The sequence below is a fragment of the Oreochromis aureus genome, linkage group 3 (genome assembly GCF_013358895.1).
Source record: "Oreochromis aureus strain Israel breed Guangdong linkage group 3, ZZ_aureus, whole genome shotgun sequence".
Classification (NCBI taxonomy): Eukaryota; Metazoa; Chordata; class Actinopteri; order Cichliformes; family Cichlidae; genus Oreochromis; species Oreochromis aureus.
In genome coordinates, this window is record NC_052944.1 from 99,779,068 (window position 1) to 99,851,156 (window position 72,089).

The 72,089-nt window shown below is 43.4% G+C and overlaps 1 protein-coding gene and 1 long non-coding RNA gene across 2 annotated transcripts; both read right to left on the reverse strand.

Moving 5' to 3' along the window:
- Positions 1-5,740: 5,740 nt before the first annotated feature.
- Positions 5,741-7,025, reverse strand: LOC120437827. The gene is made up of 3 exons (XR_005611430.1): positions 6,997-7,025; positions 6,750-6,919; positions 5,741-6,240 (listed from the first exon to the last, which is right to left on the reverse strand). It is a non-coding gene; the product is annotated as an uncharacterized LOC120437827 (long non-coding RNA).
- Positions 7,026-24,150: 17,125 nt separating this feature from the next.
- LOC116330518 (protein NLRC3-like) lies at positions 24,151-51,459 on the reverse strand. Its single transcript, XM_039603242.1, has 6 exons — positions 51,338-51,459; positions 46,510-46,650; positions 46,120-46,221; positions 42,918-43,153; positions 40,951-42,811; positions 24,151-24,328 (listed from the first exon to the last, which is right to left on the reverse strand). Exons 2-6 carry the CDS (start codon positions 46,626-46,628, stop codon positions 24,151-24,153), a joined length of 2,496 nt encoding a protein of 831 aa, XP_039459176.1. The 5' UTR covers positions 46,629-46,650; positions 51,338-51,459.
- Between the last annotated feature and the right edge of the window lie 20,630 nt (positions 51,460-72,089).

A 72,089-nucleotide genomic window follows, 5' to 3' on the forward strand; every position in this document is an offset into this window, starting at 1 on the left:
CAACAATTGACACTGACTAATTAATGTTATATTATTGTATATATTGTTTGGAGTTTAGTCTGTTACTGTTACTATTTTTACCATTTCTTCTTGGAGGAACTGTAACCCACATAACTTCCTTAGGGATTAAGAAAGTATTCTGATTCTTAATGGTTTAGGATACATGACCTGCCATTATCCAATGACACATCTACTTACCTGTATCTTTTGCTCGTTTCTCCTTGTAGGAGCCATAATTAAATGTATTGAATTTTAATGATCACTGGGTTTTCATTTGTTTGGCTATGGTGATGTGTAACGAGAGTCACGTGGGACATTAAGAGGGCGTTGTCAGTCTGTCTTTCACTGGTTTGATTTTGACAGAGAGGAGGGCTGGGTAGCTGTAGTTTTTGTTGAACGCAGCACAACGAGTTTCCCCTTGTTGCATTAGAGCTGTGATGTTTTAAGAGTTTGAATCGCGAGCCGATCACATTGCTCTGTAAACTTTTCAAGCACTTTAATAAACAAGCAAGCAATTCCACCTCTAGCATTATTGCGTAAAGTTGACAGCGCGTCAGGCAAATAGGCTCAGTCCCCGGCCTCTAGCGACTGTGGAAGTCGCTACACTCCTCCTCTTCTTTTCTCTTTTTTTTAAACTTTAAAAACGGGTTGTGTGTGAGACTTTAAATCAACAAAATATAATATATACATTTTAAATTGTTATTGATCCCTTTACCCCGAGTCCTAAAGTGTATATTTATTTTCTTACTCTTCTTATATTTATTGTTTGTTTACTTGCACTGCTGTAACTGGAGCCTCGTCGTCACGTCTCTCTATATACTGGACTGTATGTAGCGGAGATGACAATAAAGTTTACTTTGACTTCAGCAGCGAGCAGGCGCACCGAGGGCTCTCGCGCTCACTTTTCGCCTATAGAATTTCGAAAAAACATCGGTGCAAATTATAAGTCTGTATCATAATGTCTGCTGTTTTCGTGTTTGCTGGTTTGTTTTTATTTTGTTTTGTTTTGCGAGTTGGTTATTAGATGCTGCTCCAGCCAGCCAGAGAATCCCCCGCCGCCCCGACCTCTCCTCCCTGTGCCGCAAGCAGCAGGCACACCTCGCAAACGGAGGGCGCCCTTACTCCCAGCAAATGGGCGATAGAAAACCGATCGGTGCCTATGCCATTCCCAATATGCGCTGGCATGATGTCGGGGCAGCATGAGTACGAGCAATTTTTTTTTTTTGCCGATGCCCGTGATGCCGCCCCCCACCACGATGCCGCCCCGGGCAACCGCCCGTGTCGCCCGTATCTAAAACCGCTACTGCAGAGTCTCATCAGTTTTCCTGCATGTCTTTATTGAACACATCAGCAGGGCTGAAGCTCTCATGTTAAACACACACTGATCTATGGACACGTTCATGTGTTTCTAACAGCATCATAACCAGGCTGTTATCAGCCTGCACTAACATGATGTCACACACACTGAATGTAACAGTGACAGTTTACATCATCACACAATCAGCTGTGATTGTTTCACTGTCATCAAACTAGTCAACAGGAAGTAGAATAAATAGAAACCAATCATTTACTGACAGCATGTCTGATTGAAATAAGTGCAGATTATGTATGAAGTATAACTGCACACAGTAACTGTGTTACAATAAGGACTTAACAGCGCCCTCTGCTGGAGTGTTTCAGTACTGCGTTAACTAGAATACACCACCTCCTCCTCCTCCTCACACCACCTGCTACAGCTCTACTCTTCTATGACTACAGTCATCCACAGCACTGATGTGAGGTCACATGGTTCATATGTAAGGAGCACAGAGACGTCCTAGCAGCTGACCTCAGGTCAGTTTAATGACTGTGAGCAGCAGCTGTGTTATTGTCACTGTGACAGAGAGACACTCTCAGACACAGCGCTCATGTCAGCTTGTTCTCATGCAGGAGGATCAGGAGCTCCATGTTTGTCTTTCTGTTTGAATCATGATGTGTTTGTGCCATCAGAGTCTGTCATGAGTACTCAGGGTTTCACAGCAGCTCTTCTGAATGCTGACGAGGACTCCAACCTCATGTTTCACCTCTCTGAGCTTCTGATGTCTGTGAACACTCGTGTTTCTTCTCTGGGCTCATCTGGACAAAAACACCTTTCTGTGTTTGGCTCCAGCCTCATTCTGACTGACAGGAAGTGTGTTATCCATGAGCTGCACTTCTTTGTTTCCTGCTGTGTTTCCTGTCTGTGGACAAACACGAGTGTTTCAGCTGAGGACTTGGTTCCTTCCACCTGTCCATACAGGACATCACGCTGTCTTTTCTCTTTAAATGCAGCTCCAGGTCCTTCCACGTGCTGCTCTGTATTTGTGCAGTTTGTAGTCTGTCCTGGGAAACGTAGCACACATGGTGTTCTTCTGGTGTTTCCTCCTTTCACTGAGTGTGAAACACTGACGCTGTGCTGTTGTTCACAGAGGGAGCTGATTCTAGCTGCAGCTGGACTCTGTCATCTAACTGAATGTGTTGGTGCTGATCACGGGGCTCTGAGGGGGAGCAGCAGGAGGACTCTGGATCCTGACGTCAGTGTATCTGTGGAAGCTCACACAGCGTGTCTCTGTCATTCAATATTGTGCTATATATTGTATCTATGCAAAGATGAAGAGACTGTGTATTCACTGGTCTCTGTGCTGCTGACTGCTTTGCTGCAGCTCTGATGTCATCATCACTCCCTCCTCCACCCTCAGCAGTCCCAGCATGCTGCTGTGGTGCACACAGGACCCCACCCTCACTCTACACCTGAGCCATAGACCACACCCTCCACCTCAATATACACCACAGCTTTCTCTGCTATGGAAATGAGATCAGGAGGAAATCATTATTATTATTATTTAATAAATGCTCACATTAATGTGGGCTTATTTGTTTTCATATTAGAAACATTAGTTGAGTGTTTTTAGTATAAAATGGTGAAAGTCCCTCTTTTTGCTCCTCCCCTCACCTGTGGATGGACGGTGCTGTTACCGTGGTGACAGCTGTGAGCTTGGATGTGTTTCAGTCCTGCCTGGTTATCACTGCAGGAATCTTTACTTTCACATTTATTACAGGTAATAACTCTGATTTTTCTGTGAATTATGAACTAAATGTATCCTGATACACACAGAGATGGATGAGCAGAGGTCACATGATGAAAGAAAAAACATGGAGTCTTTGATTTATTTAGATATTTATTGATGAATGCAAACAAACCCTGACACTGAACCATCATCGAGCTTTCACAGAACAAACCTGATCACATGACCTGCTGACGCAGACCCAAACACTGAAAAGCTCCATGGCAACAACAACAAACAGCCTCACATATGTTAACAGAGGCTGTTAGAAGCACAGAGTCTTTACAGTCTTTCTCCTGTTTGTACACAGATCTCTGCACATCTTCATCACAGTTACTCACAGACGTGCAGAGTGTGTGGATATCAAAGCTAAGTTTCCACCATGTTTGTAGTCTGTACTGGGACTCATGGAGCATCTCTCTATGAGCACTCAGTGCTTTAAACAGTGAGTCCCAGTTTAACCAGCAGCCTTCACACCACACATCACACAGACATGGAAACGTCAAACCCTCAGACTGAAGACACCATCATAAATAAATAGATTGTGATGAAGATGAATAACTGGAACAGTTTGCTGTGGTTTCTTCTGTTCCTGTCAGAAATAAGAGTCTGGCAGCACTTTGCTCTCCTTCCACATGTGTAAGGAGGAAGTGAAGAAGAGGGAGTGAGTCGTCTTCCTCTGTGGGCCCAACATCAGGCAGCAGCCACGTATTTTTAAAAACCCAGCACACTGCTTCAGAAACACTGAGTTCAGTTGACCAGAGTCATGTGATCAGTGAGGTCTGAAGCTTCACTCAGTACGTCACAGCTTCAGGACCTGATTCAGAGGTTTATAAGGACGTGGATCATTGGTGGTGATGTTGTGTGAGAGCTGGTGAACCATGGGGAAAATAAATACAAACCAGGCCATCAGCAATTCTACCCCCAGCTCTAAAACCTACATAATACACTATACATATAGTTATATAGGTTATAGTATGTTATATATAAACATACTATAACCTATATAGTATGAAGCAGTTCATTTTAATTTGTAGCTTCATGCTGCACTTCATATGTTTGTCCACCAGATGGCAGCACAGAGGCCTGTGTTGGAAAGCTTTGAGTAATGAAGCGTTTTCAATCCAAGCTTCAGAAAGCTTCATGTGGTCATCAAGGAACCAACCAGGAAATATCTGCTGTGTGTAAAAACACCAACACAAGAATCCAGAATGAAGACAAGAAACTCAAAGCTCACACACAAAACAGGTGGTGCTAATTTTGTGACGTGTTTCTGTAAAAACACCACAGAAGTGAATCATCAAAGTTTCCACGTGAGCTAATGATGCTGCTGCAGAGTTTCTGTTAACCTCCTGTGACCCCGCCTCCTCATACAGAGACATCTGATTGGTTTATTCATTCTGCTCAGCACAGACCTGCTGCACTCTGGATCCCAACAAGAGCTCCAGTTGGATCCAGTTTGATCCAGTTTCTGCAGCAAATCTAATGACAGAGCTCCAGGTGCACCTGCAGAGTCTTCTTGTTGTTTCAACCATGAACTCTGTTAAATGCAGTAATCAAACCATCATAGATCATAGATGCTGTTTGACAGATGAAGCTGTCCCTCTAAGTGTAATCTAACACAGCTTATTAAACTCACTGCAGTCTGTCCTACCTGGACATCAGGACAGACATCAGCTAGTTTCAGTGATCAGTGATAGAGTGTAGAAGAAGATGGATGATGACATATTTGTTACTGTGTCTAACTGTGAGGAACCGAAGCAAAGGCTGAGGACAGACCCTGGATTAATCTGAGGACTTTGGTGGTCCTGCTGATGTGTTCAGTCTGTGATTGGACAGAGAGCAGTGTTCAGGAGCTGATGGGATTCAAACCATCAACTGTGTTTATATCTGTCACCAGAGCCTCACATTTCTTTGTTTCTCTTAAATGAGCTTCATAGTGTTGTTCTTGGCTGGTTTTGTTTCTGCTCTACACATCCTTCCACAGACGACACCATCATAGACACCAAAGGTGGTTAAATAAGTCCAAACTGCTCTGACTGAATAAAACACTTACTGTGTCTCTTTGGTGTCAGGCAGAACATCAGCCTAACACCTCATTATTTCACTCTGATCTCTATGTTGGTAGAACGTGTTAGTAGAAACATATTGAGCTGTGTGGATGGACTCAAACGTACTGATAAGCCACGTATTAGAAACAGTTCTCTGTGTTCGTCTGTAGAGCTGAAGAAAGAAGACATAAAGACACCAACTGGGTGAAGTCCAGGTGTTTGACTTGTTCAGTGTAGAGCACTGTGACCTGGATGACTGAGAACCTACGCACCACTATGATGTTCTAGATCATAGACTATGGTTTCATCATGTTAGAGACTGTCTCCCAGTTTAACCTACCAGTGATGGACACAGTGGAAGTGATCTTGCTCCTGCTGATAATACAGATTGATGTCAGGCTGATCTTTATTATCACTGATGCACAGATTCATTTGGTTTTTGTGTCGTTCAGACTTCAGTATCACTGCTGCAGGTTGGATGAACTCTTATACTACGAAACAGGTTTGTGTTTCTTTTATTTGACATGATTCACCACGAAGTTCTGATCAGTTTGTCTTTCCTGTCTCCTTTTAGTCTGAAAGAACTTGGTTTGAAGGTGCTTTTATTTTGGAGTCCCCTCTGACTATAATCATTCATCATGAGAGGAAAAATCATGTTTTTATGAAATTATTGTTGTTATTATTGCTCTGAGGTTAATAACACACATATAAGAGTCAGAGTTCAGCATCAGCCCACAGTCATGTTACAGGTGACTCCAGGCTGCCAGCATAGCTGAGACACTGACAGAGGAGCTGTGAGTGTGAATGTGATGAAGCATCACTCAGTGTTTCACATCCATCATATTAAAAACACTCAGAAAGTGTGACTGTGTGGCTGTGACGTTTACAACAGTCTAACATGTCCTGTCAACCACATCATGTTTCTAGGGTAACTAAATCATTAGGATTGAATCTGTTCTTGTTGAGGTGACCTGTTAGTGTTTGGACTCGTGATCACGTCACAAGATCACGTGAGATTTCAAACCACAGGAGAATCACTGTGGTTATAAGAGGCAGACACCCGCACACACACCACGTGTCTGCTGTTGGTGTTTATTGTGTTGAACCTGTCAAAGATACAAACCTGAAGAAAAATCAGCACCAAGCCCTGTAATCATAGCTGTGCTACTGTTTTTAGAGAGCGTGGTGTCGCTGTGGTCAGCTCTGCTGCCTCACAGCAAGAAGGTCCTGAGCAAGAACTTTGTGCTGAACATTGTGGGGGTCAAAATCTCTGTCTAAATAAATAAATAAATCTGTTTTAAACAGCAGAGGACCACGGGCATTTTTACTGTCAGCTCTCCACTGCTGTCCTGCCAGATGGCAACAACACCACATGGTGACTCTGCTTATTTATGGATGTATTCAATCATTTACATCACTGTACTGACACCAGTAACAATATTACATGATTGTGTTGCACATATTAACAACATTATTGACATTGTTAAATAAACATGGATGAATATATCGATGCATTCTCAGCTGCTCATTAGTCTGACTGTTGTGAACCAAACACAGATCAGTTCAGTGTCCTGACAGTGTGTGTTTGCACGCACAATTATTGTGTTGTTTTTACCTGCTCATCCATGTGCAGCCTTTCTCTCTTTGCTCATCTGACCCACTGTCACCTCCTCCTTTCTCCTGCCCAAGCTCTGCACCTCCTCTGTCACCTCCTTCACTCTCCTCTGCACCTCCTCTGTCACCACCTTCATTCTCCTCTACACCTCCTCTGTCACCACCTTCACTCTCCTCTTCACCTCCGCTGTCACCACCTTCACTCTCCTCTTCACCTCCGCTGTCACCACCTTCACTCTCCTCTTCACCTCCTCTGTCACCACCTTCACTCTCCTCTTCACCTCCGCTGTCACCACCTTCACTCTCCTCTGCACCTCCTCTGTCACCACCTTCACTCTCCTCTGCACCTCCTCTGTCACCACCTTCACTCTCCTCTGCACCTCCTCTTTTGCCTCCTCTCTCCTCATCACTGCTTCCTTGTGTCCCTCTTCGATCACCTGCTCTGCAAACCTCTTGTACCTGATATAAAAAGCTCCGTTAATGTTTAAATGGTTTGACAGAGGTGGGATATTCACATGGTTTTGGAGAATGCATGTTCCCTTACCAAGAAGCTGGAAAGCATTTGAAACACCTTTTGCCTTTCCTGGGTATAATCACCAATTTCCTTGTTATAACTCATTTAAATGTGTCTACCTCTGAGAAAAACATTCATTATTTCATGATTTTATTGTGTCAAGAAATTCGTTTTCGCAGTGGCCACTATAATGCTGTGATTGTAGCTAATCAACAAGCTAAATGTAGGACATCCTAGTTAACATCAAAGTTTGTAGTGATTTGTGGTGGCAGACATCAACAAACAGGGCAAATATTTCCTTTTCCTTACATTACAATTATTTTACATTCAGTTTTTCAGATTACTACTACATTACTAGATGATTAAACGTGCAACTATTTTGCTGGTAATAATTGAAATGATTAAAGAAACTGGACAAGCTATTTATGCAAGATAATTCATAATTTTATAAACTGGAATGATGAAATTATATTGGCTGGATCTGATTATTGGGGGGTCATGACCCCCGTAACCCCCCTGGAAATTACGCGCCTGGTCCTGAGGTCAAATCCACCATCTTTGTTTCAGTGCTGAGCTTCATGTTCTCCTGTGTTTGTGTGCGTCCTCTCCGGTACTCCGGCTTCCTCCCACAGTCCAAACACATGCAGTTAGTGGGGTCAGGTTAACTGTGAGTGGTTGTGTCTCTCTGTGTTATTCCACCTTAATCAATGACTTCCTGTTAGCATTAAGTGCTTCTGTAGGACTGATGTCATTTTCATGGTTGGATCATTTAAATGAAGCTGGACTCAGATGCAGTAAATAAGTTGATTGATCATTAATGAATAAAGCTGGTCAAATACATCACGTGGACACATGTGATTGTGTATTGTAGTATTGAAACCTGTCCCTCCAAAGGTCACTCAGACCTGATCCACACCTCAGTGATATTCTCTGACTTCCTCAGTAGAGACAGAAACCATTCAGATCTGGGACGATCAGCTGACTGATGATGTCACACAGACTGTGTTTTTCAGGAACAGTGATTCTGATGTGAGCCTGCTAGCTGACAGCAGACCTGATGAAACCACATGTTCACATCTGTGAGGACAGACTGGACTCTTTGACTACACCTTGGTTCTCCTCAGAGGTCTGTACAGGAGCATGTCCACCCCCACTGAAGATCTCAGTAAGTAACTGTGAAACATAAAAACCTGCTATCATTTTCATGTGATGAGCTTCCGACAATGAGTGAAACAGTAAGAGCATGTGGAGAGTTTGGAAACATCCCATTAAGAAAGGGAAATCAAACATTTGGATTCATTTTAATGAGCTCAGACTCGTTGAAAATGCAGAGGAGCTGGTTGTGAACGGAGCTTCAGAGAAACACAACATACTGAGATTCACTGTGAAGCTTTGGGTGGAAAAAGACAGAAAACAACATGTGGATCCTGGAATAATGGGAGCTTCTATCTTTAAAGGACTAAAGAGGAAGACATTTACAAGGAATAATTTAGAAGAGTTTCAAACATCAACTGATTGAATCCATGAATCTGAAACGTGTTTGTGAGTGAAAGAGACAGACATGTACAGACTGAACTATCTGTTCAACAGTCAGTGTTTCTCTAACAGGAGACACTCTTTACACTCCACTCAGCACAGGGACACCGAGGAACCAAACTGCCATTGAAATGTATCTGTGTGGAGAGCAGCCAAAACTCTAAACCCAGGATAAAGAGTTTGAGTGAATGTGGTGTTGAAGGTGTGGAGGTGGATCAGAGTGTCAGAGGAGACTCTGTAGAAGGACAGAGTGCCAGCAGGACAGTCCACATACACTGCTACTCTGTTAGAGACAGAGGAGGAGGAGGAGGAGGAAGAGATGGATGTTTCTCTTTTGTTGTGCCAGACAGAATCGGGACCCTCATCAGTGCACCACAGACTCCAGGACTGATCATTCCATCCAAACAAACACTCATTACTGTCTCCTTTCCTTCTGATTCTTCTGTAACTCACTGATACATAAATGGTTCCTCTCCACTCGACCTCCCAGTAACAGCGACCAGTCAGACCATTTCTACACAGCAGCTGTTCCCAAACATCAAATCTGTCTGGATGATCAGGATATGACTGAACCTCCTCCACATGTGTCACCTTCCTGTTGTTGTCAGACAGTTGGAGGTTTCTGTTCACTGTGTTTGTGTCGATTGTGAGTTGACAGGAATCTGATGGAGAGAACAAACACAATCCAGCTGCAGTTATTGATCCATCATCTGTTCATTGATTGACACTTTGATGATGACTCCTGACATGATGAAGATGGTTGAATGTGTGCTGCTTTGTTTTCATGAATCCCATTAAAAACACACTTACACTTCCTCAGACCTGGTCTCAACCATCGGACTCCAGCAGGCTCCAACCTGAAAGGTGGAGGGGGGTCAGAGCAGCACAGTCAGCATGCACACATGGACATTACATGGCTCTCATACACACACTGTTACACACTGATAGAGGAACAGTCCAAAATTTCCACAAATACACTTCAACCCATATGTGGCTCAAACTGCTGATGATTTGGACTGATCCTGGATCTGTCAGTACACCACTGTATTGAATGACATATGACCAATGTTCCCTCTAAGCTGCGCGCGTGCGCAATTGCGCACTGCTGGCACGGTCTCTGCGCACAGAAAATCTGCGTTGCGCACAAAAAATCTAACCTGAATTGCAATTAAAATTAAAACTTTAATAATTCTGTTTTGCAGTGTTAGTCAGTAAGTGACTGGCTGCTCCAGTATGGGATTACAACGATGCCACCTTATCCCATAGTCCAGCCAATAATGCGTATATACGCAGCCAATCAACGTCGCTGACAGGCTATGACAGCGTCCTTATGTGCCGACACCGGTGTTTTAGCTAGCAAAGCGGCGTGGCTGATGTGGAGTGAAGCCACGTTAATGACAACGTGTACAACCATTGGAGATGTGAGCAGGACAGACGGAACAATTGACGGGAAAAGTGTGGACTTTATACCAGTTTTTAAATTGTGTTGATAGGCCACGTAAAACCAGAGTTATGATAAAAATATCTGCAATGTTTGCTTTTCTTCCTGAATACTATCGTTGTTTATATTTACTGCAGGAAGAAAGGGTAAAAACGGCATTTTATAAGGAAAACGCTCGAAAGCACTCTCTGCATTTGAGCAAAGACAAAACCAACGCCCCCCCCCCCAGCCTTTCCTATTGGTGGAAAAATGTACCAAAAAAGTACCATGTCGACCAATCAAAAAATGATATGGCAACGTGGCATCTAGTTGTTAAGAAACGGGGGGAAGTTTTCGGAGTGACGGCGTGTTTTAAGATGTGAGAGATTTGCGACGTTTAGCGCAAATCTTGTGTAGTTAAAGTGTAGTGTTGTCAATAGTTTTGTTGTGTGTGTCAGAACAATGAGGCGACTGCTGAATGTTACAGGTGTTACAGGAGTGATACATATCCTGCTGTCAGGCCTGCAGGTATCAGGCTGTTGTTCTCCTTTATCTCATAGTGGACAAATTATTTTTTGGTGTGGCATCAAATTTGATGTAGATCAGTTTTGAATGTTTATTTTTGAATGTTTTGAATGTTTATTTAGTTTTGAATGTTTTGAATGTTTATTTTTAACCCCCCCCCCGCCTTGGCTGCATTTTTATATAAACAGCTGCAAAAAAACTAAATTTTTGCTCAACTCAGTTACTTGTCTGAAGTCTCTCCCAGACCACAGACTCATAATACAAGTCAGAGCTTTGTAAAAAAGAAAAAAGAAAAGAAAGTTGTGTTTTCAAAATTGGAGTTCAAGTTATTTTTACTTCCAATAGTGTTAACATACTACACAGGTCATGAACAAGATTTTTTTTTAAATTTTCATTGTAACTTCATTAAAAGTAGTCTAACATAAATGTAAATGCTGTAATTTGATTATTTTAATAAACCACGTAACTTGGATGGATTCGATGCTGGCGTGACCGCAGTGCACACGTCTGGTGTCGCTCATAGTGGTCCAAGGGGTCGCTCAGGAGGTTTGTGTGTGCTCAGACACATGAAAAATTAGAGGGAACATTGCATATGCAAGTCCTGATGTGTTAATCACCCCTGCTGAAATTTTCACTGGTCGTCAGCTCGTTTCTCCTCCAGCTTTTGTTGTGCAAACCACCCATTATCCTTGAGGCCTGGCACATTTGCATTTGCTCAGATCCAAGTCAGGCCAAACCTCTGTGTTACAACTTTCAGAAATGCCTGCCGTATCTATACAAAATATCCCACACATTGACTGACCTGCAAATATGAAAGACACACGTTCACACCTTCCTTGACTCTGAGCACAGATCTTCCATTCTTCCATTGTCACTGTGTATGTGAGGAAGTGGCATTGTTTGACTACAGCACAGTGCATAAAAGCAGACCGACCCAGGCAGTAGAATCATTTCTTGTTCGCATTTCTGAGAACGCACATCAGGATGGCCTCCGTATCACTGCCACGCAGGAAGGAACCTCTCCACGCAACAGGCTTTGGCCTTGCTTCAGGCAATTTATGAAGCAGGTTCTGATGGAGGAGAGGTTTCATTTGTCCAGCAGGCCACTGATAGTGCTTAGAAGTGGCAGTGTCTCCTTGACAATTTATGCACCTACAAAAAACCAAGACTGTGAGTGTTCTAAGTTCCATGCACCAAGACATGACGATTGGTGACGGCAGAAAGAGGAAACCCAACACGATAACAGACTATAACCACATGAAGGTATGTGAATGTGTGTACAACTGGGATCCTGGCCACTCTCACCCTGGGCACTGGGACAGGCATGGGAGCTGCCTGGACACCAGTCACCCCCACCTAAAGTACAGGAACGGGGGCAGGAGTGAACTGTGTCTCAGCTGCCCTCGTCCTGGGAGCCGGCACAGAAACGAGTGATGGCTGGGCATAAGCAGCATGGTCCCAAATGACTGGCATGGGTGCGAGGATGCGCTAAGCCCTGACCACTCGAGGAGTGGGGCCGAGCCTGAGCCACTTTCACCTGAGAAGATGAAACAGGTGAAGTGGAAGACAGAATCTGGGCCGCACTCCTGGCAGAAAAAGGATGAGCAATGGGTGAGGAAATAATGACTGACTGGGAGAAATGATTGGGTTTAGCAGTGTGGATGTCTTTAACAATGGCCTGGGATAATGAAACAGTTTCTTTGGAGGCAGGATGGTGAGTATTAACAGGATAGTCCAGAATATAGTCACAGTAAACAGTCTTTGGCTTAGGTGGATGGTGAACAGTCTCTGTGTTGTGAGGAAGTGAAAGAAAAAAGTCTGTTTCGCTCACCACCGGATGCTGCTGCTCCAAACGGGAAGCGCAATGGCGGTGTGAGCCTCAACTTTGCTTAGCTGAAACAGCAGGAACACTGAGCGACGGAGCCTCCGTTGAGCGGAGCCACTAGGCTAGGGCGAGGTGGAGAGTGAGTGAGGTGGGCGGTGCGAGAGCGAGGAGCGGTGCGGCAAGAGAGGGAGTGGTTGAAGCGAGGCGAGAGATGCCCACACTCCACAGCGAATGCTTCGGTGCAGGTGAGGGAGCAGGTGGGAGATCTTGGAGGCCCACCCAGAGCCAGGCGAGTCCCCTCAAAGACGTGGTCTCTCTCCGCGAAGAGCCGCTGTTTCCTCCTGAGCTCCTCCGCCCAACGGGAGAGTGCTGCCTCCTGTCGCTCAAACATGTCCGAGTCCGCTGAGTCCCCTTCGTGGCATGGGTCTTGTCATTCTGTCAGGGGTTTCTGTGTGGATGTGGAGAAGAGGGGACCCAAATGCAGGACTCATGGTGAGGATTAAGGGTGTTTATTGTAATGGACGAATAAAGAGAGTAGGAGATGGCTGACTGGCTGATAAAACTGGTTGGCTGACTAAACTGAACACACAACAATGACAACAATGACTAATGACACAGGAAGTTGAACTAGAATGCGAAGAGACTGAAAAAGGGCTGACATAATAGAACAGGACATGTGTACAGTCGTGGCCAAACGTTTTGAGAATGACATAAATATTAGTTCTCACAAAGTTTGCTGCTAAACTGCTTTTATATCTTTGTTTCAGTTGTTTATGTGATGTACTGAATATAATTACAAACACTTCATACGTTCCAAAGGCTTTTATCGGTAATTACATGACATTTATACAAAGAGTCAGTATTTGCAGTGTTGGCCCTTCCTTTTCAGGACCTCTGCAATTCGACTGTGCATGCTCCCAATCAACTTCTGGGCCAAATCCTGACTGATATCAACCCATTCTTTCATAATCACTTCTTGGAGTTTATCCAAATTAGTTGGTTTTTGTTTGTTGGAGGATTTTGTTTGAGGATTGACCACAAGTTCTCAATGGGATTAAGATCTGGGGAGTATCCAGGCCATGGATCCAAAATTTCAACGTTTTGTTCCCCGAGCCACTTAGTTATCACTTTTGCCTTATGGCACAGTGCTCCATTGTGCTGGAAAATGCATTGTTCTTCACCAAACTGTTGTTGGATTGTTGGAAGAAGTTGCTGTCTGAGGGTGTTTTGGTACCATTCTTTATTCATGGCTGTGTTTTTCGCCAAAATTGTGAGTGAGCCCACTCCCTTGGATGAGAAGCAACCCCACACATGAATGGTCTCAGGATGCTTTACTGTTGGCATGACACAGAACATCATCTGAATTGTGGAGTGGGACCACTCCTTCTTCACGCCCCCTCCGGCGTCAGACTATATATGCCCCCTTCACCAATACCCGCTCCAAGATACATGATTCTTTCCTTTTCCCTCATTCTGTCTCTGTACAGAGACAGGCCTAGGACAGTGAAGTGAATCTGGTCAAAAGGGTGGAAGAGGATTTTCCTTAAAAATTACTGCACCATTAAACATACAGAGATCTATCCAAATGGTAAATGTATGCTGAGCAAAGGTCAGTTATCATTAATGTCTCTGCAAAGAGCCTCCTTGGAGATGCCCTACAGTAATAAGTGAGAGAAGCACACAGGAAGTGTTTTCAGCTCTTCCTCCTCTATCAGACATTCTCTCCATACCCGAGAGTCTCCAGTCTCCAGCGTGGATCCTTCAGTCCAGCCGACAGCAGCTTTATTCCTGAGATTCCTGGATGATTGTAGCTCAGGTGCAGCTCTCTCAGATGGGAGGGGTTGGAGCTCAGAGCTGAGGCCAGAAAAGTACAGCCTTCCTCTGTTATGAGACAGCCTGACAGACTGCAAACACGGAAAACAATTAATCTGAAAGTACTTCAGTCAAAGTTTGTCTTTGCTTTTTGATTCAGGTTAGCTTTATAAATCAACAAGTGATGAAGTAGTAGCAGTAGACTCTGGAATATTAGAGAGAGAAAACCAGTACAATCAGACATTTCCTTAGAGAAGTTTCTTGGGTATAGTGGGAAAGAAGAGCTCCCTTTTAATATGAAGTGACCTCTGACAGAGCCATGATGAGTAAAAATAAAATAGAAAAAAAAACATTAAGAGATGAATACAAACTACTAAAGAGAAGAGATTAATATTAATGTGCAAAATAAAGGTTTTTTAATAAAGGTTATCTAATCTAAAAGTTGCAGAAGAGGGGAGAAGAAATGATCAATACTGAATGGGAAGTGCCCCAGTAATATACAACTATAACAGTATAACTAAGGGATAGTTCAGGCCCACAGCTCTAACTATATTCTTTATCAAAAAGGAAAGCCTAATCTTGAAGGTGGAAAAAGTGGGACACAAAGTTGGAGCTACTGTCTCCCATTCTACTTTTAAATAGTCTAGTAACAACAAGTAAAGCTGTTTTTATGCTCACTGCTGATCCTGTTGCATGGCAGTGAGCACTGACAATTATGTCACATCTGCCGTTGTAGTGTTGCACTTCATGATCTTTTTTAGCTCAGGGTCCAGGATATAATTGGCCGGTTTTGACTACTTTTGTTTTTTGTTTTTGTTTTTTAAATTTACCTGTCTTGTTTGGTATCATTATTTTCAGCTCAATCTCACTTGTCTGAATTTACAGTTATTTCTTTCATTTTGAAATGCTGCATTAAGGCAGTTTATCTAAAATCAGACAAATGTAAAATTCAAGTAAAAACAAAACTTATATTTCGTACTGTAAAAACCATAAACACTTTTAATGAATAATTTTCATAACATTAAATGCAAATGAAAATTAGTAAAACAGTTTGAAAAAAAAAAGTACTGACCTCAGAGCTTCCAGTTTCGAGTGTTGGCTCTCCACTGCAGCAGATAGAAGTTTTAATCCCGAATCCCCCAGGTCATTGTCACTCAGGTCCAGCTCATTCAGACTAGAGGGCTGGGAGCAGAGAACTGAAGACAGAGCTTCACAGCTTCTCTCTGACAGGTTACAGAAACTTAGTCTACAAATAGTCCACACACACACACACACACACACACACACAAAGAGAGAGAGAGAGAGAGAGAGAGATCTGGATATATTAAATAGTTCAGGACCGGCTGGAATTGCCATTTCCTTTTTTCAAACACATCGGAAATGTAACTATTTGCTATGATTGCTGTGAAAAACACAAAGATAAAACAACAAATAGATGAAAATTATATTTATTAGTGAAAAGTTTTAATTGGTTAATTATGTCATTTGATGAAAATAAATAGCCTTTAATCTGACCTCAGAGTTTTCAGAATTGCACAGTGTGGATTCTGTAGTGCATCAGACAAAAGCTTCACTCCTGAATCTTGTAGGTTGTTGTTACTCAGGTCCAGCTCTCTCATACTAGATGACTGGGAGCTGAGAACTGAAGACAAAACTTCACAGCTTCTCTCTGACAGGTTACAGCCACTCAGTCTGAAAATAACAGAAAATAAAAAGATATTTGTGTTCAAAACCCAAAACTAAATGCGACCCATATCCGATCACGGTATGACAGTGTGAACAGCACAAATCCGATATTTGATATGACCTGGGTCACTTTAGTATGTGGTACTGAATCGATACATATCTGATATTTTAGAAAGCGACTGCTGTTTGAATGATCATGTAACATTAAATCCGTCTTTTACGTCACTGACACAAGGCAGATGCCTATTGTCAGCACCGGAGAAGCGCCCGAGAAGACGAACGCTTCCTTGCCATCCCTTGTAGATGTTAGTGAAACTGTTGGGAAGACAACGTTGGAGAAACGTGAACATTTCTTTTTACTGTATAATCTACAGATTCTGACAGAAATCTGCAACTATCATTTGAAGCACCACTCCTCTCTAAAGCAGCAACAAGGATAATTATTAGGTCATATGTAAATAACAAAATAACTTTAAAACTTAAAGCAAAATTGGGAAACGTTAAGTCCAAAACAAGTCTTTATATTAAGGGCCATCAGTCAAACAATACTGGTTGGTCTGGGTCTAAACAGAGCGTGTTGTGTGTGATGTCTTCTGTTGCACATGCGGGCCGCTTTGAGGGTTCACACTAGAGCGCATTTGCTGTCACATTTTATTTGTAGTGTGAACAAGCAGACAAAAAAATCAGATTTGATCAAAAAATCAGAATTGAGCATTAAGACCTGCAGTGTGAGCGTAGCCATAGTGTCCTTAGTTTTCATTTACAACTCCTGCAGCTAGCCAAATAAAGGCTCGTTTTTGGTACTCAAGTTCTGTCTCCTCACCTCTGTCGGCTCCTGGGTCCTCAACACAAACCCACGCACGGTCTGCATCTGCAGCCCTTGACAAGAATGGCTTTGTATTGATTATATATATATATATATATATATATATACACATATATATACAGGGAGTGCAGAATTATTAGGCAAATGAGTATTTTGTCCACATCATCCTCTTCATGCATGTTGTCTTACTCCAAGCTGTATAGGCTCGAAAGCCTACTACCAATTAAGCATATTAGGTGATGTGCATCTCTGTAATCAGAAGGGGTGTGGTCTAATGACATCAACACCCTATATCAGGTGTGCATAATTATTAGGCAACTTCCTTTCCTTTGGCAAAATGGGTCAAAAGAAGGACTTGACAGGCTCAGAAAAGTCAAAAATAGTGAGATATCTTGCAGAGGGATGCAGCAGTCTTAAAATTGCAAAGCTTCTGAAGCTTGATCATCGAACAATCAAGCGTTTCATTCAAAATAGTCAACAGGGTCGCAAGAAGCGTGTGGAAAAACCAAGGTGCAAAATAACTGCCCATGAACTGAGAAAAGTCAAGCGTGCAGCTGCCAAGATGCCACTTGCCACCAGTTTGGCCATATTTCAGAGCTGCAACATCACTGGAGTGCCCAAAAGCACAAGGTGTGCAATACTCAGAGACATGGCCAAGGTAAGAAAGGCTGAAAGACGACCACCACTGAACAAGACACACAAGCTGAAACGTCAAGACTGGGCCAAGAAATATCTCAAGACTGATTTTTCTAAGGTTTTATGGACTGATGAAATGAGAGTGAGTCTTGATGGGCCAGATGGATGGGCCCGTGGCTGGATTGGTAAAGGGCAGAGAGCTCCAGTCCGACTCAGACGCCAGCAAGGTGGAGGTGGAGTACTGGTTTGGGCTGGTATCATCAAAGATGAGCTTGTGGGGCCTTTTTGGGTTGAGGATGGAGTCAAGCTCAACTCCCAGTCCTACTGCCAGTTCTGGAAGACACCTTCAAGCAGTGGTACAGGAAGAAGTCTGCATCCTTCAAGAAAAACATGATTTTCATGCAGGACAATGCTCCATCACACGCAGCGTCCAAGTACTCCACAGCGTGGCTGGCAAGAAAGGGTATAAAAGAAGAAAAACTAATGACATGGCCTCCTTGTTCACCTGATCTGAACCCCACTGAGAACCTGTGGTCCATCATCAAATGTGAGATTTACAAGGAGGGAAAACGGTACACCTCTCTGAACAGTGTCTGGGAGGCTGTGGTTGCTGCTGCACGCAATGTTGATGGTGAACAGATCAAAACACTGACAGAATCCATGGATGGCAGGCTTTTGAGTGTCCTTGCAAAGAAAGGTGGCTATATTGGTCGCTGATTTGTTTTTGTTTTGTTTTTGAATGTCAGAAATGTATATTTGTGAATGTGGAGATGTTATATTGGTTTCACTGGTAAAAATAAATAATTGAAATGGGTATATATTTGTTTTTGTTAAGTTGCCTAATAATTATGCACAGTAATAGTCACCTGCACATACAGATATCCCCTAAAATAGCTCAAACTAAAACAAACTAAAAACTACTTCCAAAAACATTCAGCTTTGATATTAATGAGTTTTTTGGGTTCATTGAGAACATGGTTGTTGTTCAATAATAAAATTATTCCTCAAAGATGCAACTTGCCTAATAATTCTGCACTCCCTGTATATACAGTGGGGCAAAAAAGTATTTAGTCAGCCACCGATTGTGCAAGTGCCCCCACCTAAAATGATGACAGAGGTCAGTAATTTGCACCAGAGGTACACGTCAACTGTGAGAGACAGAATGTGAAAAAAAAATTCATGAATACACATGGTAGGATTTGTAAAGAATTTATTCGTAAATCAGGGTGGCAAATAAGTATTTGGTCAATAACAAAAATACAACTCAATACTTTGTAACATAACCTTTGTTGGCAATAACAGAGGTCAAACGTTTACTATAGGTCTTTACCAGGTTTGCACACACAGTAGCTGGTATTTTGGCCCATTCCTCCATGCAGATCTTCTCGAGAGCAGTGATGTTTTGGGGCTGTCGCCGAGCAACACGGACTTTCAACTCCGCCACAGATTTTCTATGGAGTTGAGGTCTGGAGACTGGCTAGGCCACTCCAGGACTTTCAAATGCTTCTTACGGAGCCACTCCTTTGTTGCCCGGTGGTGTGTTTTGGATCATTGTCATGTTGGAAGACCCAGCCGCGTTTCATCTTCAAAGTTCTCACTGATGGAAGGAGGTTTTGGCTCAAAATCTCACGATACATGGCCCCATTCATTCTGTCCTTAACACGGATCAGTCGTCCTGTCCCCTTGGCAGAAAAACAGCCCCATAGCATGATGTTTCCACCCCCATGCTTCACAGTAGGTATGGTGTTCTTGGGATGCAACTCAGTATTCTTCGTCCTCCAAACACGACGAGTTGAGTTTATACCAAAAAGTTCTACTTTGGTTTCATCTGACCACATGACATTCTCCCAATCCTCTGCTGTATCATCCGTGTGCTCTCTGGCAAACTTCAGACGGGCCTGGACATGCACTCGCTTCAGCAGCGGAACACATCTGGCACTGCGGGATTTGATTCCCTGCCATTTTAGTGTGTTACTGATGGTGACCTTTGTTACTTTGGTCCCAGCTCTCTGCAGGTCATTCACCAGGTCCCCCCGTGTGGTTCTGGGATCTTTGCTCACCGTTCTCATGATCATTTTGACCCCATGGGATGAGATCTTGCGTGGCGCCCCAGATCGTGGGAGATTATCAGTGGTCTTGTATGTCTTCCATTTTCTGATGATTGCTCCCACAGTTGATTTTTTCACACCAAGCTGCTTGCCTATTGTAGATTCACTCTTCCCAGCCTGGTGCAGGTCTACAATACTTTTCCTGGTGTCCTTCGAGAGCTCTTTGGTCTTGGCCATGGCGGAGTTTGGAGTCTGACTGTTTGAGGCTGTGGACAGGTGTTACATGTACCCTCTGCCGGTACTTGGTGGTTGCAACTTTCCTAGCGGCCTCATCCTGGATTCCATTTGCCTGCGGGATCCCCAGGTACTTGTAGCTGTCCTCTATGTCTGTAATCTTGGCCTCTAGTAGTTTGATCCCCTAGGTTCTGACTACCTTCCCTCTCTTTGTTATCATCTGACTACACTTCTCCAGTCCGAACGACATTCTGATGTCATTGCTGTATATCCTGGTAGTGTGGATCAGTGAATCAATGTCTCGTTCACTCTTGGCATACAGCTTGATGTCATCCATGTACAGGAGGTGGCTGACAACCGCTCCGTTTCGTAGTCGGTAGCCGTAGCCAGTCTTGTCAATGCTCTCACTGAGGGGGTTAAGGCCTATGCAGAACAGCAGTGGGGACAGAGCATCTCCTTGGTAGATCCCGCACTTGATGGTGACTTGTGCTATGGACTTGGAGTTGGCCTCCAGTGTTGTCCGCCACATCCCCATTGAGTTCCTGATGAAGGCTCTCAGGGTCCTGTTGATCTTGTACAATTCTAGGCATTCCAGTATCCAGGTGTGGGGCATTGTGTCATAAGCCTTCTTGTAATCAATCCAGGCAGTACACAGGTTGGTCAGTCTGGTCCTGCAGTCTCGGCTGACAGGCTCGGTAGTAGGAGGGGACCGGTCCCTTCTTGGGGTCCTTGGGGATCAGGACTGTCCGGCCTTCGGTTAGCCATTCTGGGTGTCTCTCGTCAAGTAGAAGCTGGTTCATTTGTGCTGCCAGACGCCCGTGGAGTGCAGTCAGCTTCTTCAGCCAGTAGGGGTGAACCATGTCAGGGCCTGGTGCTGTCCAACTCTTCATACTGGAGACCCTTTCTTGGATATCTGCCACTGTGATGGTTACTGGACCCCTTTCAGGGAGCTCGCTATGGTCTGCCCTCAGATCCACTAGCCACTGAGCATTGCCGTTATGAGTTGCGTCCTTCACCCATATGCTCTTCCAATATTGTTCTGTCTCCAGCCTTGGTGGTGCTGTTCTCATATTATTCCCGTGCCACTGAGAGTACACCTTGGCTGGTTCTGTGGAGAACAGCTGGTTTATTCTCCTGCCATCTATCTCTCTGGTGTACCTCCTCAAGCGGCTGGCCAAGGCTGTGAGTCTTTGCTTGGCAGTTTCCAAGGCCTCAGGTATGGACAGCTTCCTGTACTTCTTAGGCACCTTCTTCATCGCGCCTTTGTGCAACTCCGATAGTTGGCTGACCTTCCTCCATGCTACCTTGATCTTAGCCTCTAGCCTCCTTCTCCATGGAGGGTACTGCCCCTTGTGGTTGTTCAACTTGTAGCCAAGCATCTCACTGATAACTGCTGCCATATTGTAGATCAGTTTGTCAGTGTCGGTAATCGTGGCTGTAGGTATCGTCCATAGTGCTGCATTAACATCATCTAGCAGACCTTCTGAGGGTACTTCACGTAATCTTGGTAACCGGCTACTGGGGATCCAGGTTTCAAGCTTGGCCATGATCCTATCTTTCAGGTCAGTTCCTCTCGCATTCAACGATCTTTCTCCTATCGCACTTGGGGCTTGGTACCCAATCTCGGGTGGGGTTGATGATATCTCCCCCCTGAAGTCAGTGGTACTGGGCAGTAATCATTGTGGCAAGCAGGCTGTTTTTTCTTAGGAACATGTCCCAGTCTATGCCACCCAGTGTGTCCTGCAGCGTGGTCACTGAATGGTCCGTCCAGCATGTGACCTCCCTCCTCCTTTAGCTTTAAACGGGCATAAGGAAGACAGTAACGTGGTCCGATTTTCCAAATGCCAGCAGAGGCTGTGCTTTGTAGCAGTCCTTGAACGGAGTGTAGCAGTGGTCTAAAGTCCCAGTGCCCCTGGTGGGGCAGGTGATGTGCTGGTGAAGGTTATTGCAAAGAACCCGTGGCAGACCCGATGACATTTCAATGCTTTGCAGCATTCATTATTACAATAGCACACGTGGTTGCTGTACAAACCACAGTTGCAGCTCTCTGCTCACAGTTCAACATCCGACAAAATACAATATTTAATACAGGACCCGTTACAGCTTTTAAGCTGGCGAGGCGTGACTGTAGATGCCATGCAGCTGTGTTCATCTCACCTGCAGTGGCATCATAAGCCCTGTCCCGCCACAGTTATGAAAAGTGCATTTAAGGTTTCCAATAATAATGAGCAAGGCTTCCTGGTGTAAGCTTTGTTATTGTGTGAGAGCCTCATGTAGCTCACACAAGGCAGTGTCTGAGTCCGCGTGAGGCAGAATATGAAGAGTGCAGGAAATTACTGCAGTGAATTCCAGAGTGAGATACAAAGGGCAACCTTTAATGATCAAAAATTCCAGATTGGGTGAGCAAGAGCATGTAAGTGGAGAAATGCTCATGCTGTCGCACCATCTGTTGTTCACAATCAAACATACCCCCACCACCTCTTTTCTTCCCCAACTCCATTGTTCTGTCCATGATCACACCGAAAAGGACCCCACCAGCTGCACTGCGTGATCCGGTATTGCTGGGTTGAGCCATGTCTGGGTGAAGCAGAGGTTGCCATCCCGAATTTCCCTCTGGAACTAAATTCTGGCCCTGAGGTTATCAAGCTTGTTCTCGATGGACTGAACATTGGCTAGCAGGAGACTGGGCATGGGTGCACGGTGTGTGCAAGACCATAGCCTGCTCCTGATGCTAGTTCGTTTCCCTCGGGGCTGACGCTTACAGTCGCGTCCTTTGTTCTTCCACAGGATCTCCCTTGGCCAGTTTGGATCTGGAGTTAAATGTGATGAAGTGTGTGTATTTTAAACCAATAGAAATAAGACCTTCTGTATTGTGACGAATTTATGTGTTGTCCATAACGCCTGTGAAAGGTTACGGTAGATAGAGCAGAAAGTAACAAAAAATGAAAAAGTGGGGTCAGAACATCGAGTACGGCAGCCGACCTCACCGGCGCCATCTTGATTCTCAAGATTATACTTCAGCACAGACCTACAGTCTCTGATTGCTCTGAAATCAGCCAATAGACATAAAGAAGTCCAGAGTGACAGTCTCAATTGGGTCCAACTTTCTGAAGCAGATTTCTTCTCAGCTGCTGTTTCGAACATTTCTAATTTCCTCATGAACTGTATTAAACTCTGTAAATGAACTGAGAACTATTTTTACATTAAAAATTATGGATTAGTTTTCCGATCCACTTCTGTACGTTAGTATATAAATGAATGTTAGACTGGGCTCCATGGAAACACTTGGACTGGTCTCAGCAGAGTCCTTTCTCTTCTCCAGCTTCTGTTTGAAATGCTCTCACAGAGCCTGAATCCTGCTTTGATGTCATGTTTGGGCCTCTGTTAGGCTGCTCTGTGTTCCTCTGCTTTAACACACACCTCACCACAGCAGCTGTTTGGGTTGTCTCTGTAGCAGCCATATCACCTTCTGATAACATGAACATCATCACAGCTCCTAACTTCACCGTTATTAGTTTTGACATTCATGGCATCTCTCTGTTTCCACACAAGCTCAAAGTCTCTGCAGTCTGTTTTTATTTCATCAGATCTTCAACAGCCTCATTCACATCCCTCACACACTCTAGAGCCTCATCAGGACTGACTTCATCTTCACTGACTGATGGAGCACAACATAAACCTATGGAGGCTTAAAAACTGTCCTGTCAAACATCTCCCTGTCACCCTCCAAAAGTTGAATCTGTTCATCTGGACGTAGCGTTTTGTGGGAGAAACGTCATGGCCTGGTACTCATGGCCATTGATCAGTGGGCTTTAATCAGTGGGTTCTGGTCAGTGATTGTTGATCAATGGTCATGGGAATTTGCATAATTATGATTAAGGAACTGACCTCACAGCCCATTGTTCCTTCAGTGGGCTGGTTTCAGTCATTATGCAAATGTACTGATTATAAGGTTTGGGGAAACCTGCAGTCAGCTGAGACTGAAGAAGTCACTTGGATGAGTGACGAAACGTTTCTCCCACAAAACGCTACGTCCAGATGAACAGATTCAACTTTTGGAGATTTACTTTCCTGGATGATTGAGAATGCATCAAGACATCTCCCTGTCACCACTCCACTTCTGTCAGCCTTTAAATGAACCCTGCTCAAGTCTGTCACTTATATTTTGAGCCAAAAGCAAAAACTGATGTTCAGTTGTTTAGAAAGACACAACATTTCTGAAAGCACTCAAAACTTTTTCACATTTGTCTTATGCACATCCTGAACATTTAGGAACTAAAGAAAGTTTCAAACATCAAAGATCTGAAATATAGAAAAATGAAAAGCTGCAGTCAGTGAGCTCACCTCAGAGTCTCCAGTCGACAGTTTTTACTCTCCAGTCCAGCACACAGAAGCTTCACTGCTGAATCCTGCAGCTCGTTTCCACCGATGTCCAGCTCTGTCAGATGGGAGGGGTTGGACTTCAGAGCTGAGGCCACAGCTTGACAATGAGTCTCTGAGAGTCCACAATAAGTCAGTCTGTAATTAGAAAAAAAGGTAAAATGTGTTATTATTAAAGAACAGACTCTGAGAAAGGAAGGGGAAGGTGTTTATGTCCTTTAGGACTGGTGCCATGACAATAGAATCATAGACAGTCGTTGATCAGGGACATAGACATGTTCATTCAGTGGAGGCCCTTCTATCTACCATTGTTTACACCCATCTGTGAAGATTCTCAGTCATCCAGGTCATCGTAGTCAAAGGAGTTTGCAAAGAAGAGCGTCTGGACTTCTTTAAGTTGCTTGAAGACGTTTCACCTCTCATCCGAGAAGCTTCTTCAGTTCTAAGGTCAAATGGCCGAGAGTCCCAGATTTAAACCCAGTGGGAGTATCCCCCAAGGAGGACAAAGGACCCCCTGGTGATCCTCTAATCACATGCGCCCAGGTGTGAAAGCGGGTGTGGGATCTAATCAGCCAGGGTTTCGGGTGAGCTCATTGTGAAACCTGGCCCCACCTTGTCATGTGAATTCCTGAGGTCAGATGGCCCAGGATGTGAGTGGGCGTTAAGGCGTCTGGGGAGGGAACTCAAAACTGGATTATAGATGGCAGACAGTTTGTGTCGTAAACCACCGCCTCTGTTTTTGAACAGAGGTGGTGGTTTATGACACCAACTGTCGTAAACCACCAACTGTCGTAAACCACCGCCTCTGTTTTTGAACAGAGGTGGTGGTTTACGACACCAACTGTCGTAAACCACCAACTGTCGTAAACCACCGCCTCTGTTCAAAAACAGAGGCGGTGGTTTACTGACACCAACTGTCTGCCATCTATAATCCAGTTTTGAGTTCCTCCCAGACACCTTAACGCCCACTCACATCCTGGGCCATCTGACCTCAGGAATTCACATGACAAGGTGGGGCCAGGTTTCACAATGAGCTCACCCGAAACCCTGGCTGATTAGATCCCACACCCGCTTTCACACCTGGGCGCATGTGATTAGAGGATCACCAGGGGGTCCTTTGTCCCTCCTTGGGGGGATACTCCCACTGGGTTTAAATCTGGGACTCTCGGCCATTTGACCTTAGAACTGAAGAAGCTTCTCGGATGAGAGGTGAAACGTCTTCAAGCAACTTAAAGAAGTCCAGACGCTCTTCTTTGCAAACTCCTTTGATTGTTTACACCCCCCTCGCCCGAATGCTAACGGGAGCTCTGCACTCAACCACCTTGAACTTAATACACATGCACTTAAAGCATCCTCTCCTGGTACTGTCCTACCAGGGTCTTGATGCATACTCAGTCATCCAGGTAAGTAAATCCCAAAAGGTTGATTCCGTTCATCGAGATGTTTTCAGTGGGAGAAACTTTCCATCACTCATCCAAGTGACTTCTTCACTCTCAGCTGCCTGCAAGTTTCCCCAACCATATAAACAATAAAATGCACAAGGCCTGACACTAGCACCACTGAATGAACAATGGGCTGGGCGGTCTGTTACTTGATCATTAATATGTCAGTTCTCATGACTATTGATCAATGTGTGCCTTTTGATTTGGTTCACAGACACATGTCTGTAATTAAGCTCACACACACCCACACACATCTCCCATTTTGACCTAAGGACTTCCACGCCATATTCGGAACAGATGTTTCTGTATACTATGTGGGCCACTTGGTTACGGCGTTCCATGTATGTCATGTCTCCTAGCATCTTGCATCCTACTGTTATGTCCTTTATTATCTCAGTAGCATCTTTATACAGAATGCACCTGGGGTCTTGCCTGATGTGATAGACCCCAGCTTATATGGATCGTGATACAGAGGCCTGTCCTTCCATGATGGTTCCTCCTCTACCTCCACATTCTTGGGTTTCTGCTGCCTGAGGCATTCACTGAGTACGCTGTCAGTTGGGGCCATCCTCCCCATGTATTCATGGATGTTCATTGCCTCATCCTGGACCATGGTGCTGACACTCACCAGTCCCCGGCTTCCTTCCTTCTGCTTAGTATACAACCTTAGGGTACTCGACTTAGGGTGAAACCCTCCATTATTGGTCAGGAGCTTCCTCATCTTGATGTCGGTGGCTTCTATCACCTTCTTTTGCCAGCTTATTTTCCCAGTAAGGTACCTGATCACAGGTAGGGTAAAGGTGTTGATAGCCCGGGTCTTTTTCTTACCGTTCAGCTGACTCCTCTGGACTTGTCTGACCCTTTGTATTTACTTGCAGTTGCAGCTTTCCTAGCGGCGTCTTCATCCCACTTGCCTGTGGGATCCCCCAGGTCCTTGTAGCTGTCCTCTATGTTTGCAATGTTGCCTTCTGATAGTTTTTTCCCCTCAGTTCTGACTACCTCTCCCTGTTGATCTTGTCTAGCCATTCCAGGATCCGGGTGTGGGGCATTGAGTTATAGGCACTGAGTATAGGCATTTAGTTGAGTTGAATCAATCAATCCAGGCATTGCGCAGTTTGGTCGGCCTAGTCTTGCACTCTCGGCTGACTACTCAGTCTACCAGAAGCTGGTGTTTTGTGCCTCTGGTATTCTTGCCAATTCCATTCTGTAACATTTGACACTGAGGCATGTGTCCACTACAGGATGTAAATTGCATCCAATTTCCTAATGTATTACATGCTGCAAGATTTCCTCTCAGTGAGTATTTGGTGAATTGTAAAGTCCTACATTCAGAGACTTTTGGTGGATCCTTATCCTGTTAGAAATGTTCCACCAACTATATAGTTCTGTCTGAAATGATGTTGGTAATGTCAATGTGGCAGGAAAGGAAAGATTCAGCCTTCATAACAACATAAATTAGGAAAAATTACTAAACAGTAAAATGTCTCTGTGGAGTCTAAACTCAGACCCCGCTGACTCAGAGACTTATTCCCGTGAAGGAAAAAACAAGGCAACAGCGATCGATCGATTTACTTGCGCAAGGGAGGCCTCGGTCGCTATCTCAGGAGCGCACTTTGAATCCTATCACAAATGACCTCGACTCCGGCCTTCGCTCGCTGTCTTTTATTGGAAACTGTCACAATAAACAATAGTTTACACAAGTACCTCCCCTCATAAACCCCCCTTGGTTACAAAGACAAGGCACTGTGTGTGTGTGTATGTGTAAGCATGTGTATGCATGTGCAAGAACGTGTGTGTGTGTGTGTGTGTGTGTGTGTGTGTGTGTGCATGCATGTGAGAATGTGTGTGTGTCTGTGTGTCTGTGTGTCTGGCTTCCTGATCACAACTGTTTCTAACAACATCCTTGGTCATAAAGAGGGTAATCTCCCCCACACCCAATATATGGCTCAATTCCTTTATTGGTTCACCATACACAACAGAGTGAAGCCATAATAAGGGCAGGAAGCTTACCAAACATCAAACAAACCTTCACAAGGGATGTGCTTGTGATAAAACACTACAGAACCTCGAGAGGCTGGGGAGGGGGACAAAGAAATTCATTTGATCACAGAGTTGAAACAATGTAGAGATGGTAAGCATAGAAATGACAACATTTAACAATTCACTTTAACATTTCCCTTCTGTTTGTTATTTTTATCCTCCAAATTATTCCTGTGTAGTATATTCTCAGCCATGCACCACTTGTTTGACATTTTCAGCGCAGGCGTCATTTATACACAGGCTTCTGTCATGTCATTCATTTCATATTGTTGCAAAAGTAACAAATTCTATACAGTCTAACCATGTCCTGCCTGTCTCTTCCATTGTTTCCCTAAGTCTTGGTTTTACGGTCCCATTAGTTGTCTATACCAACTCTGCTCTTTGTGGGTGATTTGAACAATGATGTTTTAGTGTTATCACTAGATGCTGTGCCATTAATCCAATCACTTAATTTACAAAGTGTGGACCATTATCACTATAAACGGTCTCTGGAATCCCATGTTCCGGGATGATATTCTTACATATTGTTTTGGCAACCGAAATAGCATCTGCTTTCCTAGTTTGGACGATTTCTACCCACTTTGAAAAAGGGCACACTATCACTAGACAGTACTTATAGTTATTACAGTTGGACAGCTCTATAAAGTCCATGTGAATAACTTGACATGGGTGACTGGGTCTGGGGAATTTCCCTCTCTTAGGTCTCAAATTACCCTGAGAATTATGCTTGCAACATATCACACATGACGTACATTTTTTTTTTTTGAAAAGGTATTAAATCCTAGAGTATAGAAATGTTGCTCTACTGCTGCCATCATCCCTCCTGTTGAGACATGGCACGGCCCATGGCTCAAAAATAGCAGCAGTGTTATACAAATTCTTAGGCAGAATTGGTTTATCACTCAGATAATAAACACCATCCTGCAAGCTCGCCCCTTTTGTGAGCCACAACTGTTTTTTTCTGCAGCAGGTGAGTGGGCCCGCATGTCTGCCAAAAAGATAAGATAAGATAAGATAGCCTTTATTAGTCCCACACGTGGGAAATTTGTTAAATCTCGTGTAATAGGCAATGTCTGCTGGTGTTGCACTGCTAAAATGTGAACACCATGTGTTCCTAAAGCTGCCTCTTTTGTGATCTTATCTGCAAAAGCATTCCTTAATGCAACTGGATCTTTCCCTCGGGTGTGCGCTGCACATTTACAAACAGCGATTCTACTGGGCAATAATACTGCCTCCAGCAGATTTTGCAGGATTTACACGCTTCCGTTAAAGCTACTATTTCATCTGCTTGAGCAGATGTAGCTGAGATATAATATACTAAGTGTGAACATTCTCAAAACTGTATTGTATATAGTTTTCTTTTTTTTGTGTAAATTTAATTTTTGTAAAACTAAGGTTCCACATGTCACTGTTGAAGTGGGGCATTAATTAGTGTGACACCACTTGTAAACATGCTGCATGTGTGGGGGTTCCCAGCCAGAGCTGCATGGACTCCACACTGGTAAGGCACACTTTCTGTAGCTCCTCTCCCTATACTAAATTATACATTTATATTTGGTGTATTTTTCTATAATAAGTATTAGTTCTTTTGGCTAAAAGCTCCAAAAGTGATTTTGATTACTTTGAACGAGGAAAACAGTAATTGGAACTGCCTTTTATCTGTTATACCATCCGGTTATGTGTTCCTTACTTGTGCTAAACAGGGATGAGCAGAGGCCTACCGTTGCTGTGTGACACTGATTTTCCTGCTCCACTTTGTGTTTTAGGTATGTGTAAATGTATAGGTTTTGTTTTATGTGTATAATGAGTTCATGATCTGAGGCTGCACACTGAATAGTATTTTCAGCCATAGTGGGAAAAGTTAAAGTGGTTTGAATATGTATTGTGTAATTGATCCATCTTAGTGGGGATTTAAATATTACAAGTTATTATTAGTGGCTTATTTCTGACTACACCTTGCTTCATATTTGTCTCTGTTTCACCCCACTATAACATTTAATTTTAAAGTGGCTATTGAGAGAAACCACACTGTTGTTTTGATAGATTGTATTTTCTTTTATATATTGTAAACAGAGCTGCATGGACACCATACTGGGATGAGCAGAGACCTGCTGTTGCTGTGTGACACTGATTTTGCTGCTGCACTTTGTCTTTTAGAAAATAAATCCAGTTTCCAGCCAGTCTGTGTCTGTCGTCACAACGCAGTCAACCGTTCGAAATCTGATACATAAAAGTGGTGCCGTGACCCAGATGCATCTGATCAGCCGTTGTCGATCGCTGAGGTTGAGCTGGACACTTCTGACACCTGTGATATCAGCAAAAGACATTTCTCCAAGATACATTTGTTAGAGTTTAACTGGGCTACATTTACATGTGTTGTATTTTCCTGGGTGATAAGCACTTTCGTATTTTTCTTGTTTCCAATTGTTTTTGTAGTTATTGTTAATTTCCTGTGAGTAACATGACTGGTAGGGGCCAAGGCTCGTTTAACCTTTTCACACCAGTTGCTGGGAGGGGTTGGAGACTGTTTGGGGCAGATGAAGATAAGGACAGATCCATAATGTCTCATGATGAGCCATCAGAATCAGATGACATTATTCAAAATAATGCTCATGGGCGCCAGCTTTCAACCCCTGCTTTGAGTGATGACAGCACACACAAGGAGCTACGTGAGCTTATTGGTGAGCTGGGGACTCAGATAGGTGAATCAATTGCTAGTCGGTTATTATCCAGTGAAGTCCCGCTTGGTTCAAACCAGACAGCTCTAACTGAGTCCCCCAAAGTTAAGGGCCCTGATACTACTCTCGACTTGTCCAAAATGAACCTAGTGGTCAGGCAAGATATCGAGGTGATGATGCAGATAAGTACTCTGTTCATGAGTGGATAGATATGATGGAAGTGTATTTGCAGAAGAGAGGTTTGTCTGAAGCCATGCAAGTGGATGAAATCCTGAACCATCTCCTCGGCAGAGCTACATACATTGTTAGGGTGGGTTTGAAAAGTAACTCATCTTCTGGTGCAGTGACCAACCCTGAGACCATCTATGCCATACTCAGGCGTTATTTTAGTGAGAGCCCTGGCTCTTGTCAACCATTGGCTGACTTCTATGCCACATAAGCAGTTGTAAAAGAAACACCAGTAGACTATTGGGTGAGACTTAACATCACAGCTGAAGCGGCTGATAGGCACTTACAGCGCCAGGGAGGCAAAATGGAGAACATGGAGGCAGAAATAGCCATGATGTTTATCAGAAAATGTCCTGATCCCAGCCTCGCCTGTGTCTTCAAATGTAAGCCCATTAGTAAATGGTCAGTAATGGAAGTTCAGGAAGCCATTGATGGACATCAAAGAGAGTGCCATGTAAAAAAGAAGAGTCTGAGCTCTGCCAGACCACATCCCCTCCTAGTGGCCACTGCAACACCCACAAGTGAATCACCTCAATTTGAACTGAACCATGCCCAAGTAGGTACAGTAAAGTGTTCCCAAGATAACCCAGTTAAGACCACTGGAGTTGTCACTTCAGATTCAAGTGCTCTGGACCGTGTGCTCAGTATGCTAAAGAGGGTGCTAGAGCGCACTAACCAGCCTGCCCCTCCCATAATCAAACCACAGCCTCCAGTCTCAGCCAGGTTTCCTTCATGCCAGGTTTGTAGTAATAGCTCACACTCTACACACACTCACTGCATGAGAGAAAGGAGATGTCTAGGTTGTCTGGAGGTTGGGCATCAGAGAAAAGACTGCCACAGAGCAACTGAGCCCATTATCCAACAAAGCAGTCCCCAGGGAAACTAGGATTCTTGCACTTGAGAGGGGACAGGGTGAGCGAGGAGTGTGAGACCCTCAATCCCAGTGATGACTGTATACAAAGAAAGCCTGAAGTGTGCTCCACCTGGTACTGTTGTACTTTCCCAGAACATAGTAAGACTTGATGAAGCAGACAGCCTGTTTTACACGAATGCATTGGTGAATGATAAAGTCTCTTTGCAGGCTCTTCTTGATACAGGTTCCATGGCGTGTACTTTGAGCGAAGAGGCGGAGCAAGAATTAAAGAGGGCTGGGGTTGCACTGGAATTAAGTGACATACGCACTGACATTATGCTAGTGGGCTGTGGTGGAGTTCACGTTAAACCCAAATGCATATGTGAGCTGAAGATGGAGGTGTATGATTGTACGTGCAAAGTCCCTGCTCTAGTCGTCCCTGGTCAGAAAGATCAGTTAATTTTGGGGACAAATGTCATCAAACACCTTCTCAGACACTTCAGGCTGTCTCCCCATTTTTGGCAAGTCCTGAGAAAACCCGAATCAGCAGAAGCGCCCGAAATAGTATAGTTTCTGAATATGATGTCTGGCATTAATAGGTGGAGGGGTGACAAAATGCCAGATGTCATTGGCACTGTCAAACTAGCTCAGGCAGTGACTCTACTCCCCAAGCGAAAACACCTTGTATGGGGCAGACTGCCAGCATCATCACCCCTCTCTGAGGGCAGTGCCATTCTGATTGAACCATGAAAATCTCAGACTCATAAGAAAGGTGTCATTGTCTGCAGAACTGTGGTTTCTATGAGTGGCGATAGGTGGGTCCCTGTTCGAATCCTAAACACCTGCGATAAACCTATCACACTGAGACGAAACACTAAGGTGGCAGATGCCTCCACTTGTGTAGCTGTTGAAGATCTTGAAGTAGCCTCTGATCAAAATCCAGGTGAGACACTTAAAGTCCAGAGCCAGACAGTGTGTAGCGACACACATAGTAGCTCTCCCTCCTGCTCTAGCTTTCGTGACAGCCTGCAGAAGGTGGGGTTGGAAGAATTAGATCTTGACTCTTGTGAAGTCTCAGACCACTGGAAGGCACAGGTACTACAACTGATCCACAGATATGAGGATGTTTTTTCCAAGAGTAAACTAGACTGTGGGCTGGCAAAGGATTTTGTCCATTGCATCCACCTGTCTGATGACCGGCCATTCAGACTTCCCTATCGACGCGTCCCTCCAGGGCAGTATCACAAGTTGCGACAGGTGCTCACAGAGATGGAGGAGCGTGAACTGATCCGCAAATCCAACAGTGAGTGGGCGTCTCCACTGGTACTGGTATTGAAAAAGAATGGAGATCTCAGAATATGCGTGGACTACCGCTGGTTGAATGCACGCGCAATCAAGGATGCCCATCCATTGCCCCACCAGTCAGACTGTCTGGCAGCACTGGGAGGTAATGCAATTTTCAGTGCCATGGATCTCACCTCTGGTTTCTACAATATTGTGATGGCAGAGGAGGATAAAAAACTAACGGCATTTACAACACCAATGGGGCTCTACGAGTTTAACAGACTCCCCCAAGGCCTGTGCAACAGTCCGGCAAGCTTCATGCGTCTCATGATGGGCATATTTGGTGACCAGAACTTCCTAACCCTGCTGTGCTACTTGTACGATTTGCTTGTTTATGCACCCAGTGAAGCAGAGGCTCTCAGGAGGTTAGAGATTGTGTTTAGCAGACTATGTGCTCATGGACTGAAGCTAGCTCCTAAAAAATGTCATCTGCTTAGGAGGAGTGTGAGATTTTTGGGTCATGTTGTGACTGAAGGTGGGGTTTCGACTGATCCTGACAAGGTTAAGGCGATCACTGCTATTTTAGAGGCTGACCTCATGATGGAGGATGGGGTTACGCCATCTCAGAAGAAGGTAAAGTCATTTTTGGGCATGGTAATGTATTACCAGCATTTCATACAAGAAATGCTGGTAATAGGCCCCTTTTCACCCTGACTCCTGCTCCTAAAGGGAAAAAAGTAAACGCTCGAGGTGCTGCTTCTTTCCAGAGGCTCAGCCCAAGTGACTGGAGAAAGGAACATGTTGACTCGTTTTAACACCTGAAGGCTGCACTCCTTGGCTCCGTTGTGCTTGCTCACCCTGATTTCAACAAACCATTTATCTTGTCAACAGACGCTTCACAGGACGATTTGGGTGCTGTATTGTCACAGGTCCAAGAGGGCGAGAGTAAAGCATGTCCTGTTGCATTTGCCAGCAAGGCCTTCACCCGTGCACAGAGAAACTATCCCGCCCATCATCTTGAGTTTCTGGCACTAATTTAATTCTGTGACAAATTTAGCCACTGGCTAAAGGGGCATAGCTTCACAGTCTGGACAGACAATAACCCTCTAACATATATTCTCACAAAGCCTAAGCTTGATGCATGTGAACAAAGGTGGGTGTCAAAGTTGTCCCCCTACAATTTCAGCATCAAGTATATTCCTGGCAGTAAAAATGTCGTTGCAGATGCACTGAGCAGGCAGCAGTTCATTTGTAACTGTGTTAGTCAGAGACTCATGAGTGAACCCTATGCAACTCTGTTAGAGGAGTCACAACAAGTCAAGGAAATCTCAGTTCAGGATGCATTCAGCCTCAGTGCCAACCACCAAAGTGTTGAGTGTTTAGCCCCTGCAGAGAGTCTAGGATGTTGTTTCCTGACTAATGATGACGTTTCCACAGTTTTCACAGGTGGGAACAAGGTCCAAAACAGAGAGCAATCTCCTGGTTGTCTCAAGAGCTAGATCAGCTTCCCTCACTAGGCCAGAACACCTTGTCTGCCTTCTCACTTCAGGAGCTACAGGAGGAGCAGAGAGCAGATGTGACACTGTCTCAAGTCATTCCGTTTGTCATACGTGGTCGGCGCCCATCACGTAGAGAAAGAGCTCACCTGTCATATAAAGTGCAAAAGACAATGAAACAGTGGGAGAAATTGAAAATGCTGGATGGTATTCTGTACAGAGTGAGTAAAGACCCGCTCACTGGCAAAAAGCGCCATCAGTATGTGACTCCATCTACATTAATCAGTCAAGTCCTGTCAGGTGTCCATGATGATGCTGGCAATCAGGGTCGAAGCAGAACTCTGTATCTAGCTAGGCAGAGATTTTTCTGGATCAACAAGGAGCATGACATCCGTGAGCATGTCAAGTGCTGTAAACATTGTGTTATCAGTAAGACACTTGAACCTGAAGGAAGGGCCCCTCTAGAAAGTATTAAAACTACCAGTCCTCTTTAGCTTGTCTGCATAGACTTCTGGTCCGCAGAAGATCACAAAGGCAAGAGTGTGGATGATTTAGTAGTGACTGATCATTTCACCAAGATGGCCCATGCTTTCCAGTGTTCAGATCAGACGGCAAAAGAACTTGCGCGCCAGTTGTGGGACAGATATTTTTGCGTCTATGGCTTCCCTCAAAGGATCCATTCAGATCAGGGTGCCAGTTTTGAGAGTGAGTTGATTCAAGAGTTGCTGCAGGTAGCTGGAGTGCAAAAGTCAAGAACAACACCTTATCACCCTATGGGTAATGGTCACACGGAAAGTGGCCTCAAATGCTACAGACATTGACTTTTATCTACAACTGTACTACTCATGAGTCCATGAAATAAATCCAGTTTCAACATGCAAAATGCCTGCTCTGACACGGTTTTGTAAACGGACTCAGGCGCAGACCAGGAGACCTTTGCAGAAACTGATAGTGCGTTTATTTACAGTGGTGTCACCGGGTGATTATATATATACAAGGTGCTCGGGGAAGGGGTCCGGGGCTCCAGGGGGGGAAGGGTCCAAAACCACACTCTGCTCTTTCAACCAACAATCCCACTCTTTTCCACTCCAGTTGCTCCTCTCGCTCACTCGGGGGTACAAGGACGGGTCCGGGGGGAATCTACGCACACACACAGAAAATCCAATTAGCACTAGATCACAAGGAAACTCACAGACTAGGCAGATTGCTGAAGCACTAACGCGGGTGACTCAACGTTCCAGCGACGAGTAGTGTAGGTCTGCCATCTTAAAAAGCCCTTCTGATTGTAGTAACCAGCGCCAGGTGTGATGATGAGCACAGGTGTGTGGGCCAGGGGCGGAGCCCACAGTGAGCACCGCTGTGGCCGGGGAAAGAGGGAGAGAGAGAGAGCACAAGAACAAAACACATGTTGCCTAACATGGAATCAGCCGGTGAGGCACGGGGACCGTGACATGCTCTCCCTCTGGAGTCCAGCTTAGACTATCTGGCATTGCTAAAGACTCACTATACATCATCTCTAACAGTGGTTGATTCACTTCAGCAAAATTCGGCACCCAATAATGAAAGAAAGTGTACTTTATTGATCCCCGTGGGGAAATTCCTCTCTGCATTTAACCCATTCACTCAGTGAAGCAGTGGTCAGCCTTTGGGCGCCCGGGGAGCAGTAGGGACGGTACCTTGCTCAGGGGTACCTCAGGGTAGCTGTTCAGGGGAATCGAACCCCCGACCTTCCGATCATGGGGCCACCACTCTACCTACTGAGCTATCCCTTCCTCAATAGTCACTTCCCCAATAATTGGACAATCCTAGAAATTGCATCATGTGTTTCTTTGTCACTGGCCTAGGAGCTGCTAAAATAGCTGCTTTCCTCTCTTGGTGTATGCTTTTCCCTGCTGAACTGAGCTGGTGACCTAAGAATTTCACCTCCTTTCGTACCCACTGTAACTTCGAAAGTGGTGTTTTAATCTGTTTTTGCTAGATGTGTCAGTAGTGCTATAGACGTAGTTTTACAATTTTTTTCTGAGTCAGACGCTATCAAAATATCATCAACATAAACTAGTATCTGTGAGTGGGACGGTATTATGAAATCAGACAGGCAATTAGTAATTGCCTGCATAAAAAGAGTAGGGCTGTCACAAAAACCTTGTGGTAATCTAGTGTGGGTGTATTCTTTACCTTGGTATGTAAATCCAAACCAACCTTGCGAGCTCTCATGCACTGGTATGGAAAAGAAAGCATTACTCAGATCTACCACTGTGAAATATGTCATGCCTGGTTTTATCTGATTTTACAAGGTATGTATGGAGGACCACAAGAGCCGCGTGCATCGAAATAAAAAATTCTGTGCTTAATTAATGAATTGTAGAATAAAATCTGCATTTGTAAATTCATTTTTGAATTAAAATTTAATAAACTGATTTTTAAAATGCTTTTTAAGTCTTCATTTCAAAAAACATTTTCGAATTCCACTTTACTAAACTTCATTTCAAAAAACATTTTCAAATTCCACTTTAATAAACCTCATTTCAAAAATATATTTTGAATTGCACTTTAATAAACTGCATTTCAAAAACCTTTTTTCAATTGCACTTTAATAAACTGCTTTTCAAAATCCATTTCCCTATCCTGTTCGTTTAGGGATTAACATGTGGATTAGCAGTTGGATTAACAACTTCATTTTAAAAATCCTGCTGCTATTCAAATTAGCCACACTGTGGGATGTAAGGAGCTCTCTGATTGGCTGGTCAGACACAGGCTGTCTGCCAGCCTGGATTTTTCTAGCTCATAGCTTCGCCCTGCTAAGAAGCGTGTGTGCTTGTACAAAGGCCGTTCAGCCTCGGGATTTACACTCGGCTCGACACAGATATGTGAAGAATGAAGGGACCCTGCAGTGAAACGGAGAGCCCAACCTCTGACTGAGTGCCTGTTTTCACAGTCTGACCACCTGTTGAAGTAGGGTTGCCAACTCCCTGAAAAATAAATAAGGGACACCTCGTGGCCAGGGCCGGGCGACCCAGTTGTCTTCACCCTTGCCAGTGTGGTGAATTTTGTAGCTCTTTTTTTTGTGTGTGAAATTATTTTTTTTAACCATTTGACTTGAAGTTGATTTAAGTAGATGCATATTCTTTGTGATATGAACACATGGGAAACAAATGATCATTTAGCCATTTATTTTTAGCTCAAAATGACAACATTAACACAATAAAACAGGTCTCTTTCTTAAACAGAAGCCTGTCATGCTTAACTTTTGAGAATATAAGTAAATCTTTCTTTAAGAGAACTGTCCTGCTGAACTTAAAATTATATAAATTAATAGAAAACAATAGAAGGAAAAACATTCTTGTAACAGTGCACATTTAGTGCATTTAGTACAATTGGCTTCAGTTGAGGTATTATTTCAGCTTTTTTAATGCTAATGAGCTGCTCCCGTTTGTAAACCCGCTTCTTCCCATGATTACGCATCATAACTTATCATCATTATTCATCTACAGTATGTATTACTTTTATGTATTAGTCATCTATTTCTTGTAATCATCTATCCTTGCAGTTGTTTATTACACAAAATAAATTATATTATCACACTTCTGGCCACATAGCGCTGATATTCACTGCACATGCCCATATTAACCTTAATCAGAGGGTTTAAAAAAAACAAACCAATGTTTACATACCATATCTGCTTCTGCCATGGCCTGGTGGACAAAAAATTGGTTAAGGGTTCCCCGAGCTTTCACGCCCCTCATGTTCTTCATGTGCCCACCATTAGAAGCATGCCTATGGAAAAAGTGCGCCGGCACACAGTGCAGTGCGCTTTATAGGTCTTGTCGTGCACTTTTCCAGCCAGGTGTTTTCCTTTTCCCATTCCTCCCAGTACTTTTGCAGCCTTATTTTTCTTTCTCTGAGGGGAACAAACCTTACTGCTCTAATGCTGGGCTCACACTGTGCGATCTTTTTTGGTGATCTGCCCGATTTTGGCCTTCATCGTGCATCGTGTAGTATACGTGGGGTAACGAGAAGCGATTAACATCTCACGACCAGCTCCCGATCATCAATCGCTCGTGAGGGTGTCACCGCAGCCACTCACACTGCTCACGCGCAAACACGTCAATGTCGGTGAAAAAGACGGAGCAGCACGGCTGTGCAGCGTGTGATCTGGACACAGGCATGGAGGCACAACTTGTAGAACTTTGGAAAGCTCATCCGAACCTTTTCGATGTGGCATCACAAAATTATCACGACCACAACAACCGTGTAAATAGATTTACATTGCTGCTCAATCACAGCTGCCTGATCAATGTTTTTCATTAGCAATTTAGCAAAGTTGATGGTGGTGGTGTGCGTGTCTGTGTGAGTGAAAGACAGAGAGGGAGAGCGAGCGACAGAATTTCTGTTATAACCTTCATTTTATGGAGGCACAGTATGAGCACTCAGGTCGCATCAGAGCATCGGGCGGTATAGTGTTAGACCCTGCATCGTGACCTATGAACTTATAACCTCCGAGAGTCAATCGTGCAGTTTGAGCAGGAGCTCAATAACGTGATTGAAAAAATCGCGCAGTGTCTGCCCAGCTTTAGGTGTACTGTCGTCTGAGACTTGCACCACAGTGTCGGCGTTTGTTTCCCTGTTGGCCATGCTTCTTGTTGTGGTCATCTGTTGTTTTCCGGTATTTTCTCCGCAAGCGACCTTTCCTCGACCAATGAGATAAATGGTGTATCTGAATTGTCATACTCGAATTGTCATGAGTGTGCTATCAGCTCATTGGTCACAAAGCAGGAGAGGGGCTGGGAATTATGTTTTCAAACAAAGCGTTAATTCCATTAAAAGTTACAGACTACTTTTGATTCTCACTGTATTACAGGACAAAGTGCGTCCCTTATTAGCTCAATACAGGACGTGTACTTTTGTCTCTAAATACGGGACGATTCCGTTTTTTAACGGACGGTCGGCAACCCTATGTTGAAGGTAATGTGCTAACGTGGCTAACGCTAGCATCACCATACATAGCCCTGCTATTTTAAGGTCATTGTAGCTTATGAACGTTTTACTTCGCAGCTGTACGAGCTAGCTACGTGTTTTGTAAGCTGCTGTGCTCTTCACAAATAAAGCTGGAAGCAGCTCAGACTGTTAGAACCAGCACTGAGCCCTGTTACATTTATACGGTGTTAGAGCAATGGCTGCAACCTACAGCCTTTAAACTAGCGATTAAAATGCTGACAGTAAACTCGTCAATCCAGATGTTAACACATTACTTTATGATACTTAGAGTTAAAACAACTGAGACAGGCTGATTAAAATAACAGCTGTCAGTTCTCTCATTCCTTATATCAAGACTGGAGATCACATTGCTGATTTCAGTTCATTTAATATGTGAGTGCACAGATTCATTCTCAACTGGACATAAATGATGATCAAAGGTTGTATATATGATGAAGTCATCAAATCCCAGCCTCTAACACAGTGCGCTGAATCTTAGCTTTGAATGTCCAGTATATTCTAATCAGTGCAATTTAAGCATTCACTGAACCTACTGTTAGAGTGAATTGTTAAATGTTGTCATTTTTATGCTTAAATGTTGTCATTATGGAATTCACAGAAAGTGAAATTCCTTTCTGTGATGAAAGGAATTCCACTGCCCCTGTTCTGGGTAAGGGGCTGTAGTCTTTTATTACAGACATCCTTGTGAAGGTCCTTTTTGATGTCAGCTTCCTGCCCAGCAGGAGGACACACACACACACACACACACACATATGCATACAGTGCCTTGTCTTTGTAATCAAGGGGGTTTATGAGGGGAGGTACTATTGTTTTGTGTGAACTGTGTTCTCAATAAAAGGCAGCGAGAGGAGGCTGGATTTGGGGTCATTTTCGTGCTGGACACAGATGAGGCCTCCCTTGCACAAGTAATCGATCGATCGCTGACTGTCTTGTTTTCTTTCATGATGAATAAGTCTCTAGAATTTGTGGGAACACCGACGCAACACCTACAGTATCTACACCTGTGTGGCACATGTGTGGTAAAGACACAGATAATGAAATTTAATTATTAATACAATATACATCATGAAAAACAAAAGCTGAAATTGATTCAGTTTAGGCCTTAAATTATGTGATATATACTGTAAATGATTTTCACAGAGGTCTTAAAGTAGTTAAATCACTGCTGATAGTCTGGTTGTTTATATTTTCACATTTTTGTGTCTGTAGGTCTGTTTGATGACTATTTGGACTCCTCTGGGAGATGAGGACACACCTACATCTGTTCCATACTGCAGCCATGGATGGTGTTACAGCTCTGAGGCAGCTTTGGGCCATCAGACGCACACACTGGAAAACCAGCACCTGGACTTCATGCAGGAGAGACGGCCTCAGTGATGTAGGTTCATAATTATTATTCATAATTAAATATTATTATTATTATTATAATTATTATTATTATTATTATTATTATTATTATTAATAATAATAATAATAATAATAATAATAATAATGGATATGTATTTATATACAAAATAATACTAGGAGCTAATTTAATTTAGAACACATTTCAAAATAACACATTCTTAGAAATTATTATTGAGCTCATCCTTTAAATTCTTTGAAATGAAAACACATTTGAAATGTGTTATTTTCCGTGCTTTTCATTTGAGATCTTTAATAACCTACAGAAACCCTGGTGTATTTCTGAATAATAAATCTGCTGCTCTATGCTGATGATGTTGATGAATCAATTTGGACTCACCGAGCCTTTCTGCAGTTCCTCATAGCTGGAATCAGTCTCAGTAGTCCCTGACCTGATGCTCTGTACTTTTGCAGGTCCAACTCATCCAGAACCTCCTCTGACATCTGCAGCATGAAGGCCAAAGCTGAGCAGTGGATCTCAGAGAGTTTCTTCTTTGATCTGTTTTCTGACTTCAGGAACTCTTGGATCTCCTGAAATAATGAGAGATCGTTCATCTCCATCAAACAGTGGAAGATGTTGATGCTTCTATCAGGAGAGGATTCATCACTGTTCATCTTCTTTAGGTTGTTGATGACTCTCTGGATGGTTTCTGGACTGATCTCTGTCTGACCCAGCAGACCTCCTAAGAGTCTCTGGTTGGACTCCAGACAGAGGCCATGAAGGAAGCGAACAAACAGGTCCAGGTGGCCATTTTTACTTTGGAGGGATTTCTCCAAGAATCTGCTCAGAAGGATGTCCAGAGAGGGGAAGAAATTATTATCAAAGTGATGAAGAGTTTCCAGAGATGAAACAAATCGAACAACCCAAAAAATCTTCTCTTTAAATGACTCTGACAAGATGTGCTTTAGCACCTTTGTCTTCCTGTTGGTGTGACAGTGGAACATGTAGACTGCAGCCAGAAACTCCTGAACGCTCAGATGAACAAAGCAGTAGACTGGTTTCTGGAAGATCACACACTCTCTTTTGAAGATCTCTGTACAAACTCCTGAGTACACCGAGGCCTCTGTCACATCCAGACCACACTGCTCCAGGTCTTCTTGGTAGAACATGATGTTTCCTTTCTCCAGATGTTCAAACGCCAGCCTCCCCAGCTTCAGAAGAACTTCCCTGTCAGCCTCTGTCAGCTCCTGTGGACTCGTCTCATGTCCCTCATGGTACTTGTTCTTCTTCCTCTTTGTCTGAACCAGCAGGAAGTATGAGTACATGTCAGTCAGGGTCTTGGGCAGCTCTCCTCTCTGCTCTGTAGTTAACATGTGCTCCAGAACTGTAGCAGTGATCCAGCAGAAGACTGGGATACTACACATGATGTGGAGGCTCCTGGATGTCTTCATGTGGGAGATGATTCTGCTGGACAGCTCTTCATCACTGAATCTCCTCCTGAAGTACTCCTCCTTCTGGGCGTCAGTGAAGCCTCGTACTTCTGTTAGCCTGTCAACACATGTAGGAGGGATCTGATTGGCTGCTGCAGGTCGGGAAGTTATCCAGACGAGAGCCGAGGGAAGCAGATTCCCATGGATGAGGTTTGTCAGCAGCTGGCTGACTGATGACTTCTGTGTGACATCAGACACCAGCTTCCTGTTGGTGAAATCCAATGAAAGTCTGCTTTCATCCAGGCCGTCAAAGATGAACAAAAGCTGAGAGACAGCCAGCTTCTCTGCTGTGACCTTCTGTAATGTTGGATGGAAAACATGGAGCAGCTCCAGAAGACTGTACTGCTCATCTCTGATCAGGTTCAGCTCCCTGAATGAAAGCAGAACCACCACACTGACATGTTGGTTCTCCAAGCCCTCTGCCCAGTCCAGAGTGAACTTCTGCACTGAGAAGGTTTTTCCAACACCAGCCACGCCGTTGGTCAGAACCACTCTGATGGGTCTCTGTTGGTCAGGTAAGGCTTTAAAGATGTCCTGGCACCTGATTGGAGCGTCATGGAGGGCGTCCATCTTGGAAGCTGTCTCCAGCTGCCACACCTCATGTTGGGTATGAACCTCTTCACTCTGTCCCTCTGTGATGTAGAGCTCAGTGTAGATCCTGTTGAGGAGGGTTCTACTTCCTGTTTCATCACTTCCTTCAGTCACACGTTCACATCTCCTCCTCAGACTGATCTTATGTTCATCTAAAACCTCCTGCAGACCAACATCTGCTGAAAGAAAGTAAAACAGAAAGAAAACTCTTCAATGTCTGAACAACACAACAAGAAGTCCAGTTTTCAGAAACGAGTCCATCAGCAGACAGATGTTCAGTCTTACTTTGTACACAGCTGCTCTGACTGGCGGTCTGCAGTCCAGCTCTGGTTCTGGATCTTTCGCCACACTGGGGACAGGAGGAGTCTCTTGATGAAGCAGACTGGTCCCAGTATGAGGAGATGCACTGTCTGCAGAACCAGTGTCCACAGCTGGTAGAGACTTTATCCTTCAGGACGTCCTGACATAAAGCACAGCAGGACAGCTGCTCCTCCTCACAAACACGACTCTTCTTCCTCTCTCTGTGAACACATTTATCACTAAAATCATTTACTGAGTGTTGCTAAAAATGTCAAAATTTAAAAGACAGTGCAGAAGTTCCTCTACTGATAATGTGTGAGGGTCGCAGATACCAACAGACTCAATAAACTGATCAAGGCCAGTAATGTTGTGGGTATGGAGTTGGACTCCTTTAAGGTGGTGTCGGAGAGACGGATGTTGTCCATGATAAAGACAATGTTGGATAATACCTCCAACCCACTCCATGACATGCTGGTCAGTCACAGGAGCACGTTCATTGTGAGACTGAGAGTACCAAAAATCACCACTAAACGACACAGGAAATCACTGCTGCCAGTGGCCATCACTCTGTACAACTGATCCACCTATCACACTGTACACTGCAATAGCTACACCCTTTTTGCACGTTCTTTTTTCTTATTCAGCTATTTATCAATAAGTGACCACCCAGCTTGCCCCTGCGGGCAGTATATCCTTCAAGCTCGGATCCTCTACCAGAGACCTGGGAGCTTGAGGGTCCTGCACAGTATATTAGCTGTTCCTACGACTGTGTTCTTCTGGACAGAGAACTCCGATGTTGTTCCCGGGATCTACTGGAGCCACTTGCTTAGATTGGGAGTCACTGCACCTAGTGCTCCGATTACCACTGGGACCACCGTCACCTTCACCCTCCACATCTTCTTGAGCTCTTCTCTGACCCCTTGGTATTTCTCCAGCTTCTCGTGTTCCTTCTTCCTGATATTGCTGTCATTGGGAACCGCTACATTGATCACTACGGCCGTCTTCTTCTGTTTGTCTACCACCACTATGTCCGGTTGGTTACCCACCACCATTTTGTCCGTCTGTATCTGGAAGTCCCACAGGATCTTAGCTCGGTCATTCTCCGTCACCCTTGGGGGCGTCTCCCATTTTGACCTCGGGACTTCCAGGTTATACTCGGCACAGATGTTCCTGTACACTATGCCGGCCACTTGGTTATGGCGTTCCATGTATGCCTTGCCTGCTAGCATCTTGCACCCTGCTGTTATGTGCTGGATTGTCTCTGGGGCATCTTTACACAGCCTGCACCTGGGGTCTTGCCTGGTGTGATAGACCCCAGCCTCTATGGATCTTGTGCTCAGTGCTTGTTCCTGTGCTGCCATAATTAGTGCCACTGTTGCTTTCTTTCAGTCCAGCTTTGTCCAGCCACTGATAGGATTTCTGGGCATCAGCCACCTCCGCTATGTGCTGGTGGTACATACCGTGCAGGGGCCTGTCCTTCCATGATGGTTCCTCGCCTTCCTCCTCTTTCTTGGGTTTCTGCTGACAGAGCACGCTGTCAGTTGGGGCCATCTTGGTGATGTATTTGTGGATGTTCCTTGTCTCATCCCGGATTGTGGTGCTGACACTCACCAGTCCCCGGCCTCCTTCCTTCCGCTTAGCGTACAGCCTCAGGATGCTGGACTTGGGGTGAAATTCTCCATGCATGGTAAGGAGCTTTCTTGTCTTTATGTCAGTGGCTTCTATCTCCTCCTTTGGCCAGCCTATTACCCCAGCAGGGTACCTGATCACAGGTAGGGCGTAGGTGTTGATGGCCCGGATCTTGTTCTTACCGTTCAGCTGACTCCTCAGGACTTGCCTGACCCTCTGCAGGTACTTGGTGGTTGCAGCTTCCCTAGCGGCCTCTTCATGGTTCCCATTCGCCTGCGGGATCCCCAGGTACTTGTAGCTGTCCTCTATGTCTGCAATGTTGCCTTCTGCTAGTTCAATCCCCTCAGTTCTGACTACCTTCCCTCTCTTTGTTATCATCCAACTACACTTCTCCAGTCCGAATGACATTCCAATGTCATTGCTGTATATCCTGGTGGTGTGGATCAGTGAATCGATGTCTCGTTCACTCTTGGCATACAGCTTGATATCATCCATGTACAGGAGGTGGCTGACAACTGCTCCGTTCCGTAGTCGGTATCCGTAGCCAGTCTTGTCAATGCTCTCACTGAGGGGGTTCAGGCCTATGCAGAACAGCAGTGGGGACATAGCATCTCCTTGGTAGATCCGCACTTGATGGTGACTTGTGCTATGGGCTTGGAGTTGGCCTATAGTGTTGTACGCCACATCCCCATTGAGTTCGTGATGAAGGCTCTTAGGGTCCTGTTGATCTTGTACAATTCTAGGCATTCCAGTATCCAGGTGTGGGGCATTGAGTCACAGGCCTTCTTGTAATCAATCCAGGCAGTGCACAGGTTGGTCAGTCTAGTCCTGCAATATCGGCTGACTGCTTGGTCTGCCGGTAGCTGGTGTTTTGCGCCTCTGGTATTCTTGCCCATCCCTTTCTGTGCCCCACTCATGTATTGACCCATGTGCCTGTTCATCTTAGCCGCTATGATGCCTGACAGGAGCTTCCACGTGGTGCTGAGGCAGGTTATTGGTCGGTAGTTGGAGGGGACCGGTCCCTTCTGGGGGTCCTTTAGGATCAGGACTGTCCGGCCTTCGGTTAGCCATTCTGGGTGTCTCTCGTCAAGTAGCAGCTGGTTCATTTGTGCTGCCAGGCGCTCGTGGAGTGCAATCAGCTTCTTCAGCCAGTGGGCGTGAACCATGTCAGGGCCTGGTGCTGTCCAACTCTTCATACTGGAGACCCTTTCTTGGATATCTGCCACTGTGATGGTTGCTGGACCCTGTTCAGGAGGTCGCTGTGGTCTGCCCTCAGATCCACTAGCCACTGAGCATTGCCGTTATGGGTTGCATCTTTCTCCCATATGCTTTTCCAGTATTGTTCTGCCTCCAGTTTTGTTAAACCTGAGAAGACACCTAAAGAAAGCTCAGGCCGATCCAGGAAAGAAGGACAACTGCTGCCTCAGCGAAAACCCGTAGTGATCCCGTACCCGTCAGGCGTATCTGAACAGTTGAGATGCATTTTTTCTAAACACCGGGGTCATAATTTTTCCTGGAAAACAGAAATATGTAAAGGAGCTAATCACAGTTCTCTGACCTCGTTGGTCCAGGTTCGTCACTGAAGCCTGGAGGTGGATGTTTGGACCAGTCACTCCTCACAGATGGGCAGCTGGATCCTGCAGACTGTGACCTCTGACCTCTGCAGACACAAAGATGTTTCGTTCAATGATAAATTCTTTGATAAACTCATTGAAGCAGGTCTGATCACACAGACTGCAGATAATGTAGCTGTTTCCTGTCAGTAACAGTCCTCTTAGATTAGAGTTCAGCTTTTTACAGGAAAACTGGACAAAACTGATTTTTGTTACAAATTCATTTTCATTTCCTCTCAGCTCACAAACACAGTCAGAAATCAACTAGAATCAACACTAATTATAATGTAAGTGCAGAATTATTTCTGTTAACTCAGTGAGTTCAGCTCTCTGACCTCGTTGGGCCAGGTTCAGCACTGAACCTTGGAGGTTTCTCTTTGGACTGGTCACTCCTCACAGATGGACAGCTGGATCCTGCAGACTCTGCTCTGTCCTCCTCTTCCTCCCTCATCATCTTCTCGTGGACTTCAGCCAGTCTGAGAGGTGAACCACAAACACTCAGTGAGTTCACATTAACAGAAGTGACTTCACAAGAGCAGAGTAGAAAAATCACTGAAAGAAGTAACTCTGCTGGTGCTTTCATTCCAGAAATATACTCACACAAACAAAATACTGGAAAAAAAAAATTGTGATTTATGGAGCGGCAGATTTGAGAAGCAAGGAAACTCCCAGAGAGGCGTTTATAAGGAAGTTGGGATGAAACAAAAGCAGAAATGGAGTCTGGACTTTAGAAACTGTTGTTTTTAGCTGAGCTGTGTCCTTAATCCAATCAGAAGTGAACAGTTTGCTGCAGAGCAGGAAGCCTCTTTGTGACAAACTCATGTTGCACTTTATCAGCTCCATGTTCCTTCTTCTACTTGTTTTAACTGGAAACTTTGACTTCCTGCTTCACTACGGTGAATAACTGCACTTCTTTAATGATTTGTTTGGAGCTTAATTTGCACATTCATTTAGATATAATCCGTGTCCATGAAATTCATTATTTGTCTCTAAATGTTCCACTGACTGCAGCAATATATAATAAATCAAAAGGCTTCACAGTGTGTAGGCCCACTGTGGGTCCTGAATAATTTCCATGAAAAACCTTTAAAGTGTCTGATAAAAGTTCTACAAGTCCTCTTGTTCTCACAAGTCTGAGCTCCTCACTGAACTTCTGCTTCATACCAACAAGTCTAAACCTGCTGCACTGACAGACAGGTGAGCTGCTACCTGGAATCAAGGAGTCAAGGAGGCAGATTTTCACAATATGTTGTCTGACATGACCTCAGTCTGCTGAAAATGAGCCAATGTGGTGGAGTTGTCCTGTGCTCTGTGGGGCTTGGGGCTTGGTGCTTGCGTTGCTGTGGGCCCTGGTCTGGATACGCCCAGGCCCCTTGCCCTTGGTGGATTTTGGGGAATGGAGGTACAATGGGGGTCAGCTGTTGAGCATGTGTACTTTGCACACTCTCATAACACATACATATAGGGCCTTGGGGGTAGATACACTGAAGGATGTCCAGAGGAGGGTCTATTTATTTAGCCTCAGCCCTGGCTCACCACACATACTATTAGGCACTTAAATGAAGAAACCACTGTCTTTTCTCTGTCCCTATTCTGATCTCAGGAGTCCTAAAGTATGTCTAAAAAAATCTAACACCGACAACAAAAGCCTGTCAGTCCAACAAACCTTATCGTGTAGTTGTTCTGATATTATTATTATTACTATCATTAGCAGTAGTATTGGTAGTAGTAGTAGTCGCAGTAGTTTTTTAAAGCTGTATCCCAAGGATGGTGAGGAAGAGAAGTCTAACTTTACCTTCAGAATATAACAGCAGCCTGCATGAGCGTCTTTGTGAGAGTGTTGTCTGAGTGTCACTAAACTAACTGTCACTGAAACCTGAGTGATAAACAGTTTTGAACTGGTGTGGTTACTGTTCATTTGACACTTCCACTGACTGCTGGGCAACAATTTGTGCTGATACTGATACAGTCTTTTTACCACAGGCCTGATCAGCTGATAGAGATAATAAACCCTTTATGTCAAACTAAGTGATTTATGACCCTAAGAAGTAATAAAACTTTATGATGGTCATAAAATTATCATATAAATAAAATGATTATATTAATAAAAATATTAATATTATATTAATAAATTATGATATTTAATAACTCATTAATTTCAATAATTAAAAAATATTTGAGTATTAAAAATAAAGTATCATCAATAGCATTTTCTCATTTTTTAAGCAATTAAAAAAGTTTACTTTTTTAAATGGGCTAAAAATAAATACCATCTGTTCTTGGGCCAGTGAGTGTGTGTGCGCACCCCGCGCCTATGTGTCTGTGTGCGCACGCGTGTGTATCTGAGCGCGCCTCTGAGCTCACCTGAGTCTTTGGTGTGCTCAGAGGCAGTAAAGTACATGATTAATTCGCTAATCCAGAAACACCAGCAAGATGTCTGTCAAGGATGTGAGATCTCCCACCCCTCGCAGAGATGACATTCTTGTCTTTTCCCTTTAGAAAAATATTACTTTTTCCGGTACTATAATGAACTCTGTAAAAGATTCTGGAATGGACATTTCACAAGCTCCTTGTTGCAAATTTTGCGGCTGGAAGGCTTTGCACCACCAGCAGGTAAAGTCAGAGGCGTTTCTCAGGCATATCTCTTTGAGCTCAGAGATGGCCACGACATAGAGGGCACTCTGGAAGAAATCGATGCCAGCGTCATGGAAGTGACCAGGACCGTAATTCACAAAGTGCTCGAGGAGAAATACACGCTGTGGCTCGACTAGTAATCTTTTTTTTTTAGATAAATAAATGTTTAGCTTTGTTTGTTGGAAAAGGTTTTACAAAATCAATGTTAAGATTAGTTTTTTTTTTTTTTACCTCAATCAAATGTATTGTTTTTATTACAGCAAAAAAGTAGTGTTTGGAAACTCACTACATCAAATAAAACTTTCTTGGAAAAGCATCGCAACAATCGATGTTATCATTTGTTTTACCCCATCAAATAAAATATTTTGGAAACTCATTACATGAAATAAAACCTTTTTGGAAAAGCATTTCAAGAATCAATCTCATTATTTGTTTTACCCCGTTCAAATGTATTGTTTTCATTACATCAAATAAGATATTTTTGGAAACTCATTACATGAAACTAGTAACCAGGTTGATCATCAAATAAAACCATATTTAAACATAACTTCAAAGATCACACATGACTGAGCAGATTCTATAGAAACAAGCTTATTATGACCCATCTCACCCTGGTAGTTTTGGCGGTGTGCAAAAATTGATTAAAAGCGTACAGGATGAAACTGGTACAAAGATTAACATGCGATCAGCTTGAGAGTTCCTGTCAGAGCAGGACGTTCCAAGCGGACTTGTGCAAGCGTTATCCCAGCATAATGATGGCTATGAATATTTACTTAGTGTTATTGATGTTTTCTCTAAAAAAGTTTATGCACGAGTCTTGAAAAACAAAACAGGCATTCAAGTCACTAAGGCTTTTGACTCTGTCTTAAAAGATAGCCAAATTCCTCAAAAGCTACAAACAGATAGTGGTAAGGAATTTTTTAATTCCAGTTTTCAATCTTTAATGAAAAAGTATGGTATAAATTATTTTGCTATTTTGAGCGATCTAAAAGCCTCAGTCTGTGAAAGGTTTATTAGAACTCTTAAAAGTAAAATGTATAGATATTTCACAGCTGTAAATACACTTAGACATCTCCGATGTGTTACAAGATTTATTACACAGCTATAACACTAGTTATCATATTTCCATAAAAATGTCCCCCAAAGAAGTAAATTCAGACAACACAACGCTAGTATTTCAAAACCTGTATGGTACTTCTTCTATTCCTTGCAGAAATAAGCCCATGAAATTTAAAAATGGAGATCACGTGAGACTGTGTAAAGTTAGAGGTGTGTTTGATAAGCGGTATGAGCAAACCTTCACGGATGAGATATTTACTATGGATCAGTGCATACCTAGAGATCCTCCTGTTTATTACCCTCAAACACAAGCTTGAATGTATTTAAAAATAACACCAGTAGCAGCTTCCATGTTGATTTGGCCCACCATCTCAATCTCGATGGGGCCTGGGAGGTGGCTCTCACTAAAATTTCATATCCCTATATATGGCTTATTCTCCCGATTGATAAGGCTTATTTTGAATGGAGGAAAAAGAGTGATGCAGAGCAGAAGACAGATGGCGTGGTTAAGATCTATTTTCTCAAAATTGTTTAGAATTGTCACTCCGTTCATAAAGCGGGGTGTGAGCGTTGCAAAACCTCATTTGAAGTCTGCTGTCAAGAACATAGCATCAGATGTGCTGTCTACAGATGTCAGTAAGTTCAATCACTCGGACACAGCGGAACGCCAAGAGGGCTCTGGGCTAAGCATAATTTCACGTAGACCCTTAAAACGTCCTCCGGGTCAAAGACTGGCAGAGTTTAAAAAGCCGAGAAAAACTGTCAAAAAGATACAAGCGGGTAAAAGAGTCAGACGTAAAGGATGCAAGTCTAAGCAAGATATTATCTAAAAAAAAAAACTAAGAACAAGCAAGAATGTCTTTACTTCACGAACGATCGAGCGGGTGCACCTTGAGTGAATTGGATCTGTTTACAGCACCGCTGACTCAGTGTCCAATCGAGGACCAATGTTATTCAGAAATTTTACCAGTAACAGCGCTCACTGATCGGGGACCTCTGGAATTTTACGTACCTGGAAACGGGCTGCATTACCTGGATTTAAATGACACATTGCTGAGTTTAAGGCTTAAAATAACAAACCAAGACGGTACTGATATTGATGCAGACGCTAATGTCGGAATTATAAATTACCCTTTAAATACCATTTTCTTGTAAAGTGACGTGACATTGGGCGACAGATTTCTCAAGCCAGCTCAACTCACCCGTATAGGGCCATAATCGAGACATATTTAAATTACTCAAGAAAATCTGAAAACTCAATTTAGCGCCGGTCTGTTTTATAAAGATACTGCTGGCGGCATGACTCTCATGGTGAAATTATGAACAGGCATCAGCGTGGTCACCTATACTGTCCTTTAGTCCTGGAGCAGCAGGAATACCAGTTAATCTAAAATCTCTTTTTCTCTCTAAAACAAAGTGACAGCAGACTGACTAAAAGACAGAAACCTTATTTAAACACCAAATATTCACCGGCGTCACTTCCTGATCCAGGATTCAACAACGATCTGCAGAGTTATTCCATTACTGTGAACTATGGAGCAGCAGATTTGTGCTGGAGATGATCATCTGACACTGATATCAGGAAAGTGAAGTGAAACTTTGAGCAGGAAGGGAGGCATTTGTGGGGAAACTGGGAAGAAACAAAAGCAGAAATGGAGTCTGGACTTTAGAAACATGTAGAAATATTTGTTGGAGGCTTTCTGTCCTGTTATTGAGTGCAGCATTAACATTATGTTTCTATTGTAGTTTCTATTGTAGTGACACTTTAAACTGGTTCCACTGCAGATCACAGAAACACTCAATGTGTTAGTGGAAGTTGTTTTTAGCTGAGCTGTGTCCTTAATCCAATCTGAAGTGAACAGTTTGCTGGAAACTTTGACTTCCTGTCTCACTACAGTGAATAGGTGCTCTTCTTTAATGATTTGTTTGGAGCTGATTTTACGCATTCGTTTAAATATAATCAGTCCAAACTTGTTTCCATCAAATTCATTGTCATTCTATAAATATAAATGTTCCACTGATTCTATAAATGTGCTGTCTGCAGAAAATGAGCCGATGAACAAACTGCAGGTGATTGTTTCCACACAGCAGACTGGATTTATTTCAACTCTCAGCTTCAACATTACAACCATTTTAAATTCAAACACTTTCATCACCCTGAATATCAAACATCATCACTTACACACTGAGTCACAGTCAGCTGACTGCTCCTGTAGATGCAGTAAAAACGCAGCTACAGCAATGGAGAAGATGTGAACATTAGTTAGTTTTTTTACACCGGTAATAAGAGCATGAGGGTAAAGTTCAAACTGAGCCAGATAGCCTCTTCCTGTTCCAACATGACTGTGCACCAGTGAAGAAAGTTTATAGAGACATAGATGAAAGAGTTTGGTGTAGATGAACACCTCTGGGATGAATTAGAGTGGAGACTGTGAGCCAGGACTCTTCATCCAACGTCAGTGTTTTATCTCACACTTGCTCTTCTGGAAGAGTGTTTAAAAACATTTCCATAAACACTCCAAATCTTGTAGAAGTCCTTTCTAGAGGGGTTGAAGCTGTTACAGCTGCAAAGGTTGGGCAGACATCACATTAAGTCCTTTGGATTAAGAACAGTATGACACTCAAGTTCACTCATGTGTGTCATAAAAGATAAGATCTCCTCAAACTCATGTTAAAATGTTAAAAATAGAAAAAAAAGATGCTCTTAGCTTTAGAAAAGGTTTTGCGCTCACTGACCTATTTAAATATTTTTAAAGCTTTATAAAGCTTATATTAACAAACTAATAATGGTTGTCAAAAAGCCAGTTTATTGTTGTTAATTATTTCAAAGCTGTATAACCAGGATTTGTGAACTACAGGAGTCGACCTTTACTCTGAGGAAACGTACCGACAGCAGCATGCATGTTTGCCTCTTTGTGTGTTTGTACATAATGTTGTCTGAGCATTGCTGACCAAATTGGCTGTTAGTAAAACCTGAGTGACGTAGAAGTTTGAAGTAGTCTGGTTCACTGTGGTTAGTGTTCATGTGACATTTCCACTGACTGCTCTGCAGTTTTTGCTGATACCCACATATTTCTTAAGAGGGAAAGAAAAAAAACAGGAAACAGTGTTTTTACCACAGGCCTGATCAGCTGATCACAACTGCATCATGAAGAAAATCTCCATTATTCTGATGTTTTCAGTTTAGTTGATAAGTGTATTTAAAGACCATCGCTTTCAGCAGAGTAACATGACTCAACTCATTAACAACTCCAAATGTCAACAGACAATGATGGGACCATGACGTGATGCTGCAGATCTTTCAGTTTCAGAGTTATCGTAAGACAACAGAACATGCATGTAATCAATCATGTGAGAGCAGCTCGTCAAAGGGATGTCTCCTGCTGACATTAAGTGGGAGTGCCTGTATGTCTGTGTCTATATGTCAGGTTGGCTATCAGACGTCACCTCTCTGGGGACATCTCAGGCCCTCCAAGGTATGGAGGCCTATCTCCCCCCACCACTTCCCCTGCCGGTGGCGAACGCCCTCAGACATCGGTGCGTTGGTGGTTCTTTGTGTCCGGGGATGGGCGTCCAGGTACACACCGGCTCACTCCTTGGCGGCTGCTTATCCGGGCCTGGAGCCTGGGGCTCGCTCGGGCCACTTCGAAGGTGGGGTGCCCTTGGCCTCTCGGCCTGGGGCTCGGTCACTCAGGCACAGCTGGCTGCCGGCGGAGCTCACGGGCACGTCACTGCAACCCCCCCTGGCTTCTGCTCCGCGGCTGCTGAGTGACGCCTCATCTGGGACTCTCCTCAGCTCTTTCTGGGATAGTGGCGCAGCTGTCCCTCTGTTGGTCTTCCTTGGTCTCTTGTGTTCTGGGGGTTCTGTCGATCTTACGTACTGCACAATAATGTTTAATATTTAGTATTTACTGTCATATTCCCATAGATCATTGTGATGTTGTTTATTACTCTCGTTTTCTTCTGCTTGCTTTCTTCTTTCTTTCTCAACAGGTGATCCAGGTGATTGATATATGTATTTTTTGTCTGCTTGCTCTGTTGGTTTTTGTTTTTTGCCCTTTTTCCCCGTCCCTCTTCTCAGCTGTTTTACTTTCCCTCTTTCTTTCTCCCCTTTCTTTCCCCCAGTCAAGTCTGTCCCGTATTCAGCAAGTGAAAATAAAATAAACAATAAAAGGTAAATCAAATAGACATTATGACAAGGCTGGGATGGTCAATTTGGTAAAGTAAATCCGTTGGTCATCTTTCTTCGCCTTTAGACAATAATTCTGATGGCAAAAGAGCCAAACGGGACCGGCAAAAAAAAGAAAAAAAAAAGAAAAAAAGAAAAAAAAAGACATTAAGTGGGAGGAAATGTTGGTGTGAAACAGGAAGCACAGCAGAGACAAAGCAGGTAAATGGAGTCAGAGGACAGACTCCATTATGATCCTCAGCTTTAGGCTGCTCTCAGACTCACAGGAGGTCTCTGGTTTGTTGTGGGTCAGTTCCCAATCTGGGAGTGCAGGGGCCCGTTCTTCGTACCTCGCTAAGTAAGTTAGCCGGATTTGAATGTTGACGATTTCGCGTGATCTTGGATCGTTCGGTTCTTCGAAGCTCATCTGGGACTTGCTGTCATAGCAACAGATCCGTAAGCGTAAACCTGCTCGGGAGCAGGTTTACTTTATGTAAACAGGATTAGATCGCGGCCACTCAGGTATGTCCGCTGCAGTTATATGAAAGCAAGAGCGATATTTCGCCACTGTTTTACCATAAATAAATATTATCAATGTAACTAAAGATAATGCAGCGTTCGATTCTTTTATTGATTTCATACAGATACATACAGGTCATTTCCGAAAAAAAGGGAAATGTACTATTAATCATTCTATTTCATGTATTTGATTATTTCAGATGTAATTCATATTTAGAGTAGTAATAGTAAAACACTTCGTGTAATCAAGATGAGAGACCACGGCTATAAAAGCGAAGGTGGATTTGGGAAGTCTGTCGCAGCCATGTCCTGTCCGTTTGTACGCGAGCAACCCATTGCGGAAGGTGCAAGATTGATAAGGAGAGTTTTCAGAATTCAGCGTATATTGCGGGATAGACAGGATCCTTCCTTATATATATATATATATCAACTTACTGTGCATGCTTCAGTCACCCCTTGCATGGGAACAGGTAGAAGTGATGGAGTGTTATGTAAAACTACACACAAAAAAACCCACAATGTCAATAAATGTCACAGTACAAAAAGCATTTTAATTAAGGCAACAACCAAATATTTTACATTGTACAAATAGAATTATGAGCTCATTTACCAGTTATGAAGGTGCTGCTACTGCACCCCTGCTGCTGGTCTAAGGAAGAGCTGCCCCCAGGGATGCCCTCAACAATGGGTCTGGTGGCAACCCTAGGGCCAGCTCCTCTGCCAGGGTGTGACGAGGGGGTGCAGGACCACCACCTGTCTTTATTTGCTCTGCCCTTTTCTTGGTTGCTGTTATAAACAAACAAACAGATTATTTCAGGGTCTCTTTTCAAGAGACTAAAAGCAATATAAGTGATAAATATTACCATTCTGTAGAATATTCTTATATTTCACTTTTACTTGTTCCCATGTTCTAGTGGGTCCTGTTGTGGCTCTAATGTGAAAGAGGATATAATGTAATATAATATAATAAATTACTTACGAGTTTAATTTGTCAGCAACTTTCTGCCAGCCCTCTCTCCTTGCTTTTGCAGCCTTTGCGGTGTTCCCTTGCGTTTTAATTAAACTCTGAAACTCCTGAAATCCCTCAATCAAGAGTTCTTGCTCTGCTGCCGAAAAATACTGAGCGCGCTCCTTCGACATTTTCGCCGACCAATCAAAGGGTTGCCAATCAATGTTTCTACTATCGATGCGTAGCCCCTTTTAAGCCACCCAGTGATCTCGCATTACTTCATCCAGCTATACTAATCGTCAACAACAGGTGTGTTCGGAGAACCGGAATAGCGAGCTCAAAGTTGGCGCGATGATTTGATCTTGGATGTGTCATTTGATCTTGGATGTAGTAAGCGAGGTACGAAGAATGGGCCCCTGATCTCTGTCCTCTGTCTATCTGTTGTTTTACTAAACCTGCTGTCACTGCTCATTCAGCCACTAGGTGTCCTCAGACTCTCCTCCTGCTCTCAGTCACCTGACTCCCACAGCGCCCTGACCTGTTTTAACTTTCCTGCTTTTCCTCGGAGGATTTAAAGCTGCCATCTTGTTCTTGTTTCTACCTGATGTTCAGCAATTTGTTCTGGTTTTCAAATCTTCTTGGATCCTCAGGCTGGGAATTCCAGTCATGATATGTGGAGCTCAAAGGCCAGATCACCTTTAGTGACTAAACGAGTCTTTGGGAGCACTAACGAGGCCACGGCAGAAGGTCTGATGCAGTGAGGGGTTCATGGAGTCAGTGTCTCTGATACAGACAGGAGCCTGACCATGGAGGACTTTAAAGGTACGTCTTTATCTGGATATCAATGAAAAATCCTCATCAATACAGAGCAGCAGACATCAGCAGCATCAAATGAATGCTGCTGTGTTTGATGTCAAAGGTTATAAAGAAGCAGCACGTCAGCTCGGGGGACTCTTTGGTCCAAATGTTTGGGAGCAGAAACTCTCAGCTTTGCCCTCAGTGTTAGTGATGTGTCACTTTAACCTGCTGCTAAATGGAAACAACATTTATGTCTATGATTCAAAGGCGGCTTTGCTTCCTGTGCTGCTGCTGCTGCTGCTGCTGCTCCTGGATGATGCACATGTGGATGATTCTCAAACTAAAGCTCAGTTTGGATCACATTTCAGTCACTAGTCTGAGAAATTCTTGTTGTGGCCACGTGCCATAGTTTCATCATCACTTAGTAAAGAGGGAACTTCATCTGACACATTTTCACAGCTTTGAAGTGGAAATGATGCTTTGAAGGAAACACAGAATGGATTTGCCTCCACAAAAGAAACAGCAGCACACTGGAGTCCAGTAGGGGGCGCGTTATGGAGTAGACGCGCAAACCACGAGGTCCCATTTATCTGTGAAATTACTTTATGGTTCACCTATTGTGGCCCAATTCAGAGATTACTTAAGCTCTATTAAGAAAGTCAGCATTGTTTTAGCTGTTGTTCTTTCCATCTTCTTGGCTTATCTCGAAGTGAAATGCCTCCGAAGCAGTCTGCTAAAGGAGCGCAGGCTAGCTGCTCAGAGACCGCTAGCAAAACTACTGTTGATCCGGCGACACTGCTAGCTTTCCGCGACATTGTCAAAGAAGTGATTCAAGGGGAAAATGACAACCTACGGGACGAAATTAAATGAGCCATTTCGCCCATCCAAACCGCTCTTGACGAATGTACTGAGAAGCTGGGCGAACACAAAGAAGGCCTGAATAATCTGGATAAGCGGCTAGAAGTTATGGAGACATGTTTCGCAGATCTGAGTAACCAATACAAGAAGTTACTGCTGAAAACGGACGACTTGGAGAATCGGGGAAGACGATGTAACTTGCGTATACGAGTGCCTGAGGGAGCCGAACAAGGGAATCTGACTAAATTTGTTGCTGATCTGTTGCACGTTGTACTGGGTGGTCCCGGCGGTTTGGAGCAGACTCCGATCCTGGACAGAGCTCACCGGGTGGCGGTTGCGCTGCCCACGGAGGGAGGGCGACCGCGGCCGTTCATTGTCCGCATCCATTACTACCAGGAGAAGGAGCGGATACAGCGCTTAGTCAGACAGAAAGGCCGGCTGGAGTTTCAAGGGAAGCAGATCTTCATCTTTCCTGACTACAGCACCGACCTGGCCAGACTCCGGCCTGCTTTCAGCGAGGTAAAGGGACTACTACGGAAAAAAGACGGAGTTCGCTACGGTCTTCTTTACCCTGCCCGGCTTCGGATTTCATTTATTGGAGAAACACAGGTATTCGACTCTCCTAAAGCAGTGAAAGATTTCATTGACTCCAAGTTTGAGTCATCTCCCGAATGACATTATATAAAAACCACCGGGACTTTCATACCATCGTGACTATATTTTTGTCAATCAATAAAAGGACGATTTCTGGTTTAGTTTAGTTTCATGTTCAAGGTTCATTTAGAAATCTCAGATGTTGGTGAGCTTGCCCTTGTTTCCTGGGAGGTATATACTATATTCCAGTACTTGTCACTTAAAAGGGACTCCGGGTTCAGCTTTGATGAGAAGTGAAACTGGTTCGTTTTTTGGTTACAGGTAAATTTGACGTGGGAGTTTTTCTCTTTTCTTCTCTTAATTATTTTACTCTATTATGTTGTACTTTGTGACTTTCTAACTTGAATATATTTTGGACTACCTGTGTGATTCATAGTTCAGATGCTTCTGCTTATGTGGGGTTGTGGTTATGAATAAGCTGAATGGGACTCTTAATAGAAGCAGGGGTGCTTTGGGAAATTGGTGTGTGTCGTCTGGGGACAACACTGAACACGGGGAGGTGGGTGAGAGGGATTTATCTATTTTTTCCTTTGTTTCTTTTTCTTTTTTGTTGTATATTATTTGCTCAGATTATTGTTAACAACAACATTTTGGTGTTTTTCATCATGTACTTATATGGTGATGACTTCTGTTGATGACACTTCAACTACTGTGAGTAATGGCTGCCATGTTAATTTTATTAGCTGGAATGTGAAGGGATTGAACCACCCGGTGAAACGAAATAAGGTACTCTCACATCTTCTTTATCTTAAAGTACATGTAGCGTTTCTTCAAGAAACACACCTTAAGAATACAGATCATGCCAGATTAAGACGAAATTGGGTTGGACAAATTTTTCATTCCAAATTCAATGGAAAAGCCAGAGGCGCAGCAATTTTGATCAATAAGAATACTCCATTTATAGTCTCTCATACAATAGCTGACCCAAATGGTCGCTATGTAGTTGTGACAGGGTCCCTGTTTAATACTTCACTTATTTTAGCAAACGTATATGCTCCGAATCGGAATGATTCAACTTTTTTCAATGACTTTCTTAATTCCCTTCCACAGATTAATACACACCAATTGATCATTGGAGGAGACATGAATACTGTCATGGATCCAGTACTAGATCGCTCCTCAGATAAAACACTTCCACTCCCTAAATCCTCATTGGTTAGGGTGGGACTCCCCACCAATTGACCCTTAGAACTGAAGAAGCTTCTCGGATGAGAGGTGAAACGTCTTCAAGCAACTCAAAGAAGTCCAGACGCTTTTCTTTCCAAGCTCCTTAGACTACGATGACCTGGATGACTGAGAACCTTCACAGATCTATAGCCAGGAAGATTTCCTTTTCAGGTTTTCAATTTAAAGTTAAATCAGGGTATGTGACCTATCTGGGGGTTAAGTTCACCCACTCATACAAAGGTCTTTATGAAAGAAACTTTGTCCCGCTGCTTAGGAATACTGAGACAGCTCTTCAGAGATGGAACAATTTACTGTCATTAATTGGCCGCATCAATTCTGTCAAAATGAACATACTACCCAAGTTCCTTTATCTATTTCAATGTATCCCATGCTACTTACCCAATAAGTATTTTATAACACTGAATAAGCATATCTCTGCTTTTATTTGGAATGGCAAAAGTCCACGAATTCGTAAAGATTTTATGCAGAGAACTACGCTAATGGGTGGATTAGCCTTGCCAAACTTTCAGTCTTATTATTGAGCAGCAAATATTTGAAATATGCTGTACTGGATGAGTAATTTTACTACAGAGACTCCAGCTTGGCTCCAAATTGAGTCATCCAATTGTGGCAAAATTCGCCTATCAGCTTTGTTGAGTTCAGCCTTCCCATTAGAACTATACACCTATAAACGTAAGCCTTTGTTGTATGATTCGCTCAGAATCTGGGTGCAATGTAGGAAAAGGTTTGGGTTACACTTAACGTCAATTAAAGCAGCATTTCCGGAACTACCTGAGGAAACTTCTTTGGATAAAATTATTAATATAAACATCCATAAGAGAGGGTCGATTAAAGAAATCTATGCTATATTATTGGATCTTCAATCTCCTTCTCTCTCCATCCTTAAAGCACAGTGGGAGAAGGACCTTGGGATGACTATAACAGATGAACTCTGGCAATCTTTTCTCCATAGGGTACACCCTTCTTTGATATGTCTAGGCATGGGCTCCTCCAATTCAAGGTCCTACACAGATTACATATCTCCAAGGAAAAGTTAGCCAAGTTCTATCCAGGAGCTGAGCCCCTGTGTAACAGATGTAAAGCAGAAACTGGTTCGCTCCTTCATACCTTTTGGACATGCCCCAATCTTCATAACTATTGGGTGTCTATATTTATCACTCTTTCAGAGATGTATAACGTTAAATATGATCCTTCTGCTCTAACGGCTATCTTTGGGGTGATACCTCAAAACATCACTTTGCCAAAATACTATTCGAATTCTACTGCCTTTGCTTCACTTATCGCAAGGCGCCTTATACTTTTAAGATGGAAGCAGGAAGCTCCTCCCACACATGAACAGTGGCTTGCGGAGCTCATGAGGTTTTTGCACTTAGAAAAGATGAGATATACACTGGCAGGTTCAACCACCAAATTTCTTAAGGCATGGCAGCCATTCCTGATGTACATGGAAACATTTAAAATGACCACCTTAACATGACCGGATACCATATCTCTATATCACTATCACAGTTAACTGTACACTGAATGTCTGTTATACATTTTATTTTTATATTTGTTTGTTGTTGTTTGTTTGTTTTTTGTTTTATTTTTTATTTTTATTTTGTTTTGTTTTGTAGGGGTTTCTTTGGTTTGTTTATTTGCTTGTTTTCCTTCTCTATTTCTGTTATCTTTTGGGGTATTGTAAAAACTGATCAGCAAACTACTGTATGTTCAAAGTTTTGTTATTAACATGCTGCTGTGATGGAAAATAACATAAAATAAAATAAAAAAAAGAAACAGCAGGAGACTGAGGATCTTGTTAGAGGAAGAAGGTAAAAAAAGGAGATTTCATATGATTTCCATCCGTTGCTGCTCTGGACAGTGAAGCTCTGCAGAAGCTGCTGTGCTGCTGATACTGAGAAGGTTTCTGTTTCTCTGTGTCTGATGAGCTCTGACTTCTGTAAATATGTAGACTGTATGTATGAAGAGGCAGACGGAGTTTGTGTCTCACTCATGTAGTGACTGTTGTTGTTAAACAGACACCATGGCAGAGATCATAAAGGTCTCCTGATGTTAGAAATGAGACAAAGGCAGGAGGTGTGTGGACTGTGTGTAGAACCATGTGTGTGTTACTGTTTGAAGTCTGTTCATGAATCCAGTCATGTTTAGTTCAATATAGTGATGTGCTGATCTTCACCATGTTGTTCTGTTGTTTTGATCCCTCTGGATTCAAATGATGAACAGATCAGTCCTGTGTTTACTGCCATGGAGCTGACACGTGTCACACTGACACAACTTTGAGTCCTCTTGTTCTCCACTCGCTGCTTTGAAGCAGCTAGTTTGGAGCTTCAAAGCTTCTGTATCGTTTGGTCGTCTCTGTTTTTTGGCTGAAAGTGCATCCAGCCTGTGGCTGTCCTGCAGCGCCGCCGTTCTCGTAAATACATGCACTCGTAAATGTATCGTAAAAGACGATACATTAAGGGCCAATTTACAACGCAAAAACAAAATACAGTTATAAGAAGATGTGACACAGGGTTGCATATATATATGCGCAGACACACACTACTTTGAAAAAACTTAGACTGTGTGTATTTCTAAATCAAAAAGCAACTGACTGTTAATATGAAATGTAAAATATGGGCGACCTTGCCAGTGTTTTTATGTCAGTGTGTTAGATGTGATTCAGGTGTGTTGAGCCAGATATAAACAGACACTGTAGTGCTTTTGTTAGTATAAATTTCCTCGTGATGTTAAATCTGGAGTGTTGACAGTGAGAAAAAACTGTTAAGTTTTGTTAAGATAAGATAAGATGACCTTTATTAGTCCCACAGGTGGGAAATTTGTTTTGTTACAGCAAAAGTGCAAAGCTATGTATCTGAAATTAGAAAACACTGGAATAGAATAAAATGAAATAAAATACTATATACAATAGAATAAAATAGAATACAAATGCAAATGCCACGATCAGTGGAAACACAGGGCTTGCATGTACAGATGAGCAGCACCGGTGGATGCAGGGACAGCAAAGAACCTTGAACCTAAACATCTAAGCCAGGGCAGAGCAGCAGTACGACGAAAAATGAGTTTTGTCCTGCAGATGGCGATCTTGCACCGCGTTCAGAGAGCAGACACTTTGATGATGCTGCTCTACTCAACTTGGTTTTAGCCTGGGTTGGACTATATATGAGCAGCTTCCACTCTGGTTTAACTGTTAAACACACTTGTTTGATTTCACTTCTAAAAGTTAAAAAATAAATATTTTATATCAAAATTATTTGTTTGTACATTTTTTTGAGGGTCAAATATCTTGTTTGATTTGAGGAGTTAACTGTTAAGGTGGAAAAAATGAATCAGGTTAAAATAGTGGTGCTTTAAATCAGTGAAAATGTATAATGTAATGTAAAATGTTGATAATGGCTGTAGTGGGCTTGTATAGTAAATGTGGTCTGATTAAATGTGACATTAATGGTGACGCTGCATAAACCCTGATAAAACAGTTCTATTAGTGGGTCTGTGTGATCAGCATCAGTGGGTTAACAAGTCATGACAACACATGAGCCAACATCAGACTCCGAGCGCTGCTGTGCTAAAGATCAGAAGATGCAGTGTGACATCATCGTTACCTGGCAACAGCAGCCCTCAGCCCATCTGACTTTATTGGAGGATATTTACACCAGCAACACTGTTTAGTTTGATATGACAGATTAACAACATGCTGTGATATCCAGTTCACCTGTAATAGATACTGGATCTAATCAGTGAGCAGATATTTGATCACCTTATTTATAACTATACTAGAAACAAACACAACTGTGTTGGTGATTCATGCAAACTTGCATATCAGCCTTTTAAGGTTTTGTAGTATTGAGAACAAAGAGGTTGTGTTAGGGCTGAAAACCCCGACTTGTTCTCCTCTGCAGGTCATCAAATGCACTACAGAAGTTTGTATTTGCACAGCCTGTATATTTTTGATGGCTTTATTATTCTCTGTTCAAAGACAATAAATGTGGAAAATGTCTCATGTAGTATCAGCTTCATTTAAAATGACTGCAAACATTTAGAGAACATGTGCTGCTGTTTGTCCTACATTTCCAACACTGAATGAACCCTGAAAACGTGATGGCAGGTGGCATATTGGAGTTCACATGAAATATAGGCTGTATGAAGACTGGAAAATATAGATGATACAAATATGCAGCCAAACATTTGTGGACATGGATAAACTATCTGATCCAAAAAGCAAGAAGTGCCACAGCTAGAAAATGAAAGTGTGTAACAGCTGAAGTCAATGTAATGCAGAGTTGAATCTGCACTTGGATCCATGTGTGAAAGGTCCACATGTAGGGATCACATGAGTCCTGATGTTTGTCAGCGCAGCTTGATAACTCCATCTACTGTGGCTACATATACTGGGCTGGTAGCTCCATAGTGTTGGAAAGAAACTATTAAATGTGCAAAGTTTAAAATCAGAGGCTCTTCTAACACAGGAGCCATGTTGAGTTTAGATCACAGCCGACCACCAGCAGTCTGAAATGGAATGAAGCCCATTGACAGCCAGCAGGTCTAAACAGGAACGCAGCCATTTGTATGCGTGGCAATGATGTGGCTGCAGCTGACACAGGATTGCTTCAAACTAAACATCAGATGCATTTCACAGAGTTCACAAATAAACTCACGTTTCTATCTTTGAAGATCATCATAAAGTAGAATTTATGGTCCAGTAGACAACAGCAGGAGGTTTGAGCCCTTCTGATGCAGCAGAAACAGGATTTGGAGGAAGATGTTAATAGATTGGATCATGTTCAGCATCTCTATTGCCGAAGCTGCTGCATTGAGCTGCGGCCGCAAGGTGGTTGGTGCCTGCCGTGGTGGTAATCGCCAAACCAAATGGTGGACACCAGAGGTGAAGGGAGCAGCGAGGCTGAAGAAGGAGTCCTATCGGGCTTGGTTAGCCTGTGGGACTCCAGAGGCAGCTGACAGGTATCGACAGGCCAAGCAGAATACGGCTCGGGCAGTGGCTGAAGCAAAACTTGGGTGTGGGAGGAGTTCGGACAGGCCATGGAAAAAGACTTTCGGACTGCCTCGAAGAGATTCTGGCAAACCGTCAGGCGTTTCAGGAGGGGAAAGCGGTGCTCTACCTGCACTGTGTATAGTGCTGACGGAGTGCTGCTGACTTCGACTGAGAAAATTGTCAGGCGGTGGAAGGAGTACTTCGAGGACCTCCTTAATCCCACTGACACGTCTTCCGAGGAGGAAGCAGAGTGTGGGGATGAGGGGAAAGACCCGCCAATTTCCGGAGGCAAGGTCACTGAGGCAGTTAAACAACTCCTTGGTGGCAGAGCCCCTGGTGTTGATGAGGTCCGCCCCGAGTTCCTGAAGGCTCTGGATGTTGTAGGGTTGTCCTGGTTGACACGCCTCTACAATGTTGCGTGGAGATCAGGGGCAGTACCCCTGGACTGGCAGACCGGGGTGGTGGTCCCCATCTTTAAGAAGGGAGACCGGAGGGTGTGTTCCAACTACAGGGGGATCACACTCCTCAGCCTCCCTGGGAAAGTCTATGCCAGGGTGCTGGAAAGGAGAGTTTGTCCGCTAGTCGAACCTCGGATACAGAAGGAACAATACGATTTTCGTCCTGGTCGCAGAACACTGGACCAGCTCTTTATCCACTCAAGGATACTTGAGGGTGCATGGGAGTTTGCCCAACCAGTCTACATCTGTTTTGTGGACTTGGAGAAGGCATTCGACCGTGTCCCTCGGGGTGTCCTGTGGGAGGTGCTGCGGGAGTATGGGTTGTCTGGCCCATTGCTACAGGCCATTCGATCCCTATACAACCGTTGTAAGAGCTTGGTTCGCATGGCTGGCAATAAGTCGGACTCGTTCCCGGTGGGTGATGTGTTCTTCGAGGGCTGCCCTTTGTCACAGATTCTGTTCATAATTTTTATGGACAGGATTTCAAGGCGCAGCCAAGTGGGGGAGGGCTTTCACTTCGGTGGCCTCAGAATCTCATCTCTGCTTTTTGCGGATGATGTGGTTCTGTTGGCTTCATCGGGTGAAGGCCTCCAGCTCGCACTGGAACGGTTCGCAGCCGAGTGTGAAGCAGCGGGAATGAGGATCAGCACCTCCAAATCTGAGGCCATGGTTCTCAGCCGGAAAAGGATTCAATTCAATTCAATTCAATTTTATTTATATAGCGCCAAATCACAACAAAAGTCGCCTCAAGGCGCTTTATATTGTACAGTAGATCGCACAATAATAAATACAGAGAAAAACCCAACAATCATATGACCCCCTATGAGCAAGCACTTTGGCGACAGTGGGAAGGAAAAACTCCCTTTTTAACAGGAAGAAACCTCCAGCAGAACCAGGCTCAGGGAGGGGCGGAGCCATCTGCTGCGACCGGTTGGGGTGAGAGAAGGAAAACAGGATAAAGACATGCTGTGGAAGAGAGACAGAGATTAATAACAGATATGATTCGATGCAGAGAGGTCTATTAACACATAGTGAGTGAGAAAGGTGACTGGAAAGGAAAAACTCAATGCATCATGGGAATCCCCGGCAGCCTACGTCTATAGCAGCATAACTAAGGGAGGATTCAGGGTCACCTGGTCCAGCCCTAACTATATGCTTTAGCAAAAAGGAACGTTTTAAGCCTAATCTTGAAAGTAGAGATAGTGTCTGTCTCCCGAATCCAAACTGGAAGCTGGTTCCACAGAAGAGGGGCCTGAAAACTGACGGCTCTGCCTCCCATTCTACTTTTAAATACTCTAGGAACAACAAGTAAGCCTGCAGTGCGAGAGCGAAGTGCTCTAATAGGGTGATGTGGTACTACAAGGTCATTAAGATAAGATGAGGCCTGATTATTTAAGACCTTGTATGTGAGGAGCAGGATTTTGAATTCAATTCTGGATTTAACAGGAAGCCAATGAAGGGAAGCCAAAACAGGAGAAATATGCTCTCTCTTTCTAGTCCCTGTCAGGACTCTTGCTGCAGCATTTTGGATCAGCTGAAGGCTTTTCAGCGAGTTTTTAGGACATCCTGATAATAAAGAATTACAGTAGTCCAGCCTGGAAGTAATGAATGCATGAACTAGTTTTTCAGCGTCACTCTGAGACAGGATATTTCTAATTTTAGAGATGTTGCGCAAATGGAAGAAAGCAGTCTTACATATTTGTTTAATATGTGCATTGAAGGACATATCCTGGTCAAAAATGACTCCAAGGTTCCTCACAGCATTACTGGAGGCCAAGGTAATGCCATCCAGAGTAAGAATCTGCTTAGATATCATATTTCTAAGATTTTCAGGGCCGAGTACAATAACCTCAGTTTTATCTTAATTAAGAAGCAGAAAGTTAGCGGACATCCAGGTCTTTATGTCTTTAAGACATTCCTGCAGTTTAACTAATTGGTGTGTGTTACCTGGCTTCATGGATAGATAGAAAGAGCTGCGTGTCATCTGCATAGCAGTGAAAATTTATGCTATGTGTTCTAATGATACTGCCTAAGGGAAGCATGTATAATGTAAATAGAATTGGTCCTAGCACTGAACCCTGTGGAACACCATAATTAACCTTAGTGTGTGAAGAGGACTCTCCATTTACATGTACAAATTGGAGTCTATTAGATAGATATGATACAAACCACTGCAGTGCAGTACCTGTAATACCTACAGCATGTTCTAATCGCTCTAATAGGATATTATGGTCAACAGTATCGAACGCAGCACTGAGGTCTAGCAGGACAAGCACAGAGATGAGTCCACTGTCAGAGGCCATAAGAAGATCATTTGTAACCTTCACTAAAGCTGTTTCTGTGCTGTGATGAGCTCTGAAACCTGACTGAAACTCTTCAAATAAACCATTTCTCTGCAGATGATCTGTTAGCTGTTTGACAACTACTCTTTCAAGGATTTTTGATATGAAAGGAAGGTTGGAGATTGGCCTATAATTAGCTAAGACAGCTGGGTCTAGAGATGGCTTTTTAAGTAAAGATTTAACTACAGCCACCTTGAAGGCCTGTGGTACATAGCCGATTATTAGAGATAGGTTGATCATATTTAAGATCGAAGAATTAATTAATGGCAGGACTTCTTTGAGCAGTTTTGTAGGAATGGGGTCTAAAAGACACGTTGATGGTTTGGAGGAATTAATTATTGAAGTTAACTCAGAAAGATCAATTGGAGAAAAAGAGTCTAACTTAACATCGATGGTACTAAAAGTAGCTGTAGATAATATTACATCTGTGGGATGATTATTGGTAATTTTTCTCTAATGATAAAAATTTTATTTGTGAAGAAGTTCATGAAGTCATTACTAGTTAACGTTAAAGGGATTGTTGGCTCAGTAGAGCTCTGACTTTTGTCAGCCTGGCTACAGTGCTGAAGAGAAACCTGGGGTTGTTCTTATTTTCTTCAACCAGTGACGAATAGTAAGATGTTCTGGCTTTATGGAGGGCTTTCTTATAAAGCAGCAAACTATTTCTCCAGGCTAAATGATGATCCTCTAAATTTGTGACACGCCATTTCCTCTCCAGCTTACGAGTAGTTATCTGCTTTAGGCTACGTGTTTGAGAATTATACCACGGAGTCAGGTACTTTGGATTTGAGGCCTTAGTTTTCACAGGAGCTACAGTATCCAGAGTCATACGTAGTGAGGAGGTAAAATTATTAACAAGATAATCAACCTCTGTTGGAGTAGCGTTCAGGTAGCTGCTCTGCTCTATGTTGGTACAGGGCATTGAAGATGATAACAGTGGGTGGATTATATTCTTAAACTTAGTTACAGCACTTTCAGAAAGACATCTACTTTGAAAAGTCTACTCTCCACTGCTGTGTAATCAATTATTGTAAATGTAAATGTTATCAGGAAATGATCAGACAGCAGAGGGTTTTCAGGAAACACTGTTAAATGTCCAGTTTCTATGCCATATGTTAAAACAAGATCTAGAGTGTGATTAAAGTGGTGGGTGGGTTCTTTTACATTTTGAGAGAAGCCAATTGAGTCTAATAACAGATTAAATGCGATGTTGAGGCTGTCATTTTTAGCATCTACATGGATGTTAAAATCACCCACAATAATTATTTTATCTGAGCTGAGCGCTAAATCAGATAAAAGTCTGAGAAATCAGAGAGAAACTCTGTGTAAGGCCCAGGTGGACGATAGATGATAACAAGTAAGACTGGTTTCTGAGTTTTACAGCTGGGTTGGACGAGGCTAAGCATCAGGCTTTCAAATGAATTAAAAGTCTGTCTTGGTCTTTCGTTAATTAACAGGCTGGTGTGAAAAATTGCTGCACACCGCCCCCTCGGCCTGTGCTTCGGGATTTCTGGTAGTTAGAATGACTCGGGGTGTTGATTCATTTAAACTAACATACTCATCCTGCTGCAACCAGGTTTCTGTAAGGCAGAGTAAATCGATTTGTTGATCAATTATTAAGTCATCTACTAACAGAGACTTGGAGGAGAGAGACCTAATATTTAATAATCCACATTTCACTGTTTTACTCTTTGGTTCAGATGTGGATACTGTATTGTTCTTTCTTTGTGATTTTTATGTTTAAGTTGTTTATTGCTGGTTTTAGTTTGTTTTTGTCTGTTTGGGAGCTGACACAGTCTCAATGGAGATGGGTTTTGGGGGTAGCAGGAGGAGAGAAGCTGCAGAGGCGTGTAAGACTGCAACTCTGCTTCCTGGTCCCAACTCTGGATAGTCATATTTTGGGGGTTTAATAAATTGGTCCATATTTCTAGAAATGAGAGCTGCTCCATCCAAAGTGGGATGGATGCCGTCTCTCCTAACAAGACTAGGTTTCCTCCAGAAGGTTTGCCAATTATCTATGAAGCCCACATCGTTTCTGGGACACCACTCAGACAGCCAGCAATTTAAGGAGAACATGCGGCTAAACATGTCACTCCTGGTCTGATTGGGGAGGGGACCAGAGAAAACTACAGTTCATACTGTTTCCCATCAGTTCCTAGTGAAGTTCAGTCCCCTGTTGCTGAAAGCCAGTTAGATGAAGGGTCACAGGATGATGTCCCTGAGGAGGAGGATGTACTAGACATTGCACAAATGAAAAGTTTGTACATGAAGAATTTGTGCATGTTTTACATGAAATTACAGGCAAAACACCTCATCCCTTCCTCTACAATACAGCTGATAATAGAAGAAATGAATACTCTTAATGGAATGTGCCTGCAATACACCAAGAATCAACTGAAAACAGTGTTACAAACAAGAACCAAACTATCTGAGACAGAAATGAAAGATGTGTTCAAGACCCTAGATGAAATAGATATCCATGCATGCTGCAGCTCAGCCCTTTCCACAGAGTACAAAAGACAACAGTATTTCGAGGATAATTTCCCGTATGTACATCCACAGCCCATATTTTTGGGGTTTGACGAAAACAGAAAGGAGCAATATGCTCAACATGTACCCATAAAACATACATTGAAAGCTCTGCTACAAGATGCTGGTATGCTGGACCAGGGTTCTACATCAATGAATGAAAGTGCACCTCATATTTTAAATGATGTATGCGATGGATCTGTATTTCAATCCAATCCTCTTTTTTCTGAGTCAGGTCTCACTTTAAAAGTGATACTGTATCAGGATACTTTCGAGGTGGTCAATCCCCTTGGATCGGCAAAGAAAAAACACAAAATGCTGGGTGTCTATTTCACTTTAGCAAATTTTGATGCTTTTCATCGATCCACTGTTGACAACTTGCAGCTTTTGCTTTTGTGCCGAGAAGCTGATTTCATACGTTTTGGCCATGAGAAAGTTTTTTCTCAATTGGTAGCAGATCTTAGAGAACTGGAGATAGATGGACTGAATGTTCATGGAAACATTGCTAAGGCAACTGTCTTTTGCATTGCTGGTGACAATTTGGGGTCACATAATGTCGGTGGATTCACAGAAAATTTTAGTACCTCTCACCATTTCTGCCGTTATTGTCTCATAACCAGAAGTGAGCTAGAAAATTCTGAACACCATGCCCCAATCCGTACAGTACAGGAGTACAATGACACTGTTCAAAAACTGCAAAATGGTGATGCAAGTGTAGTCAGAGGTTTGAAATTTAACTCTGTCTATAATTCACTGGCATTTATGCATGTTTGCCAGCCAGGCCTCCCACCCTGTATTGGCCATGATCTGTTTGAGGGTGTAGTGGCATCTGACCTATCCATTTACCTGAACTATTTTGTCAAAGTGAAGAAATTCTTCACATATGCACAGCTTAATCGTAGGATCAGACAGTTTAGTTACCAAGGATCTGATGGTAGCTCTAAACCAGCTGAAGTTCCAGAAAAGGGTGTAAAAAGATTAGGTGGCCAGGCAACAGAAAACTGGTGTTTGCTGAGGCTCCTCCCCATTATCATTGGTGAAAAGATCGAAGACACAGAGGATCCTGTTTGGCAACTGACTGTCCAGTTGAAAGAACTAGTGGAACTGATTTGTGCCCCAACCATATCAGTAGCTCAGGTTGCTTTGCTAAATGTTCTAATTGGTGATTATCTGGAGGTAAGGAAAGAAATTTTACCTGCACAAAAACTAAAACCAAAGCATCATTACCTCACTCATTACTCTGCTCTAATACTAAAGTTTGGCCCACTCATTCGACTGTGGACGATGAGGTTCGAGAGCAAACATTCCTATTTCAAAAGATGCGTGAGAAGGACACAAAATTTCAGAAATGTATGTCACACACTTGCAAAGAACCATCAGCTACTGCAGGCGTACCTACATTCTGGCTCCTTTTTTGCACCTTCATTGGTGGTTGAGGACCCCACTCCTTTCCATGCTGAACTGTATAGCGAAGCAGTGCGCACTGCAGTTGGACATACTTTAGTCAAAGAACCCAGTGTTTTGTCAACTACTGAGGTGCAGTGGAAAGGCACAAAATACAAAAAGGGACTCTTTCTGTGTCTAAACCAAGGTGAGGCACTTGAATTGCAGGGAGCAGCGAATGCTCTAGGTGGGACTGCAGAGCATGTTTAGCCCTCATTCTCCATATCACACAGGTCCAGACAATGTCCCACATTTTCATTTGATCTAGTTTAGAGAAATGAACTGTGTTGTAATCTCTTGTAATCTGTATCTCTTTTAAATCACAGAAAAACAAAACATCTTTAATTATTTTACGTATAGTTGGTCTTGTTTCTTTCTTTCTTACTGTGTAAGAATATTCAACACTGCTATCAATACATTTTTCAAAAAGGTCTCTCTGCTAAAGTGGGCCTAAAACATAAACAGCTGTGGGATACTGTTTGTCCGTGATTTGAACCGGGGGAACAAACTGTGGCAGGATGAGTGTTGTGTCAAGTTTGGTATCACTGACAAAGTGTGTTCCCCGTGCGTCGTGAGCATTCGCTGGGCATGGAGCGCAAATTCAGTTTACTCCGCCTCCATTACAGACGATTAGACGTGGCAGTAGTGATGTTTTAGTTTTGTGAAAAAGTGAAAAATGAGTGTCGTTACATTACCATTCAGTTTTAGGGTGACAATAGAAAATTATATATTTATTGTTCTCACGTGGTATCGGACGGGATTATTTTAACAAACGAATGACATTTTGCCTGATAATTATTTTTATCCTCCTGTAACTTCCCTGTACAGAGAGCTAAAACCTCCAAAGTTTCAGGATTAGTTGGTCGTTCTAAGAAGTGTTTGCGAACTAAAAATCAAAAATGGGGGATACTGTTTGTCTGTGATTTGGAGAGCCCAGCGTGTGCTCCTGACGCAGGGCAAACCAATTCTTTTGGGGACACCTACCTTGGCACGACAGCTGTTGTGCAGGTGAAGCTGAAGACAATATATGAAGGCAAGATTGCGTAAGGTTGCAGGTCCAGATGGCGTCAGCTCCAGGCTCCTGAGGTGCTGCGCAGATGAACTGTGTAGCATCCTAGGATATGTGTTCAACCTGAGCCTGTCACTGGGGAAAGTACCACAGCTGTGGAAGACCTCCTGTGTGGTACCGGTACCAAAGACCTCCCATCCCAAGGACCTCAGCAGCTACAGGCCGGTAGCCCTGACATCGCATCTGATGAAGACCCTCGAGAGGTTGGTTCTAAGCCATCTGCGCCCCCTGGTGAGGTCTTCATCGGATCCGATGCA

Excerpts from the sequence above, each read along its gene's own strand:
- LOC116330518 (XM_039603242.1), bottom strand. The coding sequence starts at position 46,628 with ATGATGAGGGAGGAAGAGGAGGACAGAGCAGAGTCTGCAGGATCCAGC. Across the intron at positions 43,154-46,119 it reads GACGAACCTGGACCAACGAG|AGAGAGGAAGAAGAGTCGTG; the intron begins GTCAGAGAACTG and ends ATGTGTTCACAG. Across the intron at positions 24,329-40,950 it reads AGGAACTGCAGAAAGGCTCG|ACTGACTTATTGTGGACTCT; the intron begins GTGAGTCCAAAT and ends TTCTAATTACAG.